Source organism: Natator depressus, chromosome 24, assembly GCF_965152275.1.
Source record: "Natator depressus isolate rNatDep1 chromosome 24, rNatDep2.hap1, whole genome shotgun sequence".
Taxonomy (NCBI): domain Eukaryota; kingdom Metazoa; phylum Chordata; order Testudines; family Cheloniidae; genus Natator; species Natator depressus.
The window spans coordinates 11,106,918-11,176,196 of NC_134257.1; the positions used below are offsets into that span (position 1 = coordinate 11,106,918).

The following is a 69,279-nucleotide window of genomic DNA, read 5'->3' on the forward strand; positions in this document are numbered from 1 at the left end:
AGCTGGAAGGTGCCTGGCTCAGTCCCAGGGGAAGCCTGGGGGACCAAACACTGCTGCTGCAGTTCCCATTATAAATACTGGGTGGGAGCCAAGGTCAGTGTGAGGCATATGGTGGCAGAGGTGGGATGCCAGAGGTGGTCTGACACCGGGGGTGATGTGGTAACTAGAACGGGATCCACCAGTCCCAAACCCAACCAGCCCCGCAGGTACCAAAGACAAGTGAAGACAAATGTTGCCAAGGAGACTCCTAGCATCCAAACCTTTTGTCATTGTTTACATCCCAGTGCCACTGAAAAGCCCCAGCCCAGCTCAGGGCCCCACTGTGCTAGGCCCTGTACAAACACACCTGAGAGGCAGTCCCTGCCCCAGAGAGCTCAGTCCAGATAGTCACAGAGGGGGAGGGAAACTGAGGCCCAGAGAGGGGAGGTGACCCGGCCAAGGTCCCACGGCAGGGCAGTGGCAGAACGGGGAGTTTCCTGGCTCCCCATCCACTAGGCACTCTGCCCCCCAGCTCTCTGTGGATGCAGCAGGGCCCTGACACAGCAGGTGAGAATGGCCCATCCAAGCCCCATTCCACCCAGCCAGGAATCACTCTTCAGCACAGGCCGGGCTCCAGCTGGCAGAGGCAGACCTATGGTAATGCCACTCACAGGCACCAGAGCCTGCAAAGCTGCCACAGTAGGGGCAGAGTGTGTGATGCCAGCACAGCAATGGGGGTCGGTGCCCCTGTGTAGCTGGGAGTGTGGGCTCTGGTTTCTGTGCCAACACTCGGCTACACTGCCTGGAGAGCTGCCATTTTGTGTTCTGTTCAGATGCAGCAGGTTGCAGAGGAGATGCACACACTGGGTTCTCGTGGGGAGACCCTGCTTTGGGTCTTTCTCATGTCAGCTTGTCCTTGGCTGGGAAGAAAGGCCCCTCTGAGGGATGGTTCATTACAGGTGGGAAACAGAACTGGGAAGCGTTCAGCTTGGACTTGGGAGAGGAGGGAAGAAGAGGCAAAACCTGGGGGGCTGAGAAGCCAGTACAAACGGATCTGTATTAGACAGGCATGGTCTGAGCACAGCACTGGGGGCCTGGAGTCCTGAGTTCTATTCCCAGCTGTGACACTGATTCCCGAGTGACTGTGGGTTAGTGTCTGCCTCAGTTTCCCCATCTGCGAAATAAGGCTAATGGATTTCACAGTCACTGCAAAGCGCATTGATAATGAAGCACGGACACAGTTTGTCAGGAGGTGCCTTGGATACAATGAGGCTGATGAGGGCTAGGACAGCCGTGTCCTCCAAGGGCAGTTGCCATGGTTCTGAGGCTTGGTGCCTTCCCATTGGTTCACGTGGCCTGAGGAGGGGACACTGCGGAGCTGCCATTTGTGAAGCATTTACTGCCAAAGGCAGATTTTCTGCAGCATTTTGTTGCCAATGCGAAACTGGGGGGAATTCCTGGTGTTTTCGGAAAGTTCCCCCAGTCCCCAGGTGAGAGAGGGAGAAGAGTCAGGAGGTGGGTTCGTTGGGCCAGGATTAAATGTCTGCAGTGATGAGACTTGGGGAGGCTGTTCCCCAGCCTGGGGCCTTCTACTGGTCCCCAACTCTGCACCTAGTCCCTCCCCTGGCCTGTGCGCTATGTGCACTCCCTTGGGGATTACACCCTTCATCCTCACCAGGGAGCATGGCCCCCTTAGACAAGTGGCCAATGCTCCTGGCCAACGGGAGCTGCAGAGCCGGTGCACAGGGTGGGGGCAGCGCACAGAGCCCTCCTGGCCGCCCTTCCGCCCAGGAGCAGGAGAGACATGTCGCCACTTCTGAGAGCTGCACGGAGCTGGGCAGGGAGCCTGCCAGCCCCACTCTGCAGCCAACGGTACTTTTAGCGGCCTAATCAGCGGGACTGGAGCCCAGGTCCCTTTTCAACTGGGTGTTCCAGTCAAAAACCAGACATCTGCCAAGCCTATCTCCAGTGCTTCTGGCAACCCTACCTCCAGTACTTCCCAGAACTGCTGGGATGTGGTAGAAGGCAGTCTGTCTTGATCCCAGCCTGTGCCAGCCACTGATTGCCCTACCGACTGGCTGGGCAGCCTGGAAGTGAGATCAAGGGGTGAAATCTCCCACACCAGATCTGGGAAGTTACTGGGGTCACTGGGCTCAAGCACTTGCCTTCTTCTGCCATCACTGGGTTTGTGACTGTCCCCTAGCCCAGTTCAGGCTCAGCCAGGTACCACCCTCGCCCCATGTCCCCTAACAATGGCTCCCTCACACCCGGGGACAGCACAGGACTTGCACTGGGGCTAGGATCCTCTGGCCCAGAGCCAGCCTCTGAGTCAGAGGCCGAAGCCATCACAAGTTCAGCAGCAGCTGCAGCCCCTGTGTCTGCCAGCCATCCGGAAACAGGGTGGTGAAGAGCGGGCGTGCCACGCCTGCTAGCCAGCGCCACTGTGCTGCAGGATTTGGGATCTGCAGGAGCAGCCATAGGACATGGCCAGGAATTGGCTCCACACAGCAGGAGCAGCCGGGTCACACTTAGCTGAGTACTGATTGTCAGTGGGCCCAGGATAAAAGAAAACCTCGGTCCATGGTCAGACCCCAGGCTTGGCCCTGTCCCAGCAAAGCATGGGCTGAGCGTGGCGCACTGGAGCCGTGCCACTGAGTTCAGTGCACACACTCACAAATGTAATGTGTGAGCAGGTCCAGTGCTCTGCCTGATTCTCCAAGGTGCTGATCTCCCCAGGAGGCTCTTGGGTGCCTGGCTCAGACCCTCGGGCTGCTTGCTCACTGCTGTGCCTGGCTATGGACTCAGAAGTCCACCGCTGGGCTCCCACTTGTGCAAATCATGGTCTTTCCGTCTCTGCGACTAAATCCCCTTAATTCAGTGTGAAACCCAAGCCATGCAATAGGCAACATATCCAGAGCCACCAATCCAGCTACCTGCCTCTCCCAAGCTCACCCTCCTGGCCAAGTTCCATTTGGTGCCTCTCCAAAATAAGCCACTGCAGATGTGTTAGGATCTTCTCATTCCAATGGTTCCCCTGTTGTTTGGCCCACTGGGCAGCCACTCACATTGCCTACCTCTGCAAGTAGCCTGCAGGCTGCTAATAAACAGTACATGAGACAAGGCAGGGCAGCCAGCGCAACAGCACTAGTAGAGAGAGAGCGAGATGGGTGTGCATAAGGACAGCTGAATGCAGGGGGAGAGAAAGTGCTGGACCAGAGCAAGGGATTATTCATGGAGTCCCTTTTCCATACCCCTGCGTGGATGGTGACTCGTGAGCACCTCCTGTAAAGCAGGGTCTCTGCAGCAGTCAGGGGGGGCTCCATCTGCCCTGCACTGAGCCGTGGCTGCTCCTGCACGTGGGCGCAAATGGAAGCATTCTGCAGGCTGAGGGATGTGCAGTTTCGATTGACAAAGAAAACCTTGTCCCCAGCTGGGCTGAGCCACATGGAGTGCGCCAGCAGAGACGGTATCTAGTGCAGAGCAGGGCGGATGGAGCCAGCAGCTGGACCAGCAGACATCGGAGTGCAGGGGAATCTGCATAGATGCAGGGAATTTCAATGGGGTGGGAGTTCCCTGCAGCACGAAGCTCGAGGTTAGGTAGGAGGCCTGCAGCCTCTAGGCCAGAGGTGGGCAAACTACGGCCCGTGGGCCACATCCGGCCTGCGGGACCATCCTGCCCAGCCCCTGAGCTCCCAGCTGGGGAGGTTAGGTCCCTCCTCTGCAGCCTCAGCTCCCTGTGCCGCCAGCGCTCTGGGCAGCGGGGCTGCGAACTCCTGCCGGGCAGCAAGGCTGCGAGAGCCGCCAGGTGTAGTGTATGAATTGCTCCCCGTAGGGATGTGCTACTTACGGAGCACCAGGACTGGCAGCTGTAAGTAGTACATTGTAAGTAGCTCATTCCAACGGGGAGCAATTTAATACACTACAGTTTCACAGGCTGATTAAGCTTTGTATGAAAAAGTACTTCCTTCTTACTAGTGGCACCTTAGAGACTAACCAATTTATTTGAGCCTAAGCTTTTGTGAGCTACAGCTCACTTCATCGGATGCATTCAGTGGAAAATACAGTGAGGAGATTCCACTGAATGCATCCGATGGAGTGAGCTGTAGCTCACGAAAGCTTAGGCTCAAATAAATTGGTTAGTCTCTAAGGTGCCACTAGTCCTCCTTTTCTTTTTGCGAATACAGACTAACCCGGCTGCTACTCTGAAATCTTCCTTATTACTGTTATTTAACCTTTACCTTGCCATGGCACCTACAAGCCAACCAGGCTGGGCCCGCTGGTGCTGGGTTCTGTACAAACATAGAGTAAGTGACAATCCCTGCCCGTCACCAGGAGTCAGGCTCATCCTAAGGTCAAACCTGTGCAGCTCTTCTCCGGAGCGGCGTGCATGGCCTTTAGACACCTTGCCTGCCTGGTTTTGTAGTATGAGACAGGGTGACTGGAGGTGCCTGCACCACCCCACTGTGACAGGCTCTGCTAACGAGAACAAGCCAACCCAGACGCACCTGTGAGTAGCTAACTGCCAAGGGCAGCAGCTAATTAGCTGAGGAACACCTGGGCCTAATAAAGGGTTATGAGGGCTCAGTCAAGAAGCCCAGAACTCAGAGGCTGGTCTCAGGGGAGCTGATCAGGAAGCTCCCCAGGAATGGTGCCCCTAGAGGGGAGAGGTTGTGGAAAGGGAAAGCTATGAGTGCTAAGCCCTATGGAGACCCGGATCGCAGAGGGCTCCAGGGAAGAGCTGCAGTGGTCTGATCTCATGGGGGTCCAAAGTCCAAAGAGGGAGCTCTTCCCTTCCCAGGTGATGGCAAAAGACCCAGCTCCAGGTAAGGAGGTAGGATGGAGGAGACAGATGGACTATGATTAACTCCTGCCCCCTGCTGGGGTGAAGGCTTGCTTGTGTACTACATTTTGGCCTTTGGTTAAATCCCTTAAACTCCTGAAGGCACACTGTGTGCTGTGCAAAAGCCTGATTAAAAGTTGTTACCTATCAGCTCTGTGTTCTTGGGTAACCAGGGTGCAGTATCCAGCCTGTCTGACTCATGAAAGACACCCCAGCCTCTGCCTGAACCAAAACCGATCAGAAGAAAGTTGGGGATTGGTCCTGCTTTGAGCAGGGGGTTGGACTAGATGACCTCCTGAGGTCCCTTCCCACCCTGATAGTCTATGAAAGACTACCACAAGCAATGAAAAGGCTGTGGGAGACGCCTTAATGCTGCCCCCTTGTCGGGAGGGATTCAGGTGCAACTCCCCTAGTCTCATTTGCATCGAAGATGGGACAGGGAGGCATCGCCATTAGCATACAGAATGGAGAACAGAGATTCCAAGGCAAGAACCGCACTGAACTCTGGGACCAGAAAAGCAAGGAAGCACTGCATGATGGGGGATCTATGCTCCAGGTGTTAACGAACATACGCCTGTACACACCCAGCTCAGTAGTTATCAGACCAATTCCAGTAATAAATTCTTTATTGGTATCCAAAATACTGAAGTTGCCTAATTGCATTGTGAGCTCCCTTGAAGGAACACTGCCCATAGCCAAGAATGAGCAGTTTCTATTGTCTACCCTGAACAAAACAAATTTGGTATCCTCCCTTGAGCCATCAGTTTACCCATAAAAAAAAATCTAGTGTTCTCCCTTGAACCATTGTTCTTTTCGTACAAAAACCCCGACCCACGCTCAAATAAGTGTTCTGATGCCTGGATCCAACGTCTGTATCAGTTCCACTGGAACTTCATCTTCTCCTGACTGATCGTGCTGGGAGCTCTGCCTGTCTCCATTACTCTGGACCCTCAGCTACCACCACCACCTGGGAAACCCCGACTGGTTCAAGCTTCACAGGGTGAGGGAAACCCAGCTCTCTCTCTCTCTGAGGTTTTTTTTTTCTACTCTAGGTATAGCTTTCTAATCTTGACTTGTGTGATCAGTTATAGTTTTCTAAACCTGACTCTTGTAATCAAATTTAATATAGATTTAATATTGTAACTGGCTTTTTTGTTTGGCTCTCCTTATATGGTTATTACCTGGCAATAAATAACTTTTATGGTTAAGCTGGTTGCTTCCCTCTCTCTCGTCTTTTTGTCTTCCCCATTTGCTCTACAGCAACACTCCTCTTACCAAAGCTAAAGATCTCTGTAGTGCCCAAAAATCCTGTGGGGTTTGCTCATCAGATGGGTTACTACCAGAACAATTGTAATGTGAAAGTGGGAGGAGGGGTGTGCTGAAGATGGGGCATATGAGGGTGGCAGCTTGGAAGTGCTGCTTGACTCAGCCCGCTGAGTTCAGGGACATATAAGGGGTCAGCGTGGGAGTGCTGATTGACCCAGTCCTCTCAGATGCGCTGTGTGTGTGTAAGAACCCAGCCCTAGGGAACCTAGGTCCTGCAGGATAGCTCCACTGGGAGGGAACTTGCAGCAGGGAGAAGTAGAGCTCCATATGAGAACACAAGTGACACAAGCAGTACCCGGATAGAATTACAGACCCCCCCCCCCAGAAGAGTAACTCTAATAAATGACAGGTTTTAGAGTAGCAGCCGTGTTAGTTTGTATTCGCAAAAAGCAAAGGAGTACTTGTGGCACCTTAGAGACTAACAAATTTATTTGAGCATAAATCGTTAGTCTCTAAGGTGCCACCAGTACTCCTTTTCTCTTGTTAAAACCATTCTAAATTTTGCTCCCCAAAAGGAGGAGTCACTCTCCTGCACACTCTGGGGGTCACTCTCAAGTGAGTGAGATGCTTATTTCTGGGGTGTTGTATCTTGGGAACTCCCTGGTTAAATGGCCCCACATTTGGATCACTGACCGAATCCAGTGCCCCTATGAGGCACACCCAGTGTCAAGGCAATCCGAGTAACCATGCAAATTTTAGAGACCTTGGAACAGTCTTGGAACAGCGTTAAACAGAAGACTGGTCTTGACCTTAACTCTAGCAGAGCTGGTGCTCCCATGTCACAAACAGAAGAGAATCAGTTACCTTTCAGCTCCCCAGATACATCCTCTCCCCCAGGGACACAGGGCAGCTGCGAGAGAGGACGGGAATTCTCACTGCATTGCACAAGGCCATGGTCACCCTAACTATAGCCCTGACTCAGGGGATCTGGCTCTGACATGGTACGCTGCATAGGGAGGACGGAAGGTGAAATAAGGAAGGGGGTGGGGGTCAGTAGAACCAGTTGGAAAACAATTATTTTTCCTCTGGAAATTCTGACAAATTGTTTTTTTCTCTTTGAAAGTTCCCACCAAAGCGTTGCGGTTTTAAAATGACAAAGCAAAATCAACTAACAGTGTGGTCGGACACCGGCACTTCTGCTGGCTTTTGGCTTCTGCAGAAATTGGAAAATGTGGACCAAGAAACATATTTCTGCTCATAGATTCCAAGGCCAGAAGGGACCATTGTGATCATCGAGTCTGATCGTCTGTATCGCACAGGCCAGACCTGCCCCCAGATAATTCCTAGAGCAGAGCTGTTAGCAAACTGTCCAGTTTTGCTGTAAAAATCGTCAGTGGTGGAGAATCCACCACGACCCTGGGTAAATAGTTCTAATGGTTAGTTACTCTATTAAAAATGTGTGCAGACATGCCAATTCTCACAATAAATTCTAAGTAAAATTTCTAAATTCAGCCTCACTCACGATCTTGTGATAGAACTTTCAAATCTCTGGATTGTTTTCTACTGACGTAATTCACATGCAGCGTCTTGTGCAACTTCCCTGTGTGCTGCAGACACGCTCGGGGGCAGGAGAGATGAGGGCTCCTAGGAGGTTAGCTGAGTAAGAGGCACATGTGTGGTCAGCTTTTGCATTGGACTCAGCGGGATCCTGACGCTTGAGCTCCCTGGTTGTGTCCCAGTAGCTGGAGCGGGGCTGGGCAGGGCACTGTGGTCAGGGGCCGGCTGTTCGAGTGCTGCAAGCTGGTGGGCCTGAGCTGCTGGAGTGGGGCGAGTCCAGGGCTGGAGCCTGGGCAGGGGCCGGACGATGCTGCCTGGAGTTGCCAGCCTGGCAGGGAGGCACAGGCAGCAGGGCTCGCTCCTGCAGGGCCAGCCCCTGGGTCCCCCCTTCCTGTGGGCATGATGGTCAGGGGCGTAGGACCAGGGGAGCCCCTGGGCTCAGAAACTCCGCCCTGTGCAGCCTGGCCAGCAGCTGCCGCTCTCCCGCAGCTATGGGGTGCTGTGATCAAGAGGCAAGAAGCGGGGTGGGCCTGCGGTGCGAGGCCGCAGAAGGGAGCTCCGGGCAATGAGGGGGGACCATGGGCGGACGGTGACCCAGCTGATGGGGGAGGATAGTCCCCAGTCCCTCCCTTTCTTCCCCTCCCCATGCAAGATCCCAGAGCACCCCCACTGTAGCCCCCAGCCTAAGTGCCAGGCGGCAAGGCCTCAGCCCTGGTGCTCCAGGCAGCCCCCAGCCCTGGTGCTCCAGGTGGCTGGGCAGCATGGCCGCAGCGCCCCCAGCCCCTGTGTGCTGGGCGACCAGCCCCACGGCACCGGGCGGTGTGCTCCGAGCGCCCGGGGGGCAACACAGCCCCAGCACCAGTCACCCCAAGTCTCTGCAGGAGGCAGGCCAGCCAGCCAGGGCAGGGTGCTGGGAACTGCAGAAGGGGGCCTGGCCTGGGGGCGGAGCGTGGGCTGGGCCACGCTAGGCTGTTTGGGGAGGCGCAGCCCCCCATGCCTACGATACCCACCGCCCAAGGGGAGGACGCAGCGGGGGCTGGAGGCAATGGGGAGGTGGAGAGCCCAGGGAGGCAGCGAGGGTCAGGGGAGATGAGGGGGTGGATGAGGAGGCAACAGGGGCAGGGGGGATGGGTGGGGAGCCCTGGGAGACAGCGGGGGAAGGGGCACCAGAATAATGTTTTGCCCAGGATGCCATTTCCCTTACGGCTGGCCCTGGATGGGCAGCTTGAGTTTTAATTGACAAAGAAAACTGTGCCCAGCTGGGCCAAGCAGCCGCATGTGGTTGGCTCTGGGGTTGTGATGCAAGTCATTTCAGGACAGCCAGACCTGGTGCAGAGGGAGCCAGGCTAAAAGGGTGGAGAGACAGATCCACTGGTGAATAGGGATGGTCTGGGAGTACTACTGATGTCTCTGCATCAATGGGGTCTGCTTGCTTCAATAACTGATTCAGTCCAGTATGTTCTGGGCCACAGAGTAGCCAGGCTTATGTCTCTTTATTATCCAGCACCAAGAGACCAGCCATATTCACTGGTTGGGGATGTTGGGCCTTTTGCTGTTCTCTCAGGTGCTAGGGAAATCAGGCAAGCTTCACTTTCAGCGCTGGCTCAAGGGGAATGGGTGGGGTCCCCTGCTTCAGGATAGGTGATTTCCCAAAAATTTACCCCCTCCATGGGGTTTGCTCTGATTCCTGTGTAATAAAGCTGGAGGGCAGGACTGCATTACAATGCACCAACTTCAGGCAGGGCTCCTTCTGAGCTGGCTGTTTACTGTTTCTCCTATTTCCCCCATTCTTTGTATTATTTAATTGGAGCTAATGAGATCCACCTGGTCTGACTGCCATAGAGAATTTGCAGAAATAGCTCTGCATCCCCACACAGGACCTAGAGCGTGAACCACTATGATTTCCATATTGTAACCTCTTAAATTCTCATGGCAGCTTTGATTTCTAAGGATCCCCAAATGCACCTTGTGATGAAGTGGGAATGTTCTTCATGCTTTCTCTGAATACTGTGTGTGTGCCTCAGTTTCCCCGACACATTTCTTAAGTATCTAGGTGGGAGGATAAGGGTGTGTTATTGTTGCAGAGCCTGAGAGGGCCAGTGTGATAGTGTCTACACAGAGAATGGCCAACACCCTGTCTCCTGGCAACTGATGGCCTGGGCCCCTCCCAGGGGTTGGAGAACAAAGAGATCAGGTGACCTCCTGGCCCAGGAAAGAGACAAAGGTGAGAGGAGGGGCTGGAGAGTTTCAGTTTGGAGTACACAGGGACAGGATCTAGGGACAGGAGGGCGAACGACAAACCGTCTCTACGCCCGAGTTCCAAAAGGTCCCGAACCATAAATAGGTTATCAAAGATACTGAGGTCCGGGATAGTGTAGGTCTGGTCTAGGTGGATCACGTCCACCAGCAAAGACCCTAGCCGCAGTGAGATGGCTTTCGCTACGATTTTGTAGTCCGTGTTGAGGAGCGAGACGGGACGCCAATTTCATAAATCGCGGAGGTCCCCCTTCTTCGGCAATAAGGCCTGCACGAAAGAGGGAGGACCCCGCTCTGCAGAGACTTGGCCCAGACGGTGACTAGGTCTGGGCCGAGGACATCCCAAAACACGCGGTAGAACTCCACGGTCAGCCCGTCCATGCCTGGAGACTTATTAGTGGGCATACGACGGAGGGCTTCCGAGAACTCGGCCAGAGTGAGAGGCAACTCTAGCCGGTCTCGGTCGCTCACGCTGACCATAGGGAGCTCCTCCCAAAGCACTCTGCAAGCGCTAGGGTCGGTCGGATCCGGGGAGAAAAGACTTGCGTAGAAGACTCGGGCCCTCCCGCACATCTCCGCCGGTTCCGTGAGGGGGGTGCTGTCTTCTGCCAGGAGGCAGGTGACGTGTTTCTTGGCCCCCCTCGTTTTCTCCAGGGCATAGAAGAAGCAGGAGCAGCGATCCATCTCCTGAAGGAGGCGGATGCGGGATCGAACAAAGGCGCCCCGGGCCCGATGGTCTTCGAGGGCCCGGAGCTCCTCCCGCTTCTCCCGGCACGCTCCGCAGAGGAGAGGGTCTTCGGGGCTGGCGGCCAGATGCCTCTCCATCTCTAAGACCTCCCGTTCCAACTGCTCTATCGCCACATTTCTCCGTCGGCTTGTGCCCCGGGTGTAGTCACGGCAGAAAAGCCTGGCGCGCATCTTCCCCAGGTCCCACCATCGCCGCACCAAGGGAAAGGCACACCGCTGCCCTTGCCAGGCCAGCCAGAATTCCTGGAAGGACATCACGAAGCCCTCATCCTCTAACAGGCTGTTGTTAAAATGCCAGTAAGCCGGCCCCGGCCTCTCCGCACAGAGGGAGGCTGTCACGGTGGCTAGGTGATGGTCAGAAAATGGGGCCAGCCGAATGCTGGAGGAGTGGGCTCGTGAGAGATGGGAGCGTGATAAATAAATGCGGTCCAACCGGGAGTGGCTCAACTGATGGGCTTCCACCCGGACAAAGGTGAACGTGGAAGTGTCATCTGGGTGGTGGTCATGCCAGATGTCCACTAGGGAGTGAAGTTCAACTATCTCCTGGAGGATGTCTGCGGTGGCCGGGCTCTGCTCGGTCCCCGAGCGGTCTCGCTCCTCGAGGGTGGTATTAAAATCCCCTCCCAGGACCAGGCACTCGTGAGAATCTAAGGTGCCGAGGAAAGCGGATGCCTGCTGATAGAATTGCAGCTGCTCCGGGCCCAATGTCCGGGCATAGACGTTAACGAGGTTAACCACGAGGCCCTCTATATGGACCCGGAGATGCAGCAGGCGACCCGGTACGGCCTCGGCGACCCCTAGCACCTCGGGCCGTAGGTCGGGGGAGAACAGGGTCGCCACTCCAGCCTGCCGAATCGTGGAATGGCTAAAGTAGACCCTGTCCCCCAACTCCAGCCACCAACTGTCTTCGGCGGTCGGATCCGTATGGGTCTCCTGCAGGAAAATCACAGAGTACCCTCCCTCCCGAAGGAAGGAGAGCACCTGGGACCTGCGGAAAGCCATCCTACAACCCCGGGTGTTCAATGTTGCGATGGTGAGAGTTGTCATGGGGAGGGTCGGGGGGGTCCTCACTGGCAGGGACGCTCGCATCTCCCAGCGGGCCGCGCAGCAGTCCGTGACCCATCCCGTAGGTGAGTAATTGTTCACGGAAGACGCGAACCCACCAGTAGGCCGCGGCATCCTGCTTCCACGTCCCTTTACCTTCCCCCATGAGGGCCCTTGTGGCCTGGAGGATTTGAGAAAAGTCCCCCCATCGCTGGAAAGCAAGTTGTACCTTGTTGCGGGAGCCGCGGACATCCTCTAAAAACTTCCACAGCTCTCCTCGCAGCTCATGGGGGGGTGGGGTTACGGTTTCCCAGTTGTTCCCCGGCGGGGCCCTTGCTGCAGCCCTGTGGTCCACTAAAACGGACAAGCAGGGTGCGGATCCCCGATGGGGTGCCTGATGGGCTGGAGCTTCTAGGCCCACCTCAAGCTCTGGGGCGATAGGGGGTGGTGGAGGGAAAATAGCAGCTCCTAATGGGTCGGGGCAGGAGAACGCAAAGGCCGCTCCCTGGGGGTCATCGGTTGGAAAAGGGAAGGAGACAGCCCCGGGGGCGGCGATAACATCACAGGAGGTAGACTGGATGGGGTAGGGGCAGGGGCAGAGGTGAGGTTCTGGGTTTCGGGAGGCAAGCAGCTGGATGGTGGCGCCTCCCGATCAGGCTCAAGGGTTAAGGGGGTGGGGAGGGAGCTCTCAGTGACACTGGGCGCGTGCTCTGTGGTGGATTTAGCGGCCACAGCATCAGGAGGTGGATTATCTTCTGTAGGGCCCCCGCCCGGGAAGGAAGTCGATTGCTCCGCACCAACGGGGGGTGCCCCTGGTGACTCGTGCCCTGGCCACGTGGCGCTGGCTGTCACCTGAGCAGGGTCGGTGGTTGTCAGCGGGGTGCCATCAGCGGCCGGGTCGGTGGAGGAGTCCAGGGTGGAGTGGAAGCAACAGTTAAGGGGAGGGAGCATGGGGAAAAGAGGGGTGGAGTGAGGTTGCCCAGATCGAAATTTGCTGGCAAAAGGTCGTCGTCCCCCTGGGCAACTAGGGTCAGATCTAAGGCCTCGATCTCCTCGAACATGGAGGAGAGGACACTTTCCGCTTCCCGGGGTTCTCCCCACCGGCACCCGCCACGACGGTTGTCTCGGGGTTCACGGGGGCTTCGGGTAGCGTCAGGACAGAAGGGGCTTCCTCGAGGGTCTCGGAGGGGAGGGTCTCCCATGGAGGGGAGGCACTACCCTCCGGTGCTGCTATGTCTTTCCCGGCTGACACTGGTGGATGGGACGCACTCGTGGGCAAAGCGGAAGGTTCGGCATCGGTGCCCCCCTTCCTGGTCTTCCGGGGGGCCTCTGCCTCAGGTAGATGAGGCGGAGCTCGAGCCTTCCGCTTGCCTCGCTTCCCCTGGACTAGGGCCCAGCCCTCCATGGCATCATCTGGGGGCTGGTTAGCAGGGGTCGTGTCAGGGGGTAAAGGCGATGGCTCAGGGACTTGTCGGGGGGAACGGTGGGGCAGCATAAGGGAGGGAGGATTCTCCCTGGGGCAGGCTCTCTCCCATGCCTGGTGGTATCTCTGCCACACCCTCCTCCATAGGCCCCGCTAGATTGTCAGCAGCGAGGGCGGGGCTCTCCCGCTCGTCTGGGCGTTGTAGGGGAGGTGCCCCTTGGGCCTGAGCAGGAGTAGCGGTGGTCCGAAGAGGAGGGGGGCGGGTTCGGGTACTGGGTGGCCAGGGGCGTCGGCAATGACAGGGCTGATGTCCTGCCGGGTCTCGGGGATCCCAGGTGCCCCTCCTTGCCAGGCTAAGGGGCAGTCCCTCCGGACATGCCCCAATGCCCGGCACAGGGAGCACCAGGCTTCCCCCGAGGAAAAGTACACCCGGTAACGGGTCCCCTGGTGGGGGACTAGGAAGGACCCCTCGAGTGCCACTCCATCGCGCATCATCGATGGCAATAAAAGTTGCACTTGCAGGCGGAAGGAAAAAATGTGACGGAGGGTGGGGTCTTTGCAGCCCAACGGGAGAGGGCTGATGACAGAAACAGGTTTCCCCAGGGTGGAAAGGGCGGGTAGCAGGGCAGCATTGGGGAGAAAAGGAGGGACAGAGGTCAGGACCAGGCGGACGCCCAGGTCCTCTAGCGGCTCTAGGGGGACAAACACCCTCTCCTACCGCCAGGCCCCTCTCCACTGCTTCCTGGGTGGCAGCCTCCGATGCTAAGAAGAAGACGACCTTCCTGTACATTTTGGAGGCCGTCACAAAGGCCGAGGGCCCCACCACCCTCGCCAATGCCCGCACATAGGTCTCCATGCGGGGCGAGGCGGGCACCAGGAGGCATCGGACACCGTACTTCCTTGTCATGGTGGCAAAGGGGCCCCGGCTGCTATTGATGGTGGCGAAGGCGGTGGGCGGGAGAGATGATAAGGCGGCAGACAGGGGGGCTGCCGCTGCCTGGGCATACGTCCTGGGGGCTGAGGGAGGGACATCCGCAGAGCTGGTGGAGGGGACAGCGGGGGAGGACGCAGTGGTCAGTGGTGGGGCCGCTGCAGTGGGGGTGGCCCCTGCCATGGAGGGCCCGGTGTTTTTAGCAGGGCCCTTCCCCTTCTTCTTGCCCTGGCTTTTCCCGCTGGCTGGAGGGGCTTCCCTAGAGTCTGGGGAGGCGATGGGCATGGCAGCGGTGGAGGTCACCCCGGTGCCCTCCATTGCTGATGCCCCAGCGGGGGCGGTGGCAGGTGGTTAACAGGAGTTGGGGTCAGATAGAAAGGGACAAGCTGTGGGGTGGACAATTTGGAGGGGGGGGCACATAAACCACCGTACGCTTGTCCAGAGAGTCCTGTTTGGTTGGCTGGTGCTTCTGGTCCATGTGGTGGAATCAGGGCGAGCAGCTGAGTCCAGAGGCAGATGTTAGATAGCCAGCAAAGATGGCGGGGGAGGGGCAGTGAGGAAGGTCGTAGTGTGGGGGTTGGGAGGACACAGATGGATTGGGGGGCAGCTCCGTGCCACACCCCCCGTGTCCCTACAAACACAATTAAGACACAGTCAAGGCCTCCCCCCACACAAGAGCACAGTTCGAAAGTTACTCAGTCTTAGGCCCCCTCCACGGCGATTTGTAGATTCCCCGGGCGGTCTTCCTCTGGTGGACTGCTTTTTCTCTGTCTATTCTGGCTTTTCTTTTTTTTAGCAACAGCATTCCAGAAATGCCGGAGTAAGTGATAAGAGTCCTCTCGACCGAAGACGGGACCGCAGACAAACAGCAAGCGGCTGGGTCTGGGGGCTGGGTCCTTCCACTCCCCCCCCGGGGGGGGGTTTCAGCTGGAGCAGCAGCAGTGTCCGAGGGCGGGCCGGGGGGGGGCTAGCAGCCGGCCGGCAGCCGGCCAGCACTCTAGCAACAGCAGGAAAGAAAAAAAAACAACAAAAAGAAAAAAAAGGGAGGAGAAGGGGGGAGAGCGTCTGGCCCGGTCGGGGGGGAAGCCGAAAGCAGGGGCAAAAAGCAAGGAAAGCCTAGGCCAGAGGGCAGCAGCAGGAGAGCAGGCTAAGTAGGTCCCTTTTCCCTGGGTAAGGTAACAGGGAAGGTTCCAGATCAGGAACCTTCTGGAGACAATTAAGACAGGCTGATTAGAACACCTGCAGCCAATCAAGAAGCTGCTAGAATCAATTAAGGCAGGTTAATCAGGGCACCTGGGTTTAAAAAGGAACTCACTTCAGTTTGTGGTGCATTTGTGAGGAGCTGGGAGTGAGAACGTGTAGTGTTGGAGGACTGAGGAGTACAAGCATTATCAGACACCAGCAGGAAGGTCCTGTGGTGAGGATAAAGAAGGTGTTGGGAGGAGGCCATGGGGAAGTAGCCCAGGGAGTTGTAGCTGTCGCACAGCTGTTCCAGGAGGCACTCTAGACAGCTGCATTCCACAGGGCCCTGGGCTGGAACCCGGAGTAGAGGGTGGGCCCGGGTTCCCCCCAAATCCTCCCAACTCCTGGTCAGACACAGGAGGAGTCGACCTGGACTGTGGGTTCAGAAAAACGGCCAAGCTGAGGGCTGCCATGAAACTCCAAGGTGAGCAAATCTTCCAATAAGCGCAAAACCCACCAAGGTAGAGCAGGAACTTTGTCACAGGAGTAGTTCCAGAGCAGTGCCTGGGGACGCCATGACACACCTAACCTTATGCACAGAGATCATTTCATCCCAGCACTGAAATGCAGCCACTTCTGGGGTGGAAGGTGGCAGCCATTTAACAGTGCACAGCCATGCTACACACAAGAAGTCAATGGAGGGGTTGAGTGTGGAAAGGCTTTGGGATTGAGGTCCAAATCAGAACAAGATGCCTGAGATGGATTTTAATGCATTTTTCAAAAAACATTTATTGCAATTTAGTAGTTTAATAACAGCACAGTCTTCAGTTTCTTGAAATTGCTAGTTTCTTCCATTTGCAAGACAGAAGGAGAGGTTCCTTTTTAACACACAGAAAGGGAACTCAGGATTTTAAGAGCAATGTTTGACCTACTCTTCCTTTTTCTTAAATCTGTTTCCAGATTCCACATGCTGTTTCCTTTCAGAACAAATATGTCAATGCTCTTTTTGCCTGTAAAATTAAAACAGGCAGCCCCAACAGCCCAGGGTCTGTGTGCAATCCTATAATAACAAACCAGTGTGCGCCAGCTGGATAGGAAAAACTGAGAAGAGAAGACAACTTTATTCAACAACTTCCTTAGAAATTGTGTCCCTAAAAGCCCTCGATCCAAATCTTACTGGTACCGAGTGAATAAAAACAATGGCCAAAGGAGAGAGAACACAAGAGAAGAGGGACACATTCTCAGCTGAAGATAGAAGGGGAGGTACAAGGAGGCTGTTCCAGATAGCAGGAGCATCAGAAGGGAAGGCTCTCTGGATGCTAGCTGGATGGTGGGTGGGACGGAGAAGCACTAGATTCTAGTAGCAGAGGGGTTTCCTGTGATAGCAGGGGACTGGACTTGATGAGCATAGTACTGGAAGGGACCTCCTGTGTCCAGAGACAAAGGGCTCTGTCACTGGAGGTTTTTTAGAGCAGGTTAGACAAACACCTGTCAGGGATGGTCTAGATAATACTTAATCCTGCCATGAGTGCAGGGGATTGGACTAGATGACCTCTAGAGGTCCCTTCCAGTCCTACATGTTTATGATTCTATAAGGTCCCTGAGATCAAAGGGAGTCCATGGATGGTATTTCTATGATTCTTGTGATGGGTTATGCCCCTTAGGAATCCACCTGATGTGCTGAGATACCACTGAGTCTACCTGTTCTGCTAGCATTGGCCCCCTTTAACCTGTCTTGCTGAGCCCGGCGAGTAAAGCCTCCTCTAACACACACACAGGCAGGGCCATACACAGCTGCAGATCAGCTCTGGGAAGACTCAGCTTAAGGGACTTGCCTCAGCACTCAGGTGTCCACCTCCCTTGGAATGCAGACCCAAAGGTATATTATGAAATTCGCCTCCTCCCTCAATGTGGAGGAAGGTATGCACAACTTCTCGCCCTCCACTCTCCCGTTAGAAATTACAGAAACTGGGTTATATTGTAAACAAAACAAATTTTATTAACTACAAAAGGCAGATTTTAAGTGGCAAAAGGGGTAGCAAACAGAACAAAGCAGATTACTAAGCAAATGAAACCAAACACACAAACTAAGCTAGTTTCACTAAAGAAATTGGTTACAAACAGTATTTCTCACCCTAGATATTGTTGCAGGCAGATTACAGAACGTCCGAAAGGCTGCTGTATTGGTCTCCCTATTGAGACCTCAGGTATTATTACTCACAAGCTAGATGCCCTTCCAGCATGGGCTCAATCCTCCCTCCCCGCCCACCATTCAGTTCTTGCTTCCAGGTCTTTTTCAGTGTCTCTTAGGGTGGGGAGGCAGAGGAAACCTTGATGATGTCACTCCCCTGCCTTATATAGCTCTTGTGTAAGGCGAAAACCCTTTGTCTTCTAGTGGAAAACCACTGGCATTCCACAGGGGAGGAGGGGTATCCAGCACCAGGTGACTCGGACCCATGTCTCTGCAGGGCTGTGGCAGCCATTGTTCGTAGGCTGTCTCCAGCGTCCACAGGAAGATTAGGCTCTTTCACAGTCCATTGTTTCTGCTGATGGCCCATTAGCTCTGTCTGGCTTTTCCATTGTGGTATCTGAAGGTACCTGGGGTGACACCCAAAGTTAACACATTTGAAATACAGATACATAGTTCATATTCCTAACTTCAGATATAGAAATGATACAGGCGTACAAACCAGATAATCACATTCAGTAACTCATAACCTTGCCAGTGATGTCTCACATGGACCATCTTGCATAAAGCACATCTCAGTTATGTCATATTCATATCATAAGGATATTTTCATAAGGAACATGGAATGTAATGTCACAATTGTGTTTCCCAAACTCCCATTGACTTTAATGAGGCTGAGATTTCACCCAAGAAGCACGATACTGTACTAGCTTCAGAAATTAATGGGAAGCTGGGAGAGGCAGTGGAGGGCAGGAGCATAGGCATCAACTCCATGGGTGCTCTGGGGCTGGAGCACCCAGGGGGAAAAATAGTGGGTGTCCAGCACCCACCAGCCACCAACCCATCAGCTGTTCGATAGGCCCCACTCATCAGCTCCTCCCCATTCCTCCCCCACAGCGTCACCTGCTGACCAGCTGTTACATGGTGAGTGGGAAGCGCTGGGGGTGGGAGGAATGGGGAGGAGCAGGGGCAGGAAGAGGCAAAGTGAGGGCAGGGCATGCTTGGAGGAAGGGGTGGAGCACCCCTGGGGAAAGCTGAAAGTCAGTGTCTGGGTGGGAGAGATTTGTACATGACACAGTTCATGGGGGTCATCCGAAATAATAATGCGGGACCATGGGCCAGTGTCCCTAGTTGAGGGGGCGGGGGGGGGGGGCACTGTGGTGACAGCCAGGAAAGAGGGGCAGGCACAGATGCACTCTCCATGCCAGTAGGGTCTGATTCTGCAGGCAGCCAAGGTGTCTGTGCCCGATGGTAATGAGAATGCTGCCTTCAGCTGGCTCCAAAATGCCAAGAGTCAGGCTCCGACTGATCTCTGGGACACATCAATTCCATAGCCTGGATCCTTCACCAAGACCCGGTCCCGTCAACAGAATAAAGTTCAGACCAGTCACATACATACTTGGTGCTGTCAAAAGGCCCATTTCACAGAGCTGAAAATTATGAGCCAAAAGGCAGCAGAGCTCAATAAATAGGTGTGTTCTGTATTTGGGGGGAAACAGATGATGTTGTCTTATCACTGGGTGGGGATAACACTCTCTCCATTCCACTAGCATCTCTGGAGGATGTTAAAAGAAGTTACTAAAGACCTAGCCCTGAAGAAGAGCTCTCTGGAGCTCAAAAGCATGTCTCTTTTACCAACAGAAATTGGTCCAGTTAAAGATATTACCTTACCCACCTTGTCTTACTACTAAAGTTAGAAATTTTTAAATCAATTGGTTCAGACAACTTGGATCCTAGAGTTTTAAAAGATCGCTGGACCATTAATGTTGATTTTCAGTAACTCTTGGAACACTAGGGAAGTTCCAGAAGACTGGAAGAAAGTTAGTGCTGTGACGTTATTTAAAATGGTGACCCATATAATTATAGGCCTTTCAAGTTCACATCAATCTCAGGTAAAACAATGGAACCGCTGAAACAGCATTCAATTATTAAAGAATTAAATTAGGGTAATATAATCAATGCTAATCCACATGGATTTATGGAAAATAGATCAGACTAAATAGATCAGACTGTCAGACTAACTTGTTATCTTTTCTGATGAGATGAAAGGTTTGGTTGATAATAGCACTAGTGTTATTGTCTTATACTGTACTTAGATTGTTGTAAGGTGGTTGGGATGGTACTGCATGACATTTTGATTGAGAAAACTGAATGATATAAAATCAGCACGGCAAACATTAAATGGATTAAAAACTGTCTGATAGATCTCAAACGGCAACTGTAAATGGGGAATCAAGTGGCTGCATTTCCAGTGGGGTCCTGCAGGGATCAGTTCTTGGCCCTACATTAGTTAACATTTTTGTCAATGATCTGGTAGACAACTTAAAATCATCACTGATAAGGTCTGCAGATGACAAAGATTGTGGGAGCAGTAAATAGTAGCAGATCACTGATATGGAGTGACCTGGATTGCTTGGTAAATTGGAGGTAACCGTACAGTGTGCGATTATTATGGCCAAATGTAAAGTTCTACATTTAGAAACAAAGAATTTAAGCTATATTTACAGGATGGTGGACTCTATCCTGGGAAGCAGTGACTCTTCAAAGGACTGGGGGGTTGTGATGGAATACACCCCTGTGTTCATTTCACACCCTACACGCTACTGTAATAATCTTTGTACAAGATATACCTTGTGAGGTATCATTTGAAAACTCCTAATTTGCTGGTCAGTATTGTCTTGATAAAATATGTGTGGCAACATTGCATGTGAAGTTATAAGATTCCCCTATATGATGTTATTAACACATGTTCCAAATCCCACAGGCCTGGCTAAGAGACATTGGCTAACAGGTCTGTCCAAGACAAAGGAATGTGTGCTTGTCTTAATTTGCATGTAAGTAGTAAACAGAGTCACCAAGCAGGAAGGGAAAACAAAGGAAGTTCAAACAGGTGGAAAAAAGCCAACAGGGAACATCTTTCCACATCGACTCTTTGTCTCCCAGTGCTCAGCTGGAAATGTTTTTCAAGAGGGGGACTGAAACTATACAAGTGTTTTGCAGGTCAGATGAGATTATCACAGTGATCCCTTTTGGCTTTAGAATCTAGGAATAAGGTCCCTGTTGGTCACCCAGAGAGAGACAGTCACCTGGACACCCAAGTCCTGGCCTAGCTGAGGCTTTGTAGGGGAGGATCAGGTCCTTTATTTGGACTCTATGCTAGTCAGGTGACCAGAGTAGCATGCTCGTGTGATGTTGCTCTGTTCAGTCTGCTGTGCTTAGTGCAAGAGCTGTGATGTATTCCTCCCACTATAGCTCCCCTGAGCAGTTTTACGGATCAAATGACAGTCAGTTCTAGCTGCAACAGAACAAATCACCAGCTGCTGAGGTTTTCAGGGCAGGCAGGCCCGTTATTGGATTTGAAGAAGCTCAGATCCGAGGAAAGAACCCTGAGAAATGGTTTTCTTTGCTCCTATGACCCCGCCAATGCTCGTTTAGCTGAATTCTGTAAGAATTGTTCAGCTGGAATTTTATTTAATTGCACAGTACCCCTGCCTGAAAACAACTGGGATCACGAAGCCCTATTTATTGTGTCACAGCTGGAGTATTCAAGGCTGCGTTTCTAGGTAATGAGTACTGTAGTCCTGTGGGCCTCCGGGCTATGCCAGATGAGTAGCGGATTTGTTCCAGTCTGAAAAATGAGGTCAAAAATCTAGGGTGCTCGCTTTCTCTATGCCTCTTTCAAGCAGTTATTTGTAGATCCTGGTTATGACCCTGTGCCAGCAGGGCCTGGGAGCTTTCCCTTGGGATATATACACACTAAAACTTGGAGGCAAGACTGCAGCATCTCCAGGCGTACCTGAGCTAGCTTTGATAGAGTCAGGTTGTTAAAGGTAGTAGTGTAGCCACCGTTGAATATACAGCAGCAAGATCTGGCCACTCAGATACTATCCCCCGTTACCCACACAATCTAGGGCACCCGGCCTACACCCTGTTGAGGGCTCAAGGTGTGACCTGGTCAATTTAGGCACTTCCACCCTTTCCCTACCGAGAGCTTGGGGTGTAAGACACCTAGCCTTTCTCATGGGGCTCAGGGAGAGACCTGGTCAATTTAAGTCCCCGCCCCTACCCATGGGGCTCGGGGCTGTACAGGTCTGCGTGACCTTTTCCCAGTGAAAGAGCCTCAGACAGCTGTGCTCTAAACATCTATTTATTGGCAACATACACAGAATACATATACCAAGCAAATCTCTTATGGGCACCGCTCCCAAGGTACAGACAAATTTCACCTGATGGCCAGTCAGGATCCACTCATCTGGGGGTTCCTGGCGATGCGTCTGCACATCACTATCATGCAGAGGGGTCAGAGTTCCAGCAGCTTGATGTTGAACTACAGTCCAGAAATGGGTCCCAAAGAGCCTTGCTTTCCATTTACATTCTATCGGTAAAACTAGCTCCCCCCTTTCACTTCACTAAACCCATCACTCCTAAATAACAAACATTTTAACCAATTATACACTGGCACCTCTCTGTCCTCCTTCCTGCCCAAGTTTTTTACGTTTTATCTTTCATGCCCAAATTGTAACTTAGCTGTGTCCTTTTCTGTTTGTGCAGCTGGTGAGCATAAAACACTGGTCAGAGCTTATCTTACCATTTGTTGAGACTCTTTCTGTATTCTTCCTAATTTCCCAGTGCCTGGGTGTCTCTACTTTATAACCTTGGTGGTTACAAGTCTCGTTAGGACATTCCTGAGGTGGGGGTGCTTTATCAGCAGTAGAACTTCCCCCCCCCCCAATTTTAGTAGTGAATGCCCAGCTTTTCGTCCATGGCTGGTTTAATGGAGGGGGTAGAGGGTGGGGAGGGGAGGGGTTGATCAGGTCTCAGGCCAACATCTGGCACTGGCTACAATTAGAGGCAGGATAGCAGATGAGACAGACCCCAAATCTTGCAGTTTCTCTGCTCCTTGTCTGAAAGTATTTAAGTACAAATATAATTTTGCCAGGTGCTACTTTAGCTCTTTTGGTAGCAGGAATGGGGAAGGTGTGGGGGGAGAGAAGATTTGTGAAGAGGTGCAAAGTATAAGAATTTGACCTCTGTGTGACTTTCAACATACATATCTCAAGTTTCAGAGTGGTAGCTGGGTTAGTCCGTATCAGCAAAAACAACGAGGAGTACTTGTGGCATCTTATAGACTAGCAAATTTATTTGGGCATAAGCTTTCGTGGGCTAAAACACTTTGTGGGCTAAAACCCACTGATGAAATGCGTTTTAGCCCACGAAAGCTTATGCCCAAATAAATTTGCTAGTCTATAAGATGCCACAAGTACTCCTCGTTGAACATACATATATAAATTACTGGCCACTGTTATTATTTCACTTATTGTAGGGTCTATTTTAAATGGCAGGGGGCATTGTACGAGAGGAAGGATACAGCGGGAAACAAGGAGTCAGGATACCTGGGTGTGTACTGAGCCCTGTCCCTCAATTGGATAAGTCACCTCCCCACCTTACAATGGAGATAATATTGATCTACCATGTGGGAGGGTTGTGAGAATTCAGATAAGTTTCTGAAGCTGTGATGCTGGCAGAGGAAGGGCCAGTTCATGCTATGGCCCCTAGGTGACAACTGAACACTGAAGGCTTGTCTACACTGGCAATTTACAGCGCTGCAACTTTCTCACTCAAGGGTGTGAAAAAACACCTCCCTGAGCGCAGCAAGTTTCATTGAGGTGGTTTTTTTTAAGAGCGCTGGGAGAGCTCTCTCCCAGTGCTCTGCCGCGACCCAGAACTGCTGACAAATAGCTGGAGCCAGTCTGCCTCACCTGTGTGCTGGAACGATTAAAATAGATATTAGAGTTATAAAAACATGCTCAGTGTTTAGACTTCAGGGAATGCTTGTAAGTTGCTGTGTGCATTAATCTCACTTATAATACCTGTAGGCCATGTTATAAAGTAATATTTAAGTGTTTGCTCTGTAACTGTAAATCACCAGAGAGGAGAGAAGCATTACCAAATGTGAAATACTTGTTTCCAACAGGAAGTGCTATTTCTTGCCCAACAAAAGGTCCATCAGCTCCAGGGAAACCACTGCTGAACATCAGAAGACAAAAGGCTTTGTGCATTGCTTTCCACCTCCCACCGCCATGAAGAGGAGATGTGCACCTGAACTCCTCCCAACAGCTGAATTCCCAACTCTAATGCTTGAGGAGTTCACACTTGATTGAAATCTAAGGCCCTGTCTACCCTGCCACTTTACAGCACTGAAGCTTTCTCACTCAGGGGTGTAAAAAAACACGCCTCTGAGCGCTGCAAGTTTCAGCCCTGTAAAGTGACAGTATAGACAGTGCATCCCCTTGTGGGGGTGGGTTTTTTACAGCTCTCTCCCAGCACTGGTGCCGGACTATACGCGGCCAGGTTGAAGTGCTGCTGTGGCAGCGCTTTGACATTGGTAGTGAAGACACACCCTAAGTACAGAGCTCGCAGCCAATTGGGGTTTGCGTCCTGCTTCCCAACAGTCAGCCGCAAAGTGACTTCTTAGTCAATTCTTCTTTGAGGCCCATAGCTGATAGAAATACCTTTCGGGGATGCGCGCTTTGCTCTCAAAACTAAATAACTTATTTTTAAACGTTCATAATCTAATTTTAACCCCCCCCCTCCGGGGCCTCTCTCTGGGGCTCGAGCCAGGAGCGTCTGGCCCGCGTGTGACACGCACGTTAAGCATTCAGGGGGCAGGTTATACCCGCAGGGCACGCGCCAGGTCTGCTGCCCCTGGAAATCAGCGCGGGGGCTGCACCACCGTCGCCCCGGCCCCCGGGCAAACAGCGCTGACGCCGCCACGGGGCTGGGGGCCCGCGAGACAGGGAGCGGGGGGTTAACGGGCGCGGCACCAAGCCCAGCGACCTGCCCGGGGCCCGGAGCGGGGAGCAGGACCCAGGCGTCCCGCCTCCCAGCGCCGCCCGGCCCCGCTCCAGGGAGACGCGCAGCGGCCCGCAACGGGCGGGGAGGGACCCCCGAGGCTGCCAGGCGCCCCGGCTGGGGGCGGGTTGAACGGTCGCTGGGAGAGGAGACCCCGCCCCGCCGGGAGCGGAAGTAGGGCGGGGCACGTGCCTTGTGCGTCTGAGGTCACATCCGGACCTTGGGGTGTTTCGGAATGGCGGCCTCTTTGTTGAGGTGACATCTGGGAGAGGGGGGAGCAATGGGGGCGGGGGAGGCTGGAGACCTGGAGAGTGTGAGGGGCGCTCGGGGGGCGGGGAGGCTGGAGACCTGGAGAGTGTGAGGGGCGCTCGGGGAGCGGGGAGCTGGAGACCTGGAGAGTGTGAGGGGCGCTCGGGGAGCGGGGAGGCTGGAGACCTGGAGAGTGTGAGGGGCGCTCGGGGAGCGGAGGGGGGGGCGGGGAGGGGAGGCTGAAGACCTGGAGAGAGTGAGGGGCGCTCGGGGAGTGGAGGGGGGGGCGGGGAGGGGAGGCTGAAGACCTGGAGAGAGTGAGGGGCGCTCGGGGGCGATGCGATGTGGGGAGGGGGGAGAGGAAGGGGCGGCCTGGGGGAGATGGCGGGTGGGCCGGTGGCTGCCTGTGATGTGGCTGTGCTTCCACTGTTGGAGAGCTCGGGACAGCGCTGGGAGCCTGCCCCTGGCTTCTCCCTGTCACCTACGGCGGTGGTGCGCCTGGCCAAGGCAATGGCCTCCTTGACTTGCAGTGAAGCCTGACCAACTCCCGCTGTCACGGAGAGATTGTGACAGTCTTGTCTTAAAAACAGAGCCCTGGAAGGGCAGGGAATTCTGCGGTGTTAATAAGCAAAAGATCCTGAAGGTCCCTAAACAGCATCATCAGTTCCCCTCACTAGTGCGGCATAGGGGGGGCTCAGGTAGACAGACATTTATGGTCACGTTGCACTGTCTAATGGATCTAAGCTGCCCATGCCTGGGTAGACTGACCCTGCATCTTAGAACTGTGAGTCTGGGCTTGTGTCGACACAAACGTGCAGCTTTAACTGTACTAGGGTAGGCAATGTGGTGTGAACTACCCCAGTGTGACCCATTTATACCGGTGTAACTTATCCCCATACGGGAAGGGGAATAACTTGTCCCCGTATAAGAGAGATAAGGTGGGTGAGATGATAACTTTTCCTGGACCAGCTCTGCTGGTGAGAGAGAGGACCTTTGGAGTGTACAGAGAGCTCTTTTTCAGGCTTCACCCACCTTGGTCCCAGGATATTAGGCAACACAGCTACAATAACCCAGTATAAGACACCTTTATATGAGTATAACTTCATCCCCACTAGGGGTTGGACCAGTATAATTATTTTGGCCTTTTTCATTGGTCATAAATTAGGGAAAAAAAACAAATACCCAACAGTCCCTGTAAAAGACAAGCACTTTTCCTCATTCAGATCGCCTTTAAATGTATCACAGCATAGTAGTAACCAGCACAGGGTAGGTAGCTGAGCAAAAGGTATATCTGTGACTGGTTTCTCATTTATTGCCACTGCTGCAGTCACTGTGTGGCAGAATGATGACGTACCTTTGTCAGTGTCATATGGAATGGGTAAAGCCCTACCAAATTCTTGGTCCATTTTGGTCAATTTTACAGTCATAGGATTTTAAAAATTGTAAATGTCATGATTTCAGATATTTAAATTTGAAATTTTATGGTGGTGTAACTGTAGGGGTCCTGCCCCTATAGGTGCTGTGTGTGTGGTTTTATTTTCTTCAAAAGTTATTGGGGGGTCGTGGTATTGCCACCCTTACTTTTGCGCAGCTACTGGCAGTGGTGCTGCCTTCAGAGCTTGGTGGCCGGAGAGTGGCTGCTACTGGCTGGGAGTAGAGGTAAGGATGGAATGGTATGGTATGGTATAGCCACCTTACTTCTGTGCTGCTGCCTTCAGAGCTGGGCCCTCGGCCAGCAGCCACCAGTCTCCAGCTGCCTAGCTCTGAAGGCAGCAGCACAGAAATAAGGGTGGCAATACTGCGACCCCCCCCCCACCCCCTTTTGGATCGGGACCCTCAGTTTGAGAAATGCTGGTTTCCCCCATGAAATCTGTATAGTATAGAGTAAAAGTACACAAAAGACCAGATTTCATGGTCCGTGACACGTTCTTCATGGCTGTGAATTTGGTATGGCCCTAGGAATGGGTTTTCGATGTTCGTATGGGTTCTAGTAGACAGGAGTTCTGGTTTTCTCTAGCAGACAAAGGTTGATCTCACCATAGTCTGTGGCTGTATCTCAATATGTTGCTGTTGAGTAAAGGAATATTGTGTCCAGTTTTAATGTCCCTGCTTGAGAAAGGCTGTTGAAAATTTGGAAAAAATTCAAAGAAGAGCCACAAGAGTGATCTGAGTGCTGGAAAGCTTGCCTTACAGTGGAAGACTAAAGGATTTTAATCTGTTTAGTTTATTGGAGAGAAGGTTAAGAGGTGACTTGAGCATGGTCTAGAACTCTTCTTCAGCTATCCCTCGATGCAATGATGATGTCTGCCAAAGGTGTTCATTGATGGGGTTTTTAAGTGGCTGAGGAGCCCAATTCGTGCCCTGCATATTTTCCCACAGAAGTGACAGGTGAAATCTTGGAGGAGATATAGTTGTTGCCTGGAGTGTTGTGCCCTTTCTTTCCTCCTTTGTCGCTTCTCTGTCTCATGAGCAAGTCTGTTCTCAAAGTGGGCTGTGGCTTGGTGTATAGTTTGTTGCCTCTGTGTTCAAGTCCTCCCAGTTCGTTGGATTGATGCCTCCCTTTTTAAGGTGTACTTTCAGTATGTCCTTGAAGTGCTTCTGCTTCCCTCCATGATCCCTTCTTCTCTGGCTTAACTGAGAGAAGAGTAGTTGCTTTGGGAGACAAGTGTCAGGCATATGTACACAGTGACCAGCCCAGCAGAGTTGATGTTTCATGACCTGTGCTTCTACACTGCTGATGTTGGCTGCAGAGAGAATGCTGATGTTAGTGTGTCAGTCTTTCCGGCTGATCCTGAGAATCCTCCTGAGGCAGTGCTGCTGGAATCACTCCATCTGCTTGAGATGTTGTTTGTAGGTTACCCAGGTCTCTGATCCATAGAGAAGGGTGGGGATGACAACTGCCTTGTAAACCAAGATCTTGGTACCTGTTTGTAGATCCCTATAATTGAAGACTCGTTTGAGTAGTCTTCCAAAGAATGTGCTAGCACAGCGGATCCTGTATTCGATTTCTGTGTCAATGCTAGCTGTTTGGGAGAAGTGGCTGCCAAGGTATGGAAAATGGTCCACTTTTTCCAGGGATTCTCTGCTAATGGTAATTTGTGGAGTACGAAGAGTAGTTTGTGCAGGTGAGGGCTGGTAGAATACCTTGGTTTTCCTGATATTAAGAGAGAGACCCAAGCTGTAATAGGCATCTGCAAAAAGATTTAGGGTGCTTTGCAGGTCGGCCTCTGTGTCATCCTTCCACACACAATCATCTGCATACTGAATCAGTGATGCCAATTCTCGGGATCTTAAATTTTGTTTGGAGACATAGGAGATTGAGGAGTTGGCCATTCATATGATACTCAATCCCGATTCCGTCAGGAAAGCCGTCGCAGATGAGACTCAGGATCATGGCAGGGTAAATGGAGAAGAGTGTTGGAGCAATGACACAGCCCTACTTGACACCAGTGCGAATGATGAATGGTTCGGTCTCTGAGCTGTTGCACAGAATGGTGGCAGTCATCCCATCATAGAATAGTCAGATGGAAATAATTTTCTGTGCACAGCCAAACCTACACAGCACCATCCATAGGGCAACATGATTGATAGAGTCAGGGGCCTTGGTTAGGTTGATGAATGCCATGAGTAGTTCCTGGTGTAGCTCTCTGCATTTCTCCTGAATCTGTCATGCCACAAAGATCATGTTGGTTGTGCCTCAGGATGGCTTGAAGCCACACTGTGGTTCGGGGAGGAGTTCCTCGGCAAGGGGGAGGAGGTGGTTTAATAGGATCCGGGCAAAGATCTGCCCTGTGACGGAGAGGAGGGCAATACCTCTGTAGTTCCTGCACAAAGATTTGTCCCCTTTCTTTAGTATTTTAACAGTGTTGGCATTAAAGTCATGTGGAATTTCTTCACAGGTCCAGATTTTGTCAAGGAATTGGCAAAGTTTGTGCTGGGGCATTGTTCTACCAGCTTTAAAAACCTCAGCTGGGATGCTGTCTGGGCCTGGTGATTATTTTTATCTGGGTGATGGCATACTGTAATTCCTCAGAGGATGGGAAACTCTCTAACTTACCTGACAACATCATTGACATTCAAGAGCACTGGGATCAACTTAAAAATACTATTCACAGTGCATGTGCTGAAACTATAGGATATTCCACTCATCGGCACCAAGACTGGTTTGACAAAAACAACAAGGAAATCATAGCATTAATTCAGCAGAAAAGAAATGCATTCTGTAACTGGCAAAATGATTCCTCTAACCAACAAAAATATGAGACCTATCATCTGCTCAAAGCCAAAGTCCAAAGGAGGCTACATGACATCAAAAACAGGTGGTGGCAAGAGAAGGTCCTCTGAGATCCAGGGTTTCATAGACCAGGATGACATGAGAAGCTTCTTTCAAGCAACAAAAGCTCTATATGGGCCAAGCTCCAAAGGCCCAACCCCCTTTCATTCCCAGGATGGCTCCACCCTCCTCAAGGACAATGCAGCCATCAAACAATGCTGGAAGGAGCACTTTGAGAGCCACTAAACTGTGAATCCATGGTCTCTGAAGACACCATTGAGTTCATTCCACAACACACAGCAATGGAATACCTTGCTGATTCCCCCATCTTCTGAGGTCTATAACTACCAGTGCAGGGAGAAGATGTACTATTAGAGGGCTCTTTATTCTCCCTCTTGAGTTACTTATACACTTTTTCTCACTGCAATCAAGGTTAATAAAGGTGGTGTTTTTTTCTAGATATTTTCTTACCTTTTTTGTTTTAAAAGACAGTTTAGGCTTGGTGTGGTGTGGATGGAAAGAAACATGCTGGCTTGGGTGGAAAGCTTTCTGAGGTGTGCATAGACTCAATTCCGGTCACAGAAGCCACAGGCAGCTCTAAGTGAGCAGCCAAGGTCTGATTCATCATTTCCCTGCACTTTGCATAGTAGATTACACTCCTGTCATTCTGATTTTTTTTTGGTAGCATTCTAAACTCACTGTAGCACTTTGAAACAATTCCACAAAGTGTAGGACAATGGTAAATTGGCCCCTAGATGTGCATAGACTAAGCCCAGATATTAAAATAGAAGCAACTTGCCCATGCATGTATTTATTGTGACATTTGTGTTGGATTACATGGGTGCATTTTAATGTGCTCTCTGATGACGGTCTCATCATGCTAAGGCTAACATACCCTCTTCCCCTGCTGATAAATAAATTTTTTCTAACTGCCTTTCTGTCTGCATCCCCCAAAACTGTCGGATGCACTCCTAATTTTTTTTATCCATGGTACATATATGACCCCAATTATTGTAATGTCTGAGCACTTCACAATCTTTAATGTGTTTATCCTCAACTTCCTGTGAGGCAAGGTAGGGCTGTTCTCCCCTTTATTCAGATGGGGACCTAAGGCACAGAAACTGCATGACTTGCCCAAGGTCATACAGGGAATCTGTGGCAGAGCAGGGAATCCTGAATCCCTGCTTGCTTCCTAATGTCTGGATCCTCCTTCCTCCCCTCATTGCAGAATTGTCAGATTTGTTTAGCTGTGTTCCTTGTTCAGTTTGCCTCCAGCTTCCAGAAAAATCTTCCACTGACAGAAGCTGGAGAGAGATGAGGGGAGGAATCTGGCCATGCGGGAAGCCCCCAGCCTAAACGTGTGTTGTGGTTGTAATTGCCGTTGTCATTACCATAGCTCCATAATGAGAAGCACTGCAGACAACTGCATTGGGAACCGAGCATGGAGCAATCGTAAACTAGATTAACCCAGACAGTACTTATATTAATAGGGGGCAGTGAATTGATCTTGGGAGACAGGCGGTTCTGAATTGCTAATGCTGGCTCTGCCAGCTAACTCACAGTATGACCTTGGTTGAGTCATTGAACGAATGTGTGTTCTTTCCATTCTTTGTTATTTTATTTTGAATTGCAGGAAAGCCTAGGGGCCCCAGGCATGGACCATGGCCCTGTTGTGCTAGGTGCTGTACAAACACAATAAAAAGAAGGTCCCTGCACTAAAGACTAAGTAAATTGTAAAACAAGGCTGATCCTCGGAGTGCAGAGCCGTCAGCCCGATCATTTTGTGTACTCGGTCTTTTTTTTTTTTTTTTTTTTTTAAATCTGTTGTCTTCCGCCATCTGTGTAGTCGGTGTCCAGGAGCCAGAGCTTCGATTTATGTAAATGTTTATAGCTTAGTTGAGGTCAATGGAGCTATGATGCCCTGTTGAGGGTCTGGCCCCCAGGTGTTTTTACTGCTGTGTCCTCAGGTCTGCTGGCGGATGGTTAAAAATGCCAGTGCTGTGTTTACCAACTGGTGTTAATGAAACAGTGGGAGATTTCCTGAGATGCTGGAGCAGATGCAGTCTGCATGCATCTGAGGGTTAATTAATGTTTGTCAGTGTGCTATAGATGAAAGTACAGAGTGTTGTTATACACTTAATTCTAATCATGTCACCAGGAAATGAAGTCTTTTGTGCCTTGTCCTTGACAGTAATTGAGGAGAGAGAGTGGATGCTGTAGATTCCAACCCACATCTGCAAACTCTTGAGCTGTGGCTGGATTGGAGGCCTGGCTCTGCCCCTCTTGCTGGAGAAATGCCCTTGAATGTCAGTCACAATTACTGCAATTGATCTGTAGAGAATGGCTCCCACTGCTTTGGGGACCATAAAAACCTTATTTATCTCCCACCTCCAGTGTTGATGTGCCTGAAATACTGTGTGCGTTGGGCCATGACATTGACCTGCCTTCTTGCTAACACTCAGAGAATAACGAATGGCAAGGGTGAAACAATATAATGAAAAAGAGCTTTTAGGAGGAAAGCTGGTGATCTCTTTATTTCAGAGGCTTGAAGAGTTGTAGTCTGAACCAGCTCTTTTCATACTGCTTGGCAGGCATGTCTTTCTGGGACATTTACCACCCAGTCCTGATAATTGCTTCTCCTGAGAGTGAAGAATGGCCTGCATCTGCCTCGCTGTTAGTGCAGAGTACTGTTGATGCCTGTCTTATTAGCAAGGTATTACAGCTCAGTATGGTAATTACAGGGTATCATAAAGAGAGAACTCTTAGTTAGACTCTCCAAACTCTGCCCAACAGCTATGCTCAGCGTTACAAGTGTTAAAAATAATTCCTCCTCTCCCAGATTCACTCTTAAAACATCAGGCATTGCACTGTGGTCTCCTCTGCTCCTGGTTATAAAAATGCCCCTGTATTGTGTGTATTTTTCCCTTTCTGTGTCTATCCGACATTCACAGAGCTCTTTCCGTCTTCTTTTTTTGCAGACATGTGGGTCAGCGTTGCCTGTGGACTCGGCTCAGCCCCAGCCTTTCTATGCGACAGTGAGTTTTTGAGGTTTTATTGAGAGTAAAGGGATTAATTCCTTTCTCCCTAAGGGATCCGTTCTAAGACTTCACTGCGTGTGCATGTTCTACCTGCTTATTAATTCTAACCATTCAGATATCTGGCAGGTGCCATGTTTTGGCAGGGTATTTACTATGTCATTACGTGATAAATATGTGGCTAGTTAAATAACCTGCAGGTGTTTCTTTTGTGAGGTAATAATTGTGTCCTGGAATAAAATAAACTCCTGGGTGGAGGCTGGGGTGTGTTTTAGTCCTGGGCTTGTCTGATATTGAATGAGTCACTGATGAATATGTACAGACACAGCTGGATTAAAATAGTGTAACTGGAATAAAAGCAGGCTCACTTTAGAAGGTGCTTTGGGATAGCATTGATTGGGATTTGCATGCCGCACAGGTGCACCAGTGAGTATGTAGCATCCCTGTGCTTTGCCCATCACTGCTGTCATTCTGTGTAAGCTGCAGTGCAGTGTACACAGTAACTTTATACCTGACAAAGGTACGATTAACAGAAACCTTCCCGTGCTCCATGCAAGCTGCACAGCTGGGCTCGGTGGGGGGTGGGGGAAGCTGTTTTTTGTTTTCTTTTTGCTAAATTGGGCTGTAAGAGTAATTGCTGAGTTATCTCAGGAACGTGAAATTACAAGGTCTTTCTTTGGTACAATGTGCAATTACCACGGCAGTAAAGGGCAGATTGCATGGTATCAGCATTATATAATGTTATCAGATAGCTAATAGTCAGACTCGACTGTGGATGGTGCTTTTCAAGTTGGGAGAGCTAGGGAAATCAGTGTGGAACTGAGCACAGCACTGTCTCACCATCCGAAGTTTTATTATGAAATGCTTAGAGCTGCCCCTGACTCTCTCACCTCCTGTTTTTCGAGAGATCCATGCTGCATTACTGCAGTCGAGACCAGCAGAGGTGCTTGAGCTGGCAGCTTTTGTGAGGGGTTCTAGTTTGGAACTCTCCCTCCACCCACAAGTCCACCAGGGCCCAGTTTTGTTAGGCTTCACAATATGTTTGGAAGGGTATCTTTCCCCTTTTGGTTAAGGCTGTTGAGGAGGGTGGGTTGACGTGGCTAAATGTATGGGCACTCCTTGTTAAAGTTGTAATTTTGAAGTTGTGGGCTTGGTGCCCAGACCACTGGATGGCACCTATAGATGGATTTAATAATTTTAATAAATAAATACTCCTCTGAGCAGGGAATGGAGGAGATGAGTTCATGTCAGTAGCCTGCTTCCCTGGCATCGCCATTCTCACTCATGGCCTCACTGCACCTTCCTTGGGCTTCATGCAGACCTGATGTCATGTTTATTCTGCCCTTTAGTTCTTTTTCTAGGTGCTGACTTGCAGGGCAGCTATGAGCTGGCCCCATTTTCAGAACTGTGCCCATGGTTCAGATAGTTTTCCTGTTTCAGGATAAAACTGCAAAGAGCAAAAAGCTGCTCAGTGGGAGGGGCATTGTGTGTGGACTGTTTGACTTGTGCTGATGTGGAGATGGGTGAGCTGTGTCCCACGGGATGTACCAGTCCTGCAAGGTGAAATGCTCCTCTAGTGTTGCCCTGTGGACCTGGTACAGCCCTGCTTAGACAGTGATGGTCCACGGGCACAGGGTAAATCTGAGTCACTTAATTCTGTTGCTCTTCCTTTTACTTCTCTGACTTCCTGCCTCTCCTTTTGTTCTAGCGTGGTCCCCATGGGAACAGCAGCGAAGGAGGATATGGCTCAATTTTGCAATAAAAACACCCAGTCAAACCGTCCCATGTCCCCTCATATCACCATCTACAAGTAAGAACTCCAGAGGCGTCTGCATCTCTGGGGGTTACATCCCAGAGTCTGGCAAAGAGCTTAACCCTCATCATCCTCCCCTTCATTGGAAAGAACTCTGTATGTTCCCTTTAGTCATCAGGGAGCACTTGCCTTGTGGTTAAGGCAGAGAAGTGGGAGACCTGGATGTATTTCTAGCTCAGTCATAGACATTCTGAGACCTTGAGCAGCGGAGTGTTACTTTCCCACCTGTGACAGTTTCTTCATCTCTGCAATGGTAATAATGAAACTGCCCCACCTCAAGGGGTTGTGAGCCCTAGTTAATGTCTTCAGAACCCTCTGACGTCCTCGATGGAAGGCGCTAGACTGGGTCAAAGGATTATTCCCCCAAAAACCTTGAGTCCAAAGGGTGTTAGGGTGACCTGAGGCACAGGAAGGGGATCATGTGAGGCCACCAGAGCACACCTCCTCAGTGATCTGATTCTCTTGTGGTGAATTTCCTGTTGTGTTGGGATTTTTCTCACTTCTGTATATGTGTCTGGGAGCCTGAATCCTGGCCTGTCCCTCTGAATTGATGGCAGCCTTGCACTCTCCCCCAGCCATCCTCCCTCCCAGCAAACATGGGCTTTCTCCCTCCCAGGATTCCTGCCAGTGGGGTTTGTCATTCCTGAGCCACCCCTGCAAATTCCCCGCCCATAGATTCCTTGAATAATTCTGACTGCAGAAATACACAGCCAGCAGCACAGAGCTGTCTGGGAACAGATCGGTCATGCCTTTGCCTCTGCGCCCCTTCTCAACAGGTTTATGTGAGTTCCCAGTGCCCAGCCTGTCCTTCATCCTCACATTACCTCAAGCCTCTCTCTAGACAACCTCACCTCTAGCATGCTTCAGACACCCCAGATGTGCTGTTTGCATATCACCCACACTCGAGGAGTGGCTCATCTTTCTGACGAGGTCTATTGTTTTGCAGGTGGTCTCTGCCCATGTTGATGTCCATCGCCCACCGTGGCACTGGTGTTGCAATGAGTGCAGGTGCGTGATTCTCTGCCTCAGGTACTTTGGGAGTAGACGGGCTGTGGTCAGCATCAGTATAGAGAGCTTTAATTCGCAGTCGCTAATTCTGATACAACTTGACTTTTATTCTGTTGATTACCTTCTCTCTCCTTGTCCTCAAGGCAAGGAGTTGGAGTGTCTCGGCTGTAGTTGCCATAAGTGGGATCTGTAATGGGCTGTACTGACTGCACAAATAAATACCCATTGCTCCTAATCTCATTCTTTTCCTTCTGCAAGCTTTGTCTTGCCACATACACTGGTAGAGCCCTGCGCGGATACACAACTTATATCCGCGGATATCTGCGGAGTTGCAGGGCTCTAGTGACGATGAGCGAGACCAGCAGGGCCTTGGCCAGTGACTGGGCCAGGAACCGCAGCGGCGAAAGCAGCAGCATGTTGAGCCACTGCTCCCAGAAGCCAGTATCCAGCCCGGGCAGATCCTCTGGTGTGGCTGTACTGCCCCCAGCCCTGATCATTAGGGTAAGCACAAGGCTCACTGGCAGCTGTCCCTGGTCATGCTAGTGTGTGCAAGTGGCTTGCATGCTCCTGTCCCTTCCACCAGCAGTGCGGGTCTCCTATCTGGGAGCAAGCGAGCTGCTTGCACACACTAGTGGGACGAGGGATAGCTGCTGGTGGGACCAGGGATAGCTGCTGGTGAGCCTGGTGCCTGCCCCAGTGGGCAGGGCTGGGGTGGTACAGCCTCCACCTCAGAGCTGCCCTGGCTTGTCGCTGGCTCCTGCAAGTAGCAGCCCGACATGCTGCTGCTTTCACCGCTGCAGTTCAGGGCCTGGTCACTGGCCATGGTCCTGCTGGTCTCGCTCGTCGCTAGAGCCCTGCAGCTCCGCGGATATACACTTTGTATCTGCGGATATAAATTGTGTATCCGTGCAGGGCCCTATACACCAGTGTCCAGACTCCTGTACGTTGTCAGACCCGGTGCCCTGCACATGTGTGCCATATGTAAGTAGAACCCTTCCTGGGAAAGTCAAGGAGGCAGCATTTTCTTTTGGTTAGAGCATGGGGGACTGGGAGTTGGAAAACCTGCATTCTGGTCTGAAATCTGCCACTCCCTTGCCTGAAATCGCAGAGCAAGTGACTTACCCTCCCAGGGCCTCACTTTTTGTCTGTGGGGACTGACTCACTCTTGTGGCTCTCACATGGGGTGCAGTAGTTTAAATGCAAAGTGGTGGTCACTTTCGCTTTGCCATGGCTTCCTGTTAAAGGGCCGCTGCCCCAAGCAAGAACCCCTGTCTGAGGAAGCCACTCATCAGGTATGAATTGAAAGAGCAAGTTCAGATTCAAATGGGTTTTCTAAGCTTTCTGCAGGTATTTATTATTTGTATTACTGTAGTGCCTTGGAGCCTTAGTCATGGATCAAGATCCCATTGGTGTAGATCCTATATAGACATAGCAGCTGCCTCCCAGTTAGGGCCCCCTACAGAAACCCTGATAATGCACACTGGGTGGGGGAGTAGGTGGCACCAGGATTGGGGCCACTAAACGATGTCCAGACAGATAATTTGATCTTGTGCCATTTAACCAAAACACTAATGTTGAAACCTTAACCGTCTTTCTGACCCTCATTCTCCCAAGGCCTTTCCCTCTTTTTTTGTGACTCAGTACCAAATTTAACTCTGGTCTTTGTGGTGTGCTGCTGTGGGAGCAAAATGATCAGGAAGGAAAGGGAGAAAGTGAGGGGCTGATAAGGATAACTTCACCAGCCCTCCCCCTCTAACTCCTAAGCTGGCCCTGGAACGTGGGGAATGTCTTTGGGGAGGCGCAACACCCTCACCCCCCACCCCACACACACTTGATTTCCACAAGGTGGGTGGAATCTGAAATGAAATCCACAGCAAAGCTTGTGTCACAGGACCAGAAAACTCTGTTTTTGCCAGTGGGGGAGTTTAACTAAAGCTTATATAAAAATGGCACTAGAAACCTTGGTGCTGCTTCCAGATGGACTCATTAGACAGAGTTGCTTGTTTGAAGGGGGTCTAGTGTAGGTTGGGCCTCAAGGCTTGAACTGACCATATGCTCCCTGCCTCCCTCTTGGCTTTCACTGAGTTAAACCCCAGAATTGCTAATCTGTGCAGCTAGGCATTATTGTCTCACAGTAGAAAAGCTGAAGGTCCAGCCAGGTGCCAGATGTCAGCAGCATGAGCCGCAGAGTCTGAATTCAGTTACTGAAATGAGTTACGATGAGCACAGCAGTGTTTAATCTGATGTGAGTGCTTGCTGCAGATCACTCTGTTATATCAGCGCAATTTATCTCCTTGCTGGATCTTGTAAGCCCAGCGGGTTTATTCCCTAGTGCCCTTTGAGTTAGCCCATGTGCCCTTCTCTGTAATACTATACCAGGAGGAGTGACAACCACTGTGCCAGGCAGAGAGGTGGTTTGTCAACATGGCCCAAGCCTTGCGGTCCTGTTGGTCATCCTCCCCAGCCCAAAGCTACTGACTTCCCAGAGGGCTGGGAAATGCCTGCCCTTCTGTGCGGGGTGCTTGGCCAGCAGCCAGTGTGCTATCGAACCTGCTAGTTGCTGTTCAAGCTCTCAGAGTTGCCATTGCCTGTAAAAGAGGATTTATTACTCACTTGCAAAACGAGCCCTCCATTGACCTCTGCCATGGGAACAGCAAGAGGCCTTCTCCCCAGGCCTTTAGAATCCAAAGGGTAACCCCACACTGGCTGCACTGTCTCACCAGACAGATGTGCAGCCAACAAAATGGAACGGAGCAGGGAGCTCTGCTTTCACTGGCCAGGCCAGCAATTACATGAGCACTTGATTCCTGCACTTTCTCAAGGCAAACACAGAGGCCATTGAAACCACGAATGGCTGAGCTGGGAAGCAGCTAGTTGGCTTAGAGGCACTGGCACTGCTGCTGATAGAGCTGCTTAAGCCCGCGTACCAGAGGAGAGCAATCGGGCTCCACTGAATCACAGCTTGGCTAGCTCTTCTCTCTTTCATCACTCCTGTTCTTTTGGCAGCACCATCTGTAAAAAGCCTCTTGGCCTAGAAATGACAGAAGCTGCCACCACTTCTCCAGCTAGGATGCTCACTTACGTCAAGCCGTCTCTTTGTGTGCCAGCCTCTTCACTGATGTCTGCACATGCCATTGGGCGGCTGGGCCTGGCTCCTGCTAAACTGTCTGTTTGGTTAGTGATTGGCGAGTGCATATTTTTGTCCTATTTTGGACTCTAGAGGACTTTCTGGTGGAACTCCTCTCTTACAGTTCAGACCTTGAGGGGATCCTCTGAAACTTGCATTCCCAGATAGTTTGGCTTATGCGCTAAGGCCCCGATTCTGCAAATGCTTGAGTGTGTCACTGTGCTCTGAGGAATAGTCACTGGAGACCACTTGCATGAGTCTGGTTACTCCCATACTTCAGTGTTGGCAGGACTGGGGCCAACAGTAAGGTTCTTAATAGCCTTGTTGACTTCAGGGGGTAATACTGTGGTAACAAAGTGACCTCACACCTTGTATTCTGTTACTATTTATTTAGCAAAGCTGAGACTGTGACTGGAATTGTTCTTAAAGGCGTAAGTGTGTCAGAGCAAAAAGTGACCTCTCCTGCAATAATCACCTAAAAGTAACTCTCCTTCCATCTCCTCACTATGACATGCAGAATTGAAGGCTGCTCCCTGTGGGAGCTGTGCTGTACTGATACAGAGGAACCAGGAGAGTGGGAGAAGAAGTTGGCTCATTTTATGGAGAGTTAGCACTGGCTTTTCAGGCCTCAGGAATAGAAGTCCCTGGCTCTCAGCTGGGGAGTGCTGATTCTCTTGCAGGGCTTTCTCTTTCCTGGCTTTCTCTTTCCTAACACTGGCAGCTGGTTTGACTTGTGGGTTCTTTCTTTTCCAGGGGTGTCTCTCTTTGGCCTGGCTGCCTTGATTCTCCCGGAACAGTTCCCCTATTACTTGGCATTTGTGAAGTCACTCAGCCTGGGGCCTGCTCTTATCTACTCTGCTAAGTTTGCGTTGGCTTTCCCCCTCACCTACCACACGTGGAACGGAATCCGACACCTTGTGAGTAGCCTTGATGGAGCTGCATGTATGTGTCTGTCTAAGGTGCAGGGGTTTGGGTGGGCCTCTGGGGGTAATACTTTCAGAAGTGCCTAAGTCCCATTTTCCAATGTGACTTAAGTCACTTTGGCACTCCTGAAAGTGTAACCTTTTGTTTAATATCCCCAGCTTGTAATGTCATTGTCCTGTGATGATGTGAGATCTTCCAAAATGACTGTTTTTCAGTGTCAATATCAGCTCACAATAGCCATGTTCTATTATATATTAATATTATATTACATCTGTCTGTGATCTATTTTAGTCCCTTTATAGAAACCAGCCCTTAATATTTGCCCTGGGCTGAAACTTGGAAAACTGTTTCAGTGAAGGAGAACTTTGCAGATTTAAAAAACAGCTGAAGAGAATATTGGCTCCGCAATGTAGGAACAAGATGTGCTGCAGATAACGATTGTCTTGTGTTTCTGTAACTTCAAATATGTTTAGTTTTACAAAATCAAAATTGCAGAGGCAGCTGGCTCATAGTGTGACCTGATCCCTTCTGCTTTAGGGGAAGTGTGGCTCAGGGAGTGCTGCACTTCAAACATGGATTTGTGCTGCACACGTTGGGTGCCCACTGTGTTCTCATCTTGGTGGCATAAGTATTGATTCCCAGAGTTTGTATCTTGCTTCTGGTATTACCAGATGCTTATGATGAAAGAAACCCATCATGCACCAGGCAGAGCTGTCCCTGTAGTGATCAGTGGCACTGGCAATAGGAGTGAGGTGAGGGGGCTTTGTAAATCCCGCAGCTGGAGAGACTGGTTGACCCTGGTATGGCTGACACTGCTGCAAACATTGTTCATTTTGCAGCCTGCCAAGAATTCCAGATCAGATCTGCGAACATGAGGCCTGGCCCAGGGCTCCAGCATTGATCCAGCTGGCTGAGCCCCATTTGCTCATGGACTTGCTGTCAACCAAATAGAACAAGCCTTAACAATCATCTCATTAGGGCCTTTGAGTCAAATGTGGGTTGAAAGACTGTAACTGTGTATTTACATAAAAAAGGCAATGAAACTGCCTCCAAATCCATGTTAAAATAACCAGCAGTGCTGACAGCTGGCCAGGCTGGTGGCTACATTGCACAAATGTGGGTCAGGGAACGGTTAATGCTTACATTGTTAGGTGTTGCATTTCCTTGAATAAACTGCAGTGCCGTGGGGGTGTGTGTGTGTGTGTGCGCGTGTGCATGCACTCCGGTCGCTCCACTGCTGGAGAGCTGGTTATTGTTGTGCCTGGGCCTACATTCAGACCTGTTATCACAGCACTAGCAACATAAACCAAAAACGCTGCCAGCTTAGGCTGAAATTCCCAGCTCTCTCCACCCTTAACTTAAACTTTTAGTGCATTGGTACATATTCTGATCACCTGATAGCACCTGTATGTGATACGGAGCAGTCCTACATTGGCCAGGGCTAGCAGCAGACTGAATGACCAACTAGGTCCATGTCTGACACTGTGGTGATTGACTCAGACCCCGTATACAGAGGCACAATCAGAGAGATATTAAGACAATGAGGAAAATGACTCCTGAATGCTGCGTTCCCTGTCTTTGAGGGGATGGGGCTGACTGCATGGGTGGCTGGGTTAGGTGCAGTGCTGCTCTCTGGTAAGATTCCCCACTGGAGAAGGGAGATGCCTCCTGTGACTGATTTTGGCTCTCCTGTGGAGCTCCTTGGTGTAATACTGAGTGGGGTCAGGAAGTTCCCATGTACAGAGGGACAGCTGAGGCACAGAGCAACTGTTACAGCCAGTGTTTTCTGGAGTGTGGACTAACTGTGGTTGCCCACTCTGAGACATCTGGGGCCTGATTTTTCCAGTGGTGTCTCCATTAGATTTTCGTTTAGAGCTGAGGTTACCTCACACCTTTGAAAACGAGGACATTCTTGGGTTGATCACCCAGCATCCGTGGATGCTTAGAAAGTTTAGGCCTAAGTAACTAGCACAAAGTCATACAGGTAGTCAGTGGCAGAACTGGGAACAGACAAGATGGTCTGCCTTGTCTGTTGCTGCCTGCCACCTCAGTGCATTACTGATGGCTAAGGCTAAGTTTTAGTCAGGGGTATTTTAAAGTCATGGGCAGTAAACAAAAATTCACAGCCAGTGACTTTTACTAAAAATACCCGTGACTAAAACTTGGATGTGGAGCGGGCTTCCCAGGGGCCCAGCGAGTGCTGGGGTAGTGCGGGTGGCGGTGCCCTGCATGCTGCCTCTGCTGCCCCTGCAGCTCCCATTGGCCGCGGTTCCCCGCCAATGGGAACTGCGAAGCCAGTGCTCTGGGCAGAGGCCTCACACAGAACTGCCTGGCCATACCTCTGCCTAGCAGCTGAGCGTGGGGGATGTCGCAGCTTCCGGGGAGCCCCCCAGGTAAGCGCCACCTAGAGCCTGTCACATGCCCCAACCCCCTGCCCCGTCCCACACCCAAACCCTTCTGGTGCTGCAGGGGTCAGTGGCCCGAGACTGCCCCAGCAGCGGCTGGTGCGGCTGGCGCAGGGGCTGCCTGAGCTGCCCCTGAGCCAGGTGCACCAGCCGCTGCAGAAGTCACAAGGGTCACAGAAAGTCACGGAATCCGTGACCTCTGTGACAAACTCGCAGACTTACTGATCGCCAGTCAGAAACCAGCTGGAACCAGCTTCGCTGGGACAGGGTTTGTCATTTGTGTGATGAACGAGTCACTGTAGCTAACTCCACAGGGCATTATCAAAGGTTGCTCATTTCTGTTGGGTCATCTAGGCCATTCCCAGGATGATCCTGGGCAGCAGCATCTCTAGTGCTCTGTCCAGTCTAAGTGCTGGGGCTCGCACTGCCCCTGTGCGCAGCCTGCACCCTTCACCCTAGAGACTCCTACAGATCTTGTGATAGGCTCAACTGCCCCTTCCTCACTTGGGCAGTTCTGAGCACCCGACTGCAAATGGGAGGGAGTGCAGAGAACACACTACTCCAAATGGGATCTTCACAGCTCCCTAGCTAGAGGGGCTGTTCCCTTCTCTGGCTTGTTCTTTGCATATTTTCTGCAACGCACTGATGGCCCTGGCTTTGGGGTTCGGTTGCAGACTGTATGAGTGCCCCCGTGTGATGCCCTGATTCTTTGCTGTGTGTGTCTCTGTTCTCTTTGTCTCTAGATGTGGGACATGGGAAAAGGATTTAAGATTCCCCAAATCTACCAGTCTGGAGTCCTGGTCCTGGTCTTGACCCTGCTTTCCTCTGCTGGACTCGCAGCCATGTGAAGGCGCCTCCCTCCTGAAGGCCCTCCCTTCTCCTACAAGGATTTGATTCATCTGGTGATCTGGTCCAGACAGAGCTCAGTGTGTATATGGGGGGGGGAGGGCAGGAGGGACTAGACTCCTGGATAACTAAATTGTTGAGGCAAGATGGTGCTTTCCCTCTTTGTAAAGCATGTGAATGATCAGAGTTTGCTTATTACTAGCCCTGAGTGATGTGCTGTCTCCAGCTATCCTAGCCCAGCGAGATCTCAGAACACCCTTCCAGAATGCCACCAGCAGGAGTCCCAGTCCAGGATGTTCAAGACTCTAGGTAGCCACAAGCAGCTGGTAACTGACAGCTGATTCGCAGTTGATTCTTATCCACCTAGAGCATGCTCAGAGCTGCCTTTCTTAATTAATTGCTGTTCTTTCAAACTAACTCTGGTTCACTTGCTTTCTGCTCTGCCCTGAAGCTTGAGACAATACTGGCACTGTGTGCCCCCTCACTGGGCCTGAGGGGGGTTGGGGGAGGAGACGCGAGTGCCTCTAGCTTAGTGTATGTGTGTAGGCTCACATAAAAGACAACTCTCCCCATTGATGCTGGCGCTGGGTCTAGGGCAAGCACAGACTGAGCCGCCGACGCCAGTGCCCATGATGCTAGCAAGGGGAATAAGGAATTTGACGCTGTCCTGGGTAAAATGCCTAACTGCTGGAATCTGGCTTTCTGCTGCAGTCAGCATCCTGTGGGCTTTACAATGGGGAGAGGGGTAGCCTGTAGTGGGCCCAGTGCTTGGGGGCTGGGCATGTTGAGTTCAAAGCGCTCTGTGCAGCAGCTCACAACTCTTCCAGCAGATGAAGGATAAGCACCCGTATATTTTTGGAGTCTTCAATCAAATGTTTTTTTTTTTTTCCTTTTGAAAATAAATCTGTTCTTTGAACCTTTTGGATGACTGCCAGTGCCACGGTCTCCCCCTCACTGTGCACTGTCACTCCGGCACGTGTGTTTGTAACAGACCCACCCTTCCCGGTAAAGCAGGCTTGCTCTTTCACACCGCACGCTGGCAGCTGAGTTGTTGTTACAGATTTTCAAATGAGCTGCCACTTCGGCTTTTCAATAGACTCTAATGAAACATCTGAAATCTGAACAGACATATGGAGTATTTACCCTGAGAAGATGGAGAATGTTGTGTTCTCTTCAGAGAAGCAGCGCAGAGGTGTGTGATGTGACTTGGGAGTCAGGGCCCTTTAATTTCATGTTATGGAGCTCATAGTGACTGGCTGCCCCTTGGGTATGTAGTTGAGGAACCTGATACTGTGGGCCTGCACCCCATGGTCATTTACACTGATGTGAAATGCTCCTGGCTCAGTATGGTGGCATTTCAAACACAGTCCGTGCTCGCTTTGTGCTAGGGTAATGGCTGCCCCAGATGCAGGCTGCTGGAGAGTCCGCCCAGGGGGCTAGAGATTGCTGTTAAAACCCAACGTGCTCCAGTAGTTGTGTTTACACTGTTCTGCTCTTCCAAGTGACTGTAAAAATGGCCCCTTCCTATTCAGGGGCTCTGCCACCTCTATGGAGCAGTTGGAGCTGTTGACTCTGTCTGTAGGAGAGGTTTTCCTCCCCCTCCTGTCGATGTGGTGGAGCCAGCATGGACTATCCTGAAACATGAATTCCTCTGTCTCCAGAGTGGCTCCAGGACCAGCAATAGCAGCACAAGGTTCCTCTCACACTGCCCCACACAATGCTTCAGCTCTGGGTGCTTTGGTGTCTAATGCCGAGTGAGGATTTGGCCTTGGAGAGTAACAGTGAGGTTATAACTCCCCTGACAGCTCTAGGCCCTAGTGTGGGTTGCCATTGGGTTAAGATGCATGTGGCTATAACCACTCTAGTCAGTGCTGGTGGCAGAGCAGTGTGGGGGGAGTGCCCTAAAACTGTCAGTGAAGGTGCACACCCAGAGAGGCAGTGGTGCATGGGCACCTCTCCCGGAGGAGGCAGAGAGATGATCCTTCTTCCCGTCCAATGTCATGGAGCCAGCAAACAGCACTGCCTTTTGGTGGCTACCAGCTTTAGTCTTTCACTGGTAATTCCCCACCCCAAGTGAACCAGGCGAGTAGTGACCAAGCAGAAGCATGGGCTGATCTGGAGGCCCCAGTGGTAAGGTCAGGGCCTGGTGCAAGTGGTGACTGGATAGAGGACTGCTTAAAGTGCCCTGAAAAGCATTTATACAAGATGGGGTGTGGGCACCATGTCTGTGCTGGATCAGGGGGCCTAGCAGGGGATGAAAGGGTTTTTTTGCTTTTAGAAATATTAGCAGCCTCCAGTCTGCTTGTCCTGGTTTTTCTGGGGGATGTCTGTCCAGGAGTCTCAGGATGTCTATGAAGGGAGCACTAAAAGCCCTAGTTAAAAGGGAAGGGTTGGAGTCTTGCAAAGGCTTCCTTTATCCAAAGGGTTAGTCACTCATGTTAGATTCATAAATTCTAAGGCCAGAAGGGACCACTGTGATCATCTTGTCTGACCCCTTGCATAACACAGGAGAGAAACGCCTCAAAATAAGTTGAAGAGCAGAGCTTTTTAGAAAAACGTCCAAACTTGATCTAAAAATTGTCCGTGAGGGAGAATCCACCCTGACCCTTGGTAAATTGTTCCAATGGTTAATTACTCTCACCGTTAAAAATTGACACTTTTCAGTCTGAACTTTTCTAGCTTCAACTTCCATCCACTGGATCGTGTTATACTTTTCTCTGATAGATTGAAGAGCTTGTTATTAAATATCTGTTCCCCATTTAGATATTTAGAGACTTTGATCAAATCACCCCTTAACCATCTTTTTGTTAAGCTAAGTAGATTGGCCTCCTTGAGTCTGTCACTGTAAGGCAGAAGTGGGCAAACTATGGCCTGCGGGCCCCTCCTGCCCAGCCCCTGAGCTCCTGGTCAGGGGAGGCTAGCCCCTGGCCCCTCCCCTGCTGCCCCCTCCCCCCCCCGCAGCCTCAGCTCACTCTGCCGCCGGCGCAATGCTCTCGGCGGTGGGGCTGTGAGCTCCTGGGGCAGCACAGCTGCCGAGCCCGGCCAGACCTGGTGCTCTGTGCTTCGTGGTGGCGGCGTGGCACGGCTGTGGTGGCGGCGTGGCACTAGCCACCGGTGCTCCAGGCAGCGCAGTAAGGGGGCAGGAGAGTTCGGGGTTGTGATCAGAGGGCAGGGGTGTGGGGGTTGGGGCAGGAACAGGGGTTGAATGGGGGCAAGGGTCCTGGGGGGCAGTCAGGAAGGAGGAGGGGTTGGATGGGGTGGCAGGGGGCAGTCAGGGGACAGGGAGGAGGGGTGGTTGGATGGGCCAGGGGTCCTGGGGGGGATGTGTGTGGTGCGGATAGGATGTGGGGGCTGGGCCACAACCCCCTCTCCTAACCGGCCCTTCATACAATTTCTGAAACCCGATGCGGCCCTCATGCCAAAAAGTTTGCCTGCCCCTGCTGTAAGGCATGTTTTCTAATCCTTTAATTGTTCTCATGGCTTTCTAAACGCTCCCCAATTTATCAACATCCTTCTTGAATTCTGGACTTCAGAACTGGACACAGTATTCCAGCAGTCCAGTGCAGAGGTAAAAAACGCCTCTACTTCTACTCGAGATTCCCGTTTATGCATCCAGAGATTCAGCTGATTATCCACCATGATCCTCCAATCTTTTCCAGTCAGTGCTTCCCAGGAGAGAGTCCCCTGTTGTGTAAGCATGACTGACATTCATTGTTCTTAGATGTATATGTTTACATTTAGCCATGTTAAAATGCATATTATTTGCTTGCACCCAGTTTACCAGGTGACCTGTCCTCTTCATTACTTACCACTCCCCCGATTTTTGTATCATCTGCAAACTTTATCAGTGATGATTTTAGGTTTTCTTCAAGTTTATTGAAACAAATGTTAAATAGCATAGGGCGGAGAACCAGTCCCTGCGGGATCCTACTAGAAACACCTGCGTGATGATTCCCAGTTTACAATTACAAAATTGCAAAACATAAAACAGCAAAAGCAAACACAGGAGTGTAACAGTCTGAACAAACCCTTCCTCCTGCCAGGTGTTCAGCTTTCACTTCTGGCTCCTGCGATGTCAGCCTCACTGGTTCCTCATTCACCACAGAGGTCTCCAAGCCCAGAGAAGACCTGAAACTCCAAATTCAAAAATCAAGCGGGGACAAATTTTTTTTTTTTTTTTTAAAAGAGCTCTAGCCCTCCCCTCCCCATCAGAAAGTGTGTGTGTGGGGACGATGGACACACACTCAATCCCACGTCCTTTGTAGCTGTATTCTGCAGCCATCCACTGATGGCAGCTCAGCAGGAGTTACCTTCTCTCAGAGTGAAAATTGTATTTCAGCCCTTAAACCAATTTCATGTTGCAGTTGCTGAAATGACTTTTAATTGGAGTCCTCTTGATTTGAAATCAAGAGATTTGGCATATGCCAACTGTTATGTTTGGACTTTGCCATGCCTAATTACCTCTCACAAACGCTCCTGGTACCAAGTTGGCTTCAATGCAGACAGGGAGATGGGAAGACATGCTCTGAGTTCTGGGGAATCAGGGCAGCCCAGGACCCTGGTAACTGTGGGGGAGAAGCAGCAGAGGCAGGCACTGGTTTTACAGTTGCAGAAATTGGGGCAGCCATGTTTTCATCATGCCCTTTCTGGTGCATTGCCTACAATTTTTCTATCCATTTGAAACCTGCCTTGTAAAATCTGACCCTGGGCTTGCGTCTCACCCTAAGAGAGTGGGGTGGATGTCACTGGCCGACTGGCTAAATTCCTGGCGATTGTTCTGGGCTCGCTAGGAGGCACTGGGCAGGAGTGGGGGGTGTGGCTTTTATTTGATGGGAGGCGTGCCAGGGTGGGCTTGGGAGGATCCAGTCCTGTGCGCCCTTGCCCACTCATGCTCCTCAGCTGCTGCTGATCAAACTGTTCTTCAGGCTGGGACTAGCAAAGGGAGGTGAGTCGGAGCGCGAGGGCAAATGGCAGGATGAGTATGGAGGAGCCTAATGCTGGGCCCTGGTGGTGGCATTGTCTAGCTGAGAGGCTGGGAGTGTGAGTGCCATAGCCTAGCTCTAGGTGGTGGCCAGTCAGGATCGGGTGCACTGAAGGCCTTGGCCAGGTGATGCATTTTACAGCTGAGGCATGTTGTCCTCCAGCCTGATTCTTCTTAAATTATTTAAGATATTAAAATTATTATGTTAATTATATTAAAATTAAGATATTAAAATTATTATGTACTGAAATTGATGCTAATAAAGGTGCTGCAGGGCCAGCTTCCCTTGGCCACAGGTCTTGCCCTGGAGAGCTCCACCCAGCCTCCATCTCCGTTCAAGCTGTGGCCTCTCTGGGGCTGCTGTTAGGGAGCTCGATGATGCCCATTAGGAAGAGCAGAATGCCCCCTGCTCCCACAATCTGATAGCTGTTCTGTGCATTGCATCCCCTCTCTGGCTCACGCCAATCCTGGGCTGGGTTCAGACCAGCTGCTGAAAGGTGTTGGGTTTCCTAGCCCCTGTTAGCCCCCCCACCCCAGCCTGCCACTCATCACTGCATTTTAGACAAGCACAGGGGCCCTACAGTGCAGTGAAAGCACCCCCCCCAGGCTTCACAAAGGATGATTCTTCTGCCAGCGCTGAGTGCGTTAGGCCTGGCTCCCCCTCCCCCATGCTGGGCAGAGAAGAGCCAGGCTGAAAAGGTGAGGCTACAGGTGGTGCAATACTGAGGGATTGCAGCCTCTATCCCCTTGGGACAGAGTCAGAACATCACTGAGCCCCCCTGGGGACTGGCTTTGCGTTTTTTTCCATGACTCTAGACTGCCCCACATTGGATGTTGTTCCAGGGGTGAGTGAAGCTCTTAGCTGTGCTAGTAGAAGAGCCAGCCCTGCAGGAAAGCACTCAACACCTCAAACTTGGTGAGGCCACTTGTGGCTGAAGGCTGCAAGGGCATCTCACCAGGAGCCCCAGGTCTGCACCTAATCAGCCTGAAATGGAGAAGATTGCAGCCCCCCCTGCAGTTAGAACAAAGATGGGACCTGTGGAGAGCAAGAGGCCCAGCATACCGTGTTCTAGCATGGTCTGATGGTGCAGCATTGAGCATGCTGTCAGGAGCCATAGTGGATGGGTGGCAGTGGAGGGTGAGTGGCCCGTGGTGCTAACGTTTGGGGGAGTGGAGGCTGTGCGCCGGCCCGTGGCCCTGGGTGCTAATGCTTGTGGGAGTGGATGGTGAGTGCCAGCCCATGGCCCGCCACTGATGCTAATGCTGGTAAATGAAAACTGAGGGGAGAATTTTTTTAGTTTTTTTAGTTTTATTTTTGTGTTGATTACAATGAACACACACGCTGGCCACATGATACTGTCGAATCATCAGCATCACTTGGGCTCCTTCAGAACCAATCACCCTCTTGCCAACCTAGGCATCAGCCCTGGCTGGTTTTGTTCCCACGCTCAGGTTGAAAAGCGATTTGTGCATATGGGTGAATGTCCTTGTGAGGCAGCGTCTTGGTCTGAGAGCCCCAACCTTGGGGCTCAACAGGCTGGGAAGTCGATTGTGTCACTGCTGGGTCAGTTGGGCTCACTCTTAGCTGGGGGGAAGCTCCTACTCGCAAAGAAACTAGCTCACAAACAAGATTAAAAGTTGAGATTTACAGCTAGATGGAGGGAAAGGAAACACCACCAGCCTGGGGATGGAGGTGACTAGAACTGAAGAAAGTAAAGGGCCAGAAGGCTTGAAATGCTGAGCAAGATGTTTGTCCTTGGTCTCATTAGCGTTCGTGTCTCGGACATAGAATTTGCTTTGACCTTCAGTTGAATGTTTGCTCAAATCTTTCTTCAGGGCAGGACTGGGGTCTCGCTGACCCTTCCATCTTGGGCGACATGCTCCCGTTCCCCTCCGCTACCCTCCTTGACATCCTCTTCTGGGTCTCAGCTGCTTCGCTAGCCTTTGAACCAGGGCGGCCTGATGCCAAGGCCTCAGGCGAGATGGCTCCCCTGGGATTGGCCTCCATTGACCCAGAACAACATGAAGCCACAAGCTCAGGCGAGCTGACTCCTTTGGCTTTAGCCTCCATTGACCCAGGTCGACTTCCAGCTGGGACTTCGGCAGAGATGGCTCGCCTGGGATAAGCCTCCCTTGAAGGAGGTCGGTTGGAAGCTGGGACTTTGGGTGAAGAGATCTCTTTGATTCGAACATCCATGCAGCCAGGCTGGCGTGACAATGGGACTTCAGCTGACACACTTCCTCTATGCCAAGTCTCCTTTGAGCCTGGCTGGTGTGAACTTGAGATCTCTTGGGAGGTAGCTCCTTTGATCCGAACGTCCATGCAGCCAGGCTGGCGTGACAGTGGGACCTTGGGGGTGGTGGATCCTTTGCGATAAGCCTCCTCTTCAGGGGGCATTTTGGCTGAGGACCTGGGGCCCTGGGAGCCTCTGCCAGATGCCCGGCTGTTCTTATTGGAAAGCTCCTTTGTGGTCTGTGTGTGTGATTCAGGCTCTCGGGGCTGTTTGGGGAGGAAGAAGCGCAATGGTGGTTTGAACCCTGCTGGGGTGCTGCACAGAGGCCATCAGTGCCAGGGAAGAGCATGCGAAGCCAGAGGGGGAGAGGGATGTGAAGAGCAGAGCTGGCACTATAGGCAAGCTCTTTACTGCCAGTTGGGCTCTGCACCTGGGCCCCCATGCAGAGAGAGGGTTTGCTGCAGTTCTTTCCCTGCCTGGGTCTCCACGTTCCTAGTAGGTCCCTCCCCAGGCTGGGTGTAACCCCTTCCCTTCCACAGTGCTGCTGCAGCGGGCTGTTTCCACTGACACCTGAGGATGAGCTGGTGCCGCTCAAGCACCGGCCAGGGACCATCTGCTCTCATCATTGACCCCAGCGGCATTGGAGACCTTACTGTCAGTGCTGCAAAGTTAACCCTTTAGAGATGGGTGCTGGCCAGAATCCCAGGAGTTCAAGAAGGGCTTCTGGCCGCTGGGAGAACTGGTCAGGCCTGACCTGCCTACCTCCTACCAGGAGCCCCTTCTTCCTGCCCTGGGCAGCATGTCCAACACGACCTACCTTCACCCATAGGTCTATGGTTCCCAGCCCCTCCCTTTGGGAGGGCAATGTGGACAGAGGTCCCCACCTGCTTGGGGCATGGGCTTCTGTGCAAGAGTAAGTTTGTCAGGTAAGCAAAGAGATGCCACTCAGCACTACCAGGAGCAGCTGGGGCAGGGGCATTTCTGCATTCTGGGCAGCTGTTGTTTGTGAGCACCCCCTGCTGGCACAGCTGCAGGACTGCATGGGCATACGCCCCAAGCTGCCATGGCAGGGTGCACAATCAATGCTATACTGAACCCAGCAGCCCTAAAAGCCAGCGGAGAAAACCCCCTAGCACCTACCCAACGGGAAAGGGACCAAACCGGCGGGAGGAGAAGGTTCCGCTCCCCAAATACCAGGGGCTGTCAGTTTCCAGAGCCCATGGCCATCGTGAGATGAGACCGAACCCTCAGCATTAGCCTCTGCTGTGCTAAGTACAGAGATTAGGGTTTTATTTGTGTGTGTGGGTTGCAGATTGGGGGATGGCAGCCCTTCGAGGTGCCTTCGCCATGCAGCTGAGTCAGCCCCTCCCCAGCATGGCACAGGCTGCCACGTTCAGGAGATTAAATACGCTCTGAAACGATGGAGAAGAGGCTAGGAGAGTGTCCTTGAAATCTGCCCTCGGGACACACCCACCTGGCTTCATAAACCCCGGCCTTGGTATTTTGGGGCACAGCTACTATTTGATGACTCACCCAGCCCAGAGACCCAGACACCGTCATGTCAGTCAGGGCAGGCACAGATTAATATCAACAGTTATATACACTTGCAATTTCCTAGTGCCCGTTGAAGCCCACAAGCCGCCCACTCCCCCCGCCCCAATTCTGCTCTGCAAGAGTTCAACCCAAACCTCAGCAAACAGGTGCCTGGTGCCGCCTGCTCCCTGTAGGAAGGTGTGGCCCCTGCACGCAGGACTCCCTACCTTGCCAGTGATCTGCGGGCGGAGGCCGTTGCAGGCGCTGGTCAGTGCGGTGGACTTGTGGATCCAGTTGGTGAGGCGCGAGGCTGCGGCAGCCGAGCGGGAGGTCAGGTTCAGTTTGGCTGGGGGAATCTTCAGTGGCATCTCCCAGGTTCCCATAAATGTTCCCCAGGGGGAAGCCTGCAGGGCAGGGGGGAGATGGCTTTGGTCTTGGGCAGCAGAGCCCTGGGAACTTCTCTGTGAGACAGAGCAGCCCTGTCTGCACTGGCATCAAAGGACTGCTACAGCCATGTTTGAAGGGGGCTGAACCCAGCCAGCTGGCAGTGAGACCCCATTACCCAAAGCTTCCTGCCCCCATAGGAAAACCGAGCCAGCAACAACCAGGTTCATGCACAATTGTAGCTTCCCTAGCTCTGGGGGGGGCAGGAACAACCCAGGAATCCAGCTGCTGCCTCCAGCTCCTCCGCACCAGTTTCCTAGGGTGACTAAATACTGGCACTGGTTAGCTGCACCCTCTCTCAGGGAGGCACAGCCTGAGCTTTCACCTTACCAGGCAGAGCTAGTGCTCCCAGGAGGGGGCTCTGCACAGTGGGTTGGATGCCCCGGGAAAGATGGGCTCTGTATAAAGCCAGCTGGTTTCCCAGCTCATGGTTAGAAAATACCTTCCCCACACAGAACTCCCTCAAACCGCGGCCAGGAAGGGCAAAATGCAGCAGCTTCTGCGGTGGGGGCTCATGGGCACATCCCCATCTGTTTGTGATCACACCTCTCCCTGGGCCAGCACCAGCACTGAGTGCTAATGGGCAGGGGCCTTCAGGGTTAACTACTCAATGTGATTCAACAACAGGACATGAAGAAGAGGAGTCATCACCATCTGATCACCCAGGGCTTGGGCACTGCTGCTCAGTTTAGTTCCGTCTAGCCTTCACAGTGCAGGTCTGATGTACCTGGAAGGGCTTAGATACGATGGTGATGGGCACCAGAGACAAGGCAGATAGTTACTTGCCCACTCGCAGGGCTCCCAACTCCAAACCCTGAAAACTGCTTAGGAAACAGGAGCCAAACTATCCCACTCACCTTTGAACGTGGTACTGCAGGGAGCAGGTGTCCTCGGTCATTGGCTACAAATTGGGTGTAGCCTTCCCGGGCAGAGGGGTGCTGAGGGCAGAAGGAAAACAACAGGGGTTAAAAGAAAAAAGAAAAGGAGTACTTGTGGCACCTTAGAGACTAACCAGTTTATTTGAGCATGAGCTTTCGTGAGCTACAGCTCACTTCATCGGATGCATAGCAGCTGTAGCTCACGAAAGCTCATGCTCAAATAAACTGGTTAGTCTCTAAGGTGCCACAAGTACTCCTTTTCTTTTTTCTTTTTACGAATACAGACTAACACGGCTGTTACTCTGAAACAGGGGTTAAAGTGTCCATGTATAGGTAGAACAGAAATGGAGGGACACAGCCACTCTGGGGCTGGTCTATGAGGGAGTGCCTGGGAGGGCAGCGGGAGTCCATCAGCCTGGCTGTCAGCACTGGGCAAACAGGGTTTCCCAGCTGCATGTGATCCAAACGTATAGGTCCCCAAACTGGCTGCCTGGCCCACTCTAGTCTGATCCCAGCACAGAGGCAAGTGGGAGGCAGGGTCTGTCTCCAGATTACTCTGGCTCCATTGACACTATCTTATTGCCACACTACTCCATTGGGTTCCAATTCATGTTAGAGGAGCAGCCAGGAAGAACAGCAGAGGTGACCAGTGGGGCACAGGCTCTGTTGTGAGATGGTGCAGCCACCCTTCCTGCACAGGTGAGGTACAGATGCAGCATAGCCAGGCCTGCAGAGAGCTCTGGAACCCGTCCCCAAGAAAGGGAAGCAGAGGCAATGCAGGGTGAGGGCAGAGGGGTCCTACCTCCTTGTAGAGCTTGGGCAGGGTCCAGTTTTGCAAATTCTGTGCAGTGAAGGCATCCTCATACTGCAAAAGAGAAAGGGGGCAGGCCATTAAACAGAGCCAGAGAGCTCCACTGCCCACTGCAGATACTCAGGGTATGCTTAAATAGCCTGGGATGGCTCATCCCCCAAACCTACCTCCTCTTCCCCGGCTAGAGGTCTCTCCAGCCCCTCCTGTTGCACTGACACCCTTGTGCTCTTAACAGCAGGGGGCAGGTGGTGAGGAGGGCTCACAAAACCCTATTCCTGCTTGGGATGCATGTGAGCCACCCTTGGGCCCTGTGAAGCAACCCAGAAACACCAAGGTCGTGAGCTTCCAGTACCGCCCTGTGGCCAGGCAGCCTGGCCTGGGGGAAGGAGCCCGGGGTGGGAGCCAGTCACGCCTTAGCTCGGAGCCAGGGACCCTGGACACACCTGCACTGCGACCTTGGACAAGTTGCTTCCCACTGGGCCTCAGTTTCCTATGCTATAAAGGGGGTGAGCATGATTCCGAATTCCCGGCCATGGGTGGGTGGGGGGTAGGGCCAGGGAGAGCCCGCGAGGGGCCGGGGTCGGTGAGGACCCGCGGGGGGGGGGGTGAGGTCGGGGTCGGGGGGGAGCCGGGTTCGGTGGGGGCTCGCAGGGGGAGTGGGGTCGGGGTCGGTGGCGGCCCGCGGGGGGAGCCGGGGTCGGTGGCGGCCCGCGGGGGGGAGCCGGGGTCGGTGGCGGCCCGCGGGGGCTCCCAGGGGGAGTGGGGTAGGGGTCGGTGGCGGCCCGCGGGGGGGTTGGGGCAGGGGTCGGCGGGGACCCGCGGGGGGGGTGGGGCCGGGGTCGGCGGGGACCCGCGGGGGGGGGTGGGGCCGGGGTCGGTGGCGGCCCGCGGGGGGGTTGGGGCCGGGGTCGGTGGCGGCCCGCGGGGGTGGGGTGGGGCCGGGGTCGGTGGCGTCCCACGGGGGGGTTGGGGCAGGGGTCGGCGGGGACCCGCGGGGGGGACGGGGTCAGTGGGGGGTCCCGGGGGGGGTGCCCGCCCCCCGGCTCTCACCTGCCCCGCTTTGTAGTTCGTTGCCATGCCGCCTCCGGCAGCTTTCCGCTCTGTTTACACCTGTCTCCTAGCAACCACGCAGGGCAGACACCAACCAATGGGGAAACAGCGGCCCGGGCCCGCCTCCGAATCCCACTAAGTCTCGCGTAACTATCTGAGAACTGAGCCGTCCCTGTCGCCCCGCCCCACGTGACCTGCTCCGCCCCCTCCCTCCCCCTCCGCGCTGGGGCCCCCCGCCTTGGCTCCTCCTCCCAGCTCAAGGCCCCGCGACAAGCACCTCCCCCGAGACCCCGCCCCCCGTCTGAGGTGCTGACTCCGCCTCCCGGCGCTGCCCGCCCCGCCCCGAGGCCCGTGAGCGCGTGCCGCGCGGAGACCAGGGTCTGCGCGGGCCGGGGGGGCCCGCTGCTCCCGCGGGGCGCCGTTAAAGCCGCTGTGTTTAGCTCCTGGTTGCTACTGCAGCGGCCTGCCCTGCCCAGACAGGGAGCCCGGGGCCCCCGTTTTATAGGGACGGTCCCGGCGTTCGGGGCTGTGTCTCGTATCGGTGCCTCCCGCGCTGACCTCTCACACGAGCTGTCTGGGCCCCCCAAGTCTGGACCGGAAACAGCAGCTGGCCCAGGGCTGAGTCTGCCCTGGCTCGGCCCTGCCAGGGAATTGCACAGCCGCTGCTGAGCGCTGCCGCCATCCCGCTGCCCAGGCTGGGTTGACAGCGAAGGTCCGTCTGGTCCTCTCCAGCATGACGCTGTGGCCCCCCAGGTGGGCAGAAGCACAGGCTCAGGCCTGCCGGGTGGGGAATCTGCTGGGCTGTTACCAGAGGCGCACAGCACCGCCCCTGTGCTCGTTACACCAGGCTGCCACCTTGCCTGGCTGGTGTCATGGCCAGCTGGCAGTACCCGTCAGAGAAGGGCTGGAATCCAGCCCTGCAACAGCTGGCCCCCAAGCCAGACAGCAGCAGGAGAGGGCAAGGGGCAGGACATACATCCAGTTGCTGCAGGAGAGCTGCATTTTCGGATGCAGAGCAACAGTGACGCCCTGTGGCTAATTGGGGCTAACCACAGCTGCGGGATTTCTGCCTCCCCGGCCCCAGCTGTCCAGTACTGCAGGGCATGTTCCAAAGGGGCAGGGCTGGCTCCCAGGAGTTCTGATGTCTGAAGCTGAACTTCCCGATTATCACTTGGCTCAGTGCAGCCCATGTCCCTGCCGCTGTCTCATTACAGCTGGACCCGGCCTCTGGGCTGCTGCCACATTCTTACAACAGGGCTCCAGGGATACGGGCCAACAAGCATACAGGTGCAGGTGTAAAACCAAGGACCTCTGGAGCTTAGTGCATGAGCCTCTACCTCATGAGCTAAAAGCCATCTGGCTGTTAGCTAAGGCTGTAGAGCAGACTCATTTTCTCTCTCTCTTTAAGTGGTCTCAGTGCCACTAGATGGGACAGAACACCACACACAGAAGGTGTGTGGGTTACATAGGTACTTCAGTTGTATGTATATGTTTGTTGCCCCATACACCCTTGTAACGGTGCAAATCACTGCAGATCGTTTAGCAGGGAAACACCTACGCCGTATCCCTGCACAGCACTCCTTTCATCTGCTGTTGGATCATTGCATTGTGGGTCTCAGCACAGCTTCCCAGAGCACAGACTCAAACACCCCATGAAGAGTTGGCAGATTCCTAAAGGTTCAACACTCCTGCCATGAATGGTCCCAACACACATTACTGGGTCCTCCAGCAAAACCAGGGAAGCTCGGATTTGAAATTCTGGGCTTTCCATGGTAAACACCAGACAGAGGCTGCCCCCTTCACCCCAACGGGTCTTCTTCAGGCACCAGAAAGAAGCAAAAAAGGGCACAAACCCACTTTTTTTTGCTTAGTTCAATAAGTAAAACAAACCCCAAACAGACAAGATTTGTGAGGAAATATTGCAAATACTGGTGGCATAGAATCTTTGCTATGGCCAAAATGCCGACAGGAGGATCTGGGCACCTGCCCCTGAATCCATTGGGGTATCCAGAGAAGTCCTGTTGGACTACGCAAAGGGATGGGATTTCCAAAAGTGCTCAGTGTTGGCTTGACTCTGCTCCAGTTGAAGTCAATGGAAGTTTTACTATTTCCATGGGAGCAGAGTTAGGTCAACCCTGAGGCCCAGATCTATGAAGGTATTTAGGCTCCTAACTCCCATAGAAATATATGGGAGTTAGGTGCCTAAATGCCTTTGTGGATCTGGAATCATAGAATCATAGAATATCAGGGTTGGAAGGGACCCCAGAAGGTCATCTAGTCCAACCCCCTGCTCGAAGCAGGACCAATTCCCAGTTAAATCATCCCAGCCAGGGCTTTGTCAAGCCTGACCTTAAAAACCTCTAAGGAAGGAGATTCTACCACCTCCCTAGGTAACGCATTCCAGTGTTTCACCACCCTCTTAGTGAAAAAGTTTTTCCTAATATCCAATCTAAACCTCCCCCATTGCAACTTGAGACCATTACTCCTCGTTCTGTCATCTGCTACCATTGAGAACAGTCTAGAGCCATCCTCTTTGGAACCCCCTTTCAGGTAGTTGAAAGCAGCTATCAAATCCCCCCTCATTCTTCTCTTCTGCAGACTAAACAATCCCAGCTCCCTCAGCCTCTCCTCATAAGTCATGTGCTCTAGACCCCTAATCATTTTTGTTGCCCTTCGCTGGACTCTCTCCAATTTATCCACATCCTTCTTGTAGTGTGGGGCCCAAAACTGGACACAGTACTCCAGATGAGGCCTCACCAGTGTCGAATAGAGGGGAATGGAGCTGAATGCTTTTGCAGATCTCATGCAAGGTGCCTACATGTATCTGGGAGGCAGGGAAGAATGAACCTCTGGTAGGTGCTGAGCCCTGCTCAGGGATAGAGGAGGGATGGCCTGTGCTCTTGGTGCTGCCAGGAGCCCATTTGGCCCCCAGCACAGATTAGAGCTGCACTACCAGATTTCCTAGCTTGTGACCTGGCTGCAAGAGCCCCCCTGGGATACCCTGACCACCACCTTCCTGCCCCCACCCTGGGGACACCAGTGGGGTGGGAGGGCTGCAGCGCTGCTATGTCAATTGCACTGGCTGAGGAAGCCCCCATTCTGCAGGTTTTCTTTGCATTTCCATCCACGCCAGCAGAAAGTGACCAGAGTGCACTGAGGAATCCCCTGCTAGCAGTGGGGACATGGCGGTCCTGGGCTGTTTGATAAATGCAGCCTCTGATACCTGTTCTCCTTCTCTTAAGGCTGCCAGTACGCTGGGTCTCTGAGAAGTCCTGAGTGCAATGAGTTTGTGGTTCTCAGTCCAGTCCCTAGTGGGCCCACTTGACCCAAACCACCCTGCGACTGGCTGCAGTTGGCTCCCTTGACTGGCAGTGTTAGCAGCCTGAAAGGATCAAAGAGGATGACCCCACTTGGGGGTGTAGCGTGTGTGTAGCGGGGCAGCTTGCCTTGTTGGTGCCCCTGCTGCCTCGTTCTGTGGCGAGAACTGTGTCGTTCAGGCTGTGGTGTCCAGGCGGTGTTGCTGTCCCCTCTATCCCACCATGGTCACAATGGGATCTTTCCAGTCCTAGTGGGTTGACTTTGTCCTTTCACCCTAAAGACGTGAACGCACTTAGAGGAGAGGAAAGTGATCAGGAACAGTCAGCATGGATTCACCAAGAGCAAGTCATGCCTGACCAACCTGATTGCCTTCTATGACGAGATAACTGGCTCTATGGATGAGGGGAATCATAGAATATCGGGGTTGGAAGGGACCTCAGGAGGTCATCTAGTCCAACCCCCTGCTCAAAGCAGGACCAATCCCCAACTAAATCATCCCAGCCAGGGCTTAGTCAAGCCTGACCTTAAAAATATCTAAGGAAGGAGATTCCACCACCTCCCTAGGTAATGCAATGGATGTGTTATTCCTTGACTTTAGCAAAGCTTTTGATACAGTCTCCCACAGTATTCTTGCCAGCAAGTTAAAGAAGTATGAGCTGGATGAATGGACTATAAGGTGGATAGAAAGCTGGCTAGATCATCGGGCTCAATGGGTAGTGATCAATGGCTCCATGTCTAGTTGGCAGCCGGTATCAAGGGGAGTGCCCGAAGGGTCGGTCCCGGGGCTGTTTTTGTTCAATATTTTCATTAATGGTCTGGAGGATGGCATGGACTGCACCCTCAGCAAGTTTGCAGATGGCATGGACTGCACCCTCAGCAAGTTTGCAGATGACACTAAACTGGGAGGATTGGTAGATACGCTAGTGGGTAGGGATAGGATACAGAGGGACCGAGACAAATCAGAGGATTGGGCCACAAGAAATCTGATGATGTTCAACAAAGACAGGTGCAGAGTCCTGCACTTAGGATGGAAGAATCCCATGCACCGCTACAGACTAGGGACCGAATGGCTCGGCAGCAGTTCTGCAGAAAAGGACCTGGGGGTTACAGTGGATGAGAAGCTGGATATGAGTCCACAGTGTGCCCTTGTTGCCAAGAAGGCCAATGGCATTTTGGGATGTATAAGTAGGGGCATTGCCAGCAGATTGAGGGACGTGATCATTCCCCTCTATTTGGCATTGGTGAGGCCTCATCTGGAGTACTGTGTCCAGTTTTGGGCCCCACAATACAAGAAGGATGTGGAAAAATTGGAAAGAGTCCAGCGGAGGGCAACGAAAATGATTAGGGGACTGGAGCACATGACTTATGAGGAGAGGAGGGAACTGGGATTATTTAGTCTGCAGAAGAGAAGAGTGAGGGGGGAATTTGATAGCGGCTTTCAACTACCTGAAAGGGGGTTCCAAAGAGGATGGATCTAGACTGTTCTCAGTGGTAGCAGATGACAGGACAAGGAGTAATGGTCTCAAGTTGCAGTGGGGGAGGTTTAGGTTGGATATTAGGAAAAAGTTTTTCACTAGGAGGGTGGTGAAACACTGGAATGCGTTACCTAGGGAGGTGGTGGAATCTCCTTCCTTAGAGGTTTTTAAGGTCATGCTTGACAAAGCCCTGGCTGGGATGATTTAGTTGGGGATTGGTCCTGCTTTGAGCAGGGGGTTGGACCAGGTGACCTACTGAGGCCCCTTCCAACCCTGATATTCTATGATTCTATGACATGACTGAGCCCAGTCTCCTCCAGCTCAGCTGGCAGCCATCCCCTTGCTTTAGGAGCCCTGTTTGACTTCACATAACTCAAATATCTGTGAGGGGGCATGAGTGTGTGTGTGTGTGTCTGTGTGTCTGTCTGCACAGAGGCGGGGTTTTCCTCCTCCAGGACTTCCTTCCTGGAGTCTGGCAACCCATACGGTGCAAGGCTGGGAGCATATGCTGCAGATGGTGCTGCCTCCCTGGAGCCTGCAAAGTAAGTGACAGGATTTCCTGGGGCTCTTCCCACCTCCCAGTCCAAGGGGGAGAGCTGGGATCAGATGAGGGGGGCAGAATCTCCCCAAACTGCAGCTTTCTGAGTGTGAGGCGGAATAAAAATGAAAGTGAAAGTGAGGGGCTGGGCGGGAGGAGGCTCTGCAGGAGGGGCTGGGGGTGGGGTGTCTGGCTTTTCCATTCCACCTGAGATCTTGGCAAGAGCTCAGCCGAGGAGCCTGTTCCCCAGAATGTGCCTGAGGGTTCTCCACAGGGGCCCAGACCTACAACCAGCCCCAGAACCCACTGGAGTCGCCTGCTTGTGCCGGGGCAGACTTTGACCTCGTAACAGGAAGGCTGCAGTTTTTGCACAGCTGGTCCAATGACCCCTGTGAGTGATCAGCTCAGTTTTCACTGCCAGAGGCTGCTGCCTGTTGAGCCGGTTCATGTGCCCATGCGTGAAGCTGCTTTCTCGAAAGATAAGCCCTGCAGTTTGGGGCTGGTACAGGCAGGGTCTCCTCTCTGCACACTGACCAAACCTCCCACCCGCTGTGCTCAGTGTCTCAGGTTTTGGCTGTGGTGCGGAGTTAATTCGAGCTATAACTCAAGTGCTGCCCCTAATCTGAGTCCAGTCCACACACACAAACCCTTCATTCAAGAGCAGTGGTGCTTTTAACTGGAGCTGGCTGGCCCGTCAGGTCATGGGGGGCCTGTGACCCGCCCGTTGGGAGAGGCTAGCCCTCGGCCCCTCCCCTTGTGCCCTTGGCCCCTCCCCTCCCTCTCCCCCTCCCCTTCTGCCCCCCCTCCCCTGCAGGAGCCTAGAGCACCCCCGATGTGCCATGCAGCCAGCCCCGGAGCGCTGGGTGGCCGGGCGGCATGGCTGCAGCGGCCCCAGCCCTGAAGCGCCAGGCGGCCAGGCAGCAGGGTCTGAGCGTCAGGCAGGCAGCGCAGCCCCGTAGTGTTGCCAATTTAGCTACTTTGTCAGTAGATTTAGCGACTTTTTGGTTTCCCTAGCGAGAAAATAAGTGTCAAAGTGACCAGTGACAAATCTAGTGACTTTCGCTGCCAATTACAGTGACATTCAGAGAAAGAAGTCACCAATATGTATAGTCATAACATATTTCACAAGCAGCTCGATAGTGGTGATAAAACCCATTCCATGCTCTTCTTACTACATTCTGCTGCACACCAAGTCAATGTTATTATGTCTCAATTGAGCATGTCCTCGGAAGGAATCGCATTCCAGGACTTCTTGGGCTGAGATCACTGTAATCTGCAGGCGAGGAAAAGAAGTTTGTGGAGGCTAATTGAATACTTTGCTAAAGCCAGGCGCACTTTGGAGAGAGCAGCACATTAGCCAGGGCTTGTTTTTACCCAAATGTTCTTTCTCGCTGCTCCGTAATAGGTAGCACAGCCTGTGATGCAGGGAAAGATGGGTAATGAAGCGGGCTGGGCAGGCGAGGCAGGTTAGCCAGTGAGGAGAGGAGCATGGATGGAAGGTGTGGTGGGATGAGACAGGGCCCTGTGCCCCAATGGGAATTCTCCAGGAATGAAGCCCTTATTACAGGATCAAAGGTGGAGCTAGCTTGATTTCAGTTCCCCTTTACTCCTTCCCCTGGCTTGGCTGGGGGTTAGCTGCCCAACTGTTTTCAGAAATGAAACCCTGGAAGTGGGCGGAAGGGGTCTGGCTAGTGGATTTTTGTTTTTAAATCTACTTTCTTGGCTCTCTGCAGTGCTGAGCTCAGGCCAGGCGAATGCCCTCTTCCTCCTGGCTCTGGGCTCTCCCTTTCACTAACCTGTTGGGTCAAATCCAGGGTGGCAAGAAAGAGTCGGCTGAAATTAAGCAACACCAGCCAGCCTGGGCTGCAGTGTACAGAGAATCCTTCCCAATCAGCAGAGGGCGACCTCCTGATGATGGCAGTGTACTGGTGTAGTTGCTGCTGGTGTGCAGCAGAATGTGGTAAGAAGAGCATGGAATGGATTTTATTAACACTACTGAGCTGCTTGTCAGTGATTTTAGAACATTGCAAGCTCTCCCAGGGGCTGGGTCTCCAGCCCTGTCAGGCCACGAAGACTGCTAGTTTCATCGATATAAGAGATCTCAGGTTGCCGTGTTGACCTTTTGTTGATAGTCCTCCAGTTTGTCATGCACCTTCTGGTACAGCACAGAGCTGTGATAGTTTGTTGTTGTCAAGGTTCCTTCCCCACTCTGAACTCTAGGGTACAGATGTGGGGACCTGCATGAAAGACCCCCTAAGCTTATTCTTACCAGCTTAAGTTAAAAACTTCCCCAAGGTACAAACTTTCCCTTGTCCTTGAACAGTATGCTGCCACCACCAAATGTTTTAAACAAAGAACAGGGAAAGAGCCCACTTGGAGACATCTTCCCCCAAAATATCCCCCCAAGCCCTACACCCCCTTTCCTGGGGAAGGCTTGATAATAATCCTCACCAATTGGTACAGGTAAACACAGACCCAAACCCTTGGATCTTAAGAACAATGAAAAATCAATCAGGTTCTTAAAAGAAGAATTTTAATTAAAGAAAAGGTAAAAGACTCACCTCTGTAAAATCAGGATGGTAAATACCTTACAGGGTAATCAGATTCAAAACATAGAGAATCCCTCTAGGCAAAACCTTAAGTTACAAAAAGACTCAAAAACAGGAATATACATTCCCTCCAGCACAGCTTATTTTACCAGCTGAAAACAAAAGAAAATCTAACGCATTTTACTAGCTAGCTTACTTACTAACTCAACAGGAGTTGGAAGGCTTGCATTTCTGATCTGTTCCTGGCAAAAGCATCACACAGACAGACAGAACCCTTTGTTCCCCACCCCCAGATTTGAAAGTATCTTGTCCCGTCATTGGTCATTTTGGGTCAGGTGCCAGTGAGGTTACCTTAGCTTCTTAACCCTTTACAGGTGAAAGGGTTTTGCCTCTGACCAGGAGGGATTTTATAGCACTGTATACAAAAAGGTGGTTACCCTTCCCTTTATATTTATGACAGTCGTGTTCTCTCCCAAGGCCTGAAGCAGCTGGTCAATACCTGAGTACACAAGAAGGGAAGAATACTTTAGAAGAGCATGGAATGGTTTCTCTTAACACTATTGAGCTGCTTGTGAATGATTTTGTGACTATACTCGCCTGGGGGTGTGTGTGTGTGTGTGTGTGTGTGTATATATATATATATATATATATATATATATATATATATAAAACATTCTCTGTTGAATTCTCTGGGTATAATTCTCTGTAAACTTTCTTTGGTGACATTTTTTACTCCTTTTGAGTGCTTAAACAGCTACATCTAATGACTTTTCAGGGTTTGTTTGGTGACTTCCTGCTATGTGGAGTTAGCAACACTGACTTCCCCCCTTACCAAAACAAAACATTCCCCCAGCACGTTACACAAACACACTCCATCTAAATTCACATATGTCAGAGAGGGTTCCCCAAGCTCCCCACAGTTCTGAATGCCAGTCTCACAATTCCAACCATCACCAGCCCAGTCGGTGAAACCCCTTCTTCCTCTCAGCATTTGTGAGGGCTCTGAGCTCAGAGACTCTATTTCTCCCTCTTGCTCACTGAGCATCAGGATCAGGAGACCTCTGGTCTCCTGGGTGGCCAGCTGCTATTTCTCCTGCAGCCAGTTGCTATTTCTCTTGGCAAGCCATCTGTAGTTCGCTTTCTGTGGCCTCCAGCCCCTCTGGGAGATCTCCAGTCCTCAGGATGGGAGCCATAAAACAGGCATCCCCTGTTTTATTCCCAAACTTCCCTTTAGCCTAGTAGTCACTAGAAAGGAAAGCAACTCACAGTTTCCCAGAGGGTTACACAACAGCGGTAGAACTCTCAGTCTAGGGACTCAGTCATAGATTCCAAGGCCAGAGGGGACCATTGTCATCTAGTCTGACCTCCTGGATAACACAGGTCAGAGACCTGCCCCAAAATAATTCCTAGAGCTTTGAGAAAAACAGCCAATCTTGATTTAAAAATGGCCGGTGATGGAGAATCCACCACGACCTTGGGTAAATCGTTCCGGGGTTAATTACCCTCACTGTTAAAAATTTACACCTTATATCCAGTCTGAATTTGTCTAGCTTCAACTTCCAGCCATCAGATTGTGTTAGCCAGCGGGTCTCAAACTGTACGTTAGGACCCCAAAGTGGGTCGCAATCCCATTTTAATGGGGTTGCCAAGGCTAGTGTTAGACCTGCTGCCCGGGCCGAAGCCCGAGCCCTGCCACGTGGCACTGAGGCCTGAGACTGAAGGCTTCAGCAGGTGGCAGGACTCAGGTTACAGGTCCCCTGCCTGAGGCTGAAGCCCTTGGGCTTCGGCTTTGGCCCCTCTGCCTGGAGTAGTGGGGCTCAGGCTTTGGCTTTGGCCCACCTGCCCGGTGCAGCGTGGCTCGGGCAGGCTCAGGTTTAGGTCCCCCCATCCTGGGGTCATGTAGTAGTTTTTGTTGTCAGAAAGGGGTTGCAGTGCAATGAAGTTTGAGAACCCCTGTGTTAGACCTTTCTCTGCTAGACTGAAAAGTCCATTATTAAATATTTGTTCCCCATGTAGACACTTATCGACTCTGATCAAGTCTCCCGTAAACATTCTCTGTGTTAGGCTAAATACAGTGAGCTCTTTGAGTCTATCACTGTAAGGCAGGTTTTCAAATCCTTTAATCGTTCTTGTGACTTTTCTCTGAACCCTCTCCAATTTATCAACATCCTTCTTGAATTGTGGGCACCAAAACTGGATGATTTTGTGTTTTCTTTCAGGTCATTGATAAAAATATTAAATAGCCAAGTAGGGCCAAGAACTGATTCCTGCGGGACCCTACTGGAAACATACTGGCTCAGTGACAATCCCCTATTTACTGTTACATTTTGAGACCTATCAGTTAGCCAGTTTTTAATCCATTTAATGTGCCATGTTAATTTTATATCGTTCTAGTTTTTAATCAAAATGTTGTGCGATACCAAGTCAAACACCTTACAGAAGTCTATGTATATTACGTCAACATTATTACCATTATCAACCAAACTCATAATGTCATCAAAAAAAGATGTCAAGTTAGACAGTGTCAAGGCTGAATCCCAACTCTGTCACTCCGAGTGCAGAAGTGGGGCCCACAAGGATTTTAAAAATTAATACTGGCCACTCCAGGCTTGTATTAAACTCCCAAGGTTACAGCTTTTCTCTGACCCTGGCTTGGTAAATGCTGACACCACCCAAATGCAAAAAACCCAAATCCTTTGAATCCAGGAAGGAGCACTTGGGAATTTCTCCCTGTGGGGTACCCTCAAGTCCTTTCACCCCCCCTCCGGGGAAGAGCTGAGAAAGAAAACAAAGGAAATTAGCTGTGGCTATCAGCTAATCAAACAACATGCACAAACCTCTTGGGATATCAGAAATCCAATCCTGTTTTTAAAAAAGGTAAATTTTATTAAAAACAAAAAGAAAGAAAATACATTTGGAACATAGGCTTTTTTGGGGCTAGATTTTAAAAGAGCAATTCCAAAAATCAAGCACCCAAAATGGCTTTCTTGGGGGTTCAGCTTAAAGGTTACAAGCAAACAAAAGCATCTGGGGTTAGCACAGAGGAGTTCACAAGCCAATATGAAATAAAAGAAATAACCCTAATCGCGTCTAGCTAAACATTCTGGTCTACTTACACATTTGGAGTTCAGATAAGTAGTTCTAGGCATGATATGATGATTTATGATCATACCCGGCTTAAGCTGCTTATAGCATGGCTGCTCTTCCTCCAGCCCAGAAAACAACAGACAAAGAGAAAGTTTCTTTCCCAATTTTAAAAAGTTCTACCTTCCAATTGGCTCTTTTGGCCAGGTGCCCACTTTTTTTCTTTACCTGGGGGACTTTTTAACCCTTTACAGGTAAAACAAGTAAAGAACAGCTACCAAGAAGGATTTTACAGCTAACTGGTTGGGTGGGTGTCCATCAAAGGGAGCTATCACCCGCTTTATTTATCACAGACAGAATCTACTTTCCATAAATCCATGTTGACTTGCATTAATTACATTAGCCTTTTAAAATTCTTTATTAATCGAGTCCCATATCACCCGCTCCATTATCTTGCTGTGGATTGATGTCATGCTGACAGGCCTATAATTACCAGGGCCATCCCATTTACCCTTTTTAAAAATTGGCACAACATTAGCTTTCTTCCAGTCTTCTGAAACTTCCCCAGTGCTCCAAGACTTATTGAAAATCAACATTAATGGTCCAGTAAGGACCTTAGCCAGCTGTTTTGAAACTCTTGGATGCAAGTTATCTGGACCTGCAGATTTAAAAATATCTAACTTTAGTATCTCTGTTTAACATCCTCCAGAGATTTTAGTGGAATAGAAGGAGTGTTATCACCATGTGATGAGACTATATAATCTGTTTTTTCCCTAAGTACAGAACAGAAATATTTATTGAACACTTCTGCCTTTTTTGCATTATTATTGTTTCTAATATATTAAAAATACAATTGTCAGCATTCTTTTTGTTTCTAATATATTAAAAAAAAATCCTTCTTATTGTCCTTAACTCTGCTGGCCAGAGATTTTTCTTTGAGTCCCTTATCACTTTTCTACAATTCCTAACTTCTGATTAATATTCATTACTGTCAACTTGCCTTTTTTCCCACTTGTTATATAGTATTTTTTTATTTTTATAGCTGCCTTCACTTCCCCTCTAAACCAAATCTTTGTTTAACCAGCCCAGCCTTCTTCCTCAGTTTTGGGATTGTGGCTTTTGGGGCAACTAGTAAGGTGTTCTTAAATAATTCCCAATGATCATTCACATTTTTCTGATTAAATTCTTCCTCCCAGCTGATCTGGCCCATAATTGTTTTCAGCTTTGTGAAATTGGCCCTATTAAAGTATTTATATTACTGGTCTGGACTTCATTCTGCTTGCATATTACAAATGTGATCAAGTCATGATCACGAAGCTATCATTAATTTTAATTCTGAGATGGAAGAGTGGTTTAGTGGTTAAAGCAGACAAAACTGGGGGTCAGGAAGCATAGATTCTACTCCTTGCGCTGAGAGGGGAGTATGACCCAGCAATTAGAACAACTGTGATAAACAGCATAGATCTGACAGATTCGTGCTAAGTGGATGAGGTTGGAATCCACCATCTCAGAGACCAAGGTTCTATCCCCTGATGTGCTAGGAATGACCTGGTCCAACCCCACGGTTTATTTGTAAAATGGGGCAGCTGATGCTTTTCTGCCTCTGCACCACTGTGATGAACATGGCGATGCTTGTTCTTGTTTGGGAGGGGTCAGGCAGGAAGGAGAAGATGGTCACTTAGAGCTGTCAGGGGACAAGGTCAGAACTATTGGAGCTCTGACGATGCTGGCTCGACCCCCTGCTGAGCCTACAGAATTGGCTTGGCCCGTGCCAAACTTGCCAACATTGCAGAAGCCTGGGGGAACCAGGTTGCGAATTCACTCAGATGTGGAAACTGGGGGGGTATCTGCGGAACATTGTTGGCCAAGTCACTGTGATGGCACAGTAGTACTTGGGGTAAGGCAGACATGCCTTCAGGTTGTCCATTTTAACATCCTTTTCTCTAATGCTTTGTCCCCTATGCTCAATACAAACACTTGGCTTTGAGGAGGCTGCTGGTCATTATCACTGGTCACAGGCTCCTGAAGGGAAGATCCACAGGTGCCCAGAATCCAATTTTGCCTGACGGGTGATAATGACTGGCACTGGGGGTAGCCTGACCTAGTCCTGGCCTAAGAGTGGAAGACTCCCGCAATTCCAACCTGTGATAGGCAAGTGGCCCAAGACCTGAGGTGAGTGCTCCCAGAGAGACCAGCGAGGGGACAGAGGTTGAGCTAGCCTTGTAACCACGACAACCACTATTATGGTACAGGAGTAGAGGGTACGTACCATTTAGGTGTCTTAACTTTTTCATTTCCTTGTATTTGTGTCGGGACAGCATGTGTAGATTACACAGAACCAACAGAGTTTTCCCCAAGTTGTTGGATTAAGAAAAGCTCTCCAGCACTGCAAGGGCTACTTCCAGGAAAAAGCAGATCTTTGTGAAAGCGCCCAGATGGCACCAGAGCTCCACATTCATCAGGGGCATTTCATGAAGATCTTATTCTTGTGGAAGTAGCCACTGTTCTATCTAAGTCCTTCCTCTACAGTGCAACACAAATGTTAGTGGCCTAGAAAAATCCACTCCCGGGTTGGATGGAGGGCACACTGTCAAAGCTGGCTGTACCCATTTGTGACTCTCTACAGTCTGTAGTATTTAAGCTAGAGGTAAGAGATGATCAGGAGCTCAAACGTCTGAGGGTTTGTCTGCATGGGGACATATACTTGCATAAGTTCGCCACTGTCGTTATACTGGTATAACTCCCATGTGGACACTCTTAGTCTGCGATAACTACAGAGGCCCTACTGTCTGTTTACATGCCTCTGGCAGCAAACTGTAATGTGTGCCCCATGTAAAGCCCTTTCACACAGCCAGAGTGATGTGCAGGGGCCTTAATGTGAAAGAAAACCAGGCCTTATCTGCAAACTTTTAAAAAACTGAATAGAACTCAGAAACTAATTAACAGATTTCCTTGAAAGTCCTCAGACAATCCAAGCTTTATCCTGAGACTAGGGTCTGAAAAGCAGAAGTAGATACAGATTTTCATACAAAACACAGAGGTAAAATTCCAGATGTAGATATGGCTGCTCCTCCCTCATGCTGAGCTATTAACCTGGAGATGGAAGTGACGTTCCTTGCCTCTGTGTGACGTACGTTTCCCTCTCCCTAGACTTCTCAGAGACATAAGAGCAGAAGTGAATAAAATGGCTTCCAACCAACGGGCTGCGGTGAGCGAAGGTGAGTGTGATTGATGGGCTCCTCTCATCATGAGCAAAGCAGCACTGCTCCTGCAGACAGCAAAACTCAGTGCCGTTCCTGACAGCGCCTCCTGGGAAAGGCTGGGACTAGAACAGTGCTGGCATTGTAACAGCCCTGCTCCTGAACCATTCCCTGCAGCGCCTCCTGCAGGGAGAGGCTGGCACTGCAGTTGCTGTGACCAGTGCTCCTATATGATTCCTTAAAATGCAACCTTCTGGTAGAGGCTGCATCTGGAGTAGCTGTGATGTCTCAGATAAGGGTGCTAGTTATTAGTGAGTGGATATGAGCGCACCCCAAGCTATAAGTGCCATTCTGTCTAAGTGCTGGTCTTCTCCACAGATAATATTGTAGCCTTCAGAAATCACATGGATAATTATTCATCCGGGGAGCTGAAGAAGCTGAGCGACCACTTCCGCCCCGACTTGGTCTATGTCATTGAGAACGACATTCTCACTGTGCTGCAGGAACTCACCAGCAGAGGTGTCGTCACTGCTCAGCAGGCCCAGGTACGGTGCCGCTCACTGACCAGCAGGAAGCCAGGAAAGGCCCTAGGCATTCTAGGACCTTAGAGCTCTCCCCATGGAGACCTGGTCGCTTGTTGGTGACAGGAGAGAGGCTAATGCTGGTTATGAGGTCCAGGGAGATATAACAACAGATACCAGAAACTGTAAACCACAAGCAAAGGTAAATACAGTGTAGAAGTGAGCACCCAAGCTGAGTGACAGAGATCTACCCCCTAGTTCATCATTATTGTAATTCATGGTTAATTGTAATCACACCCACACACACACACCCACACCCACCCCCTCATGCACAGACTTCACGTTGCCTTTTATGAGATCTCTTGTTCTGAACTGTTCCCTGGCTGGTGGGACACTGTGTTGTTCAGCCACTTTCCAGCTTTCAAATACCTCTAGAAGTGAGGGCTCTCAGCCTGTCCCTCCATTCTAGGCCCCTTGGCATCCACCCATCAGATGTCTCTACATCCAGGTGTGCAGAGAACAAAGATAACCCTTAATTACACTTCGAGCTGGCAAGGAGAAGGCATTGTAAGAATGATATTTGCCCCTGACCTCTTCTGGGAATGAAAATGCAGCGCAGCCCCCAATCTGCATTGATCTGAGGACTAAACGCAATGGGGAGTCAGACATGAACCCAGATCTCTGCCACAACAACAAAACATCACCACTTTCACTTCCC

The 69,279-nt window shown here is 51.4% G+C and overlaps 3 protein-coding genes across 7 annotated transcripts in view; 2 read left to right on the forward strand and 1 right to left on the reverse strand.

The window, feature by feature from the left end:
- Positions 1 to 24,422: 24,422 nt before the first annotated feature.
- SDHC (succinate dehydrogenase complex subunit C) lies at positions 24,423 to 44,781 on the forward strand. Of its 2 annotated transcripts, none has more exons than XM_074938238.1 (6): positions 24,423 to 24,520; positions 31,766 to 31,822; positions 33,531 to 33,632; positions 34,582 to 34,643; positions 38,524 to 38,687; positions 41,843 to 44,781. In XM_074938238.1, the coding sequence occupies exons 1-6, from the start codon at positions 24,501 to 24,503 to the stop codon at positions 41,945 to 41,947; spliced, it is 510 nt and encodes a 169-aa protein (XP_074794339.1). In that variant the 5' UTR covers positions 24,423 to 24,500; the 3' UTR covers positions 41,948 to 44,781. The 2 variants fall into 2 exon arrangements, with proteins under 2 accessions (XP_074794339.1, XP_074794340.1); XM_074938239.1 differs by lacking the exon at positions 24,423 to 24,520 and adding an exon at positions 31,452 to 31,500.
- Positions 44,782 to 45,748: 967 nt separating this feature from the next.
- CFAP126 (cilia and flagella associated protein 126) lies at positions 45,749 to 54,006 on the reverse strand. 4 transcript variants are annotated; one of them, XM_074938261.1, is made up of 6 exons: positions 53,877 to 54,004; positions 52,818 to 52,880; positions 51,995 to 52,075; positions 50,921 to 51,097; positions 46,407 to 46,510; positions 45,749 to 46,073 (listed from the first exon to the last, which is right to left on the reverse strand). In XM_074938261.1, exons 1-5 carry the CDS (start codon positions 53,901 to 53,903, stop codon positions 46,439 to 46,441), a joined length of 420 nt encoding a protein of 139 aa, XP_074794362.1. In that variant the 5' UTR covers positions 53,904 to 54,004; the 3' UTR covers positions 45,749 to 46,073; positions 46,407 to 46,438. The 4 variants fall into 4 exon arrangements, with proteins under 4 accessions (XP_074794362.1, XP_074794363.1, XP_074794364.1 ...); XM_074938262.1 differs by having other exon boundaries at positions 45,749 to 46,079; XM_074938263.1 differs by lacking the exon at positions 46,407 to 46,510 and having other exon boundaries at positions 53,877 to 54,003.
- A 5,176-nt stretch (positions 54,007 to 59,182) lies between these two features.
- Positions 59,183 to 69,279, forward strand: part of LOC141977264 (NACHT, LRR and PYD domains-containing protein 12-like) — a 30,647-nt gene continuing 20,550 nt past the window's right edge. The window contains exons 1-3 of the mRNA XM_074938655.1: positions 59,183 to 59,211; positions 67,991 to 68,058; positions 68,419 to 68,585. Coding sequence (XP_074794756.1) covers positions 68,025 to 68,058; positions 68,419 to 68,585 — 201 coding nt within the window. The 5' untranslated portion in view covers positions 59,183 to 59,211; positions 67,991 to 68,024. The remainder of the gene's footprint in view (positions 59,212 to 67,990; positions 68,059 to 68,418; positions 68,586 to 69,279) is intronic.

Coding starts and splice junctions, on each gene's coding strand:
- SDHC (XM_074938238.1), top strand. CDS start 24,501: ATGGCGGCCTCTTTGTTGAG. Junction 31,823..33,530: donor CCCAGCCTTTCTATGCGACA/GTGAGTTTTTGA, acceptor CTTTTGTTCTAG/CGTGGTCCCCATGGGAACAG. Junction 34,644..38,523: donor TGGTGTTGCAATGAGTGCAG/GTGCGTGATTCT, acceptor TTTCTTTTCCAG/GGGTGTCTCTCTTTGGCCTG.
- CFAP126 (XM_074938260.1), bottom strand. CDS start 53,903: ATGGCAACGAACTACAAAGCGGGGCAG. Junction 52,881..53,876: donor CGAACTACAAAGCGGGGCAG/GTGAGAGCCGGG, acceptor TCTCTTTTGCAG/TATGAGGATGCCTTCACTGC. Junction 52,076..52,817: donor TGCCCAAGCTCTACAAGGAG/GTAGGACCCCTC, acceptor TTCTGCCCTCAG/CACCCCTCTGCCCGGGAAGG.